This window comes from Cheilinus undulatus, linkage group 23 (assembly GCF_018320785.1).
Source record: "Cheilinus undulatus linkage group 23, ASM1832078v1, whole genome shotgun sequence".
Taxonomy (NCBI): Eukaryota; Metazoa; Chordata; class Actinopteri; order Labriformes; family Labridae; genus Cheilinus; species Cheilinus undulatus.
Window position 1 is genome coordinate 14345951 of NC_054887.1, and position 72089 is coordinate 14418039.

Genomic DNA, 72089 nt, shown 5'->3' on the forward strand with positions numbered 1-72089 from the left:
CAAATGGTGCTAGACAACAGGAACACACATCTAAACCACCACGTGAAACCAGCTTCTGGGGGAAGACGGGTTTGGTGTCGGATCACAGCTGCAGCGTGAGGTGAACCAGGGAGACAATAACTTCTGATTTTAAAATTGATCTTACCATCTAGGACTCTCAGGACTTATGGGGGTGGTCACTGGCGATCCTAAGAGTTTAAACAAAACATGGAGAAGCAGAATTCTGTTATCATGCAGCACAGTCAGAATGCTATTCCACACTCTTACGCCTACAAACTTTTTTGACCCACTCCTAATGATCATCTTTTAAAATATACTGCACATTTTTGCTTATTGATGCATTTTAATGGATTATTTAAGAGTAGCAGAGCATTGGCGACTTTCACGCACTATGCACCTGGGATTTTATTTGGGCTTCTGTTTTATGGCTGAGTTGCTGTTGTTCCTAAATGCTTCCACTTTCTAATAAAATCACTTACAGCTGACTTTTGAATTCCAGCAGGGATGAAATTTTACAAACTGTCTTATTTAAAAGGTGGCATATGGCACAGTACAACGCAGCAATGAGTGGGCCAAGGCCTTAGCAAGCACTATAAGCTGTTGTCTCAAGGTTAAAGAAAACAACATTTCGTCTTAAAAAAAAGCACTTACACCGATATTAACATTACTATCATAGCTTGTATTCTTACTATTTTGTCTACTAATGATAACAAGAAAGAAAATAGCCAGAAAAATAAGAAAATAAGGCATTTTTGGTCTCAAAAGGCTGCCACTGGGAGTAAAGCTCCCTCAGTCTTCCTCTTATCTCCTCCCTGCAGTATTTTACTGAACATGTCACTTAAGATGCTTTCATTTTTAAACATGGATGCAGTTGTCATGGCAGTGTGGCGTCATAGATGGCTGGTGTAATAAAAAAATGTGCCTCCAGCAGTATCAAGGACATAAAACAGAGCAGACATCAGAACAAACGGGCTGACAAACAACACGTGACAGTAACACCCGTGTAAGAGAAACCACTCATGGAGAAACATGGTGTTATTTTACACTAATACACAATATAATAATACAAATTTGATCCTAAAGGCTCACGGCATCATTCTGTCTCTGATCCTGCAGGAAGATGACATGTGAAAGATTATCACGCAAATAAGCGCACCAGTGGACAAACTCTAACATAAGCCAACTTCACATGTAAGTGCAAGTGACAACACATTCAAGACCCCTATATTAATGTGGGATTTGATTTTATTTAAAGTCATTTGGATTCCTGGCAGGTCTTCAAACATTGTGGCTTCATGCCTGGCAACTCTTGAATGATCTGTGATATATGAGCTTGTTTGGACACCATTCGAGCTGTTTTTATATGTTTACATTTCACAACAATGTTGATGTGGTGTAAAATCTAATTTTGCCCAAAATAGATGGAAAAAATTTTTGAGCATCTTGGGACATCCGGCTTGGCTGTTTCACCATTAGGCAAAGGCATCGTTCCCTGAGAAAGGAGCCTCAAAACCAAGCCTTTTTAGATGTGCATCATTATGAGGTATATGTCTAGAATTCATTTGAATGATTTATATGAGTATGTAGGATGTAGGACTGCACAGCCATGCAGGCGTTCACCTCCTGGTCAGGGCTTTTCTGTGCTGAGTTTGCATGTTCTCCATGTGCATGTGTGGGATCTCTACAGGTGCTCTGCCTTCCTCACACCACCAAAGACATAGTCGTTAGGTTAATTGGTGACTCTAAATTGGCTGTGAGTGCCCTGCTGACATATAGAGACATTGACTGTGACTGACTGGGACCAGTTCAGGGTGTACCCCACCTCTTGCCCATCGCCAGTTGGGACAGGCTCCAGACCCCCGCAACCCCCAACAGGATAAGCAGTCTAGAAAATGGATGAATTTAGAATGTAAATAAGGGGCCGAGATTGAATAGGATTGTCCTTCAGGATTTTCCTATATTTGGCTGCATTCATTTTACCTGTCGAGAAGCATCCCCACAGCATGATTCTGCCACCACCATGCTTCACAGCGGGCATGTGCATTGTTTCTTAATGATGGATTTAACTGAACCCTGGGGGTTGTTCAGTGCCTCGGAATTTTTTGGATCCATCCCCTGATTTATACTCTTCAATAACCTTTTCTCTGAGTTGCTTGGAGTGTTCTTTTGTCTTCATGGTGTAATTGTTTCCATGAGTATTGATTAACCAGAGTGGACCTTCCAGACACAGGTGTATTAATATATATTTTTTGTCAAAAAAGCCAAATTATACTGACCATCAGACTACAGCATTGAGTACGAGCTGTACTGCTATGTAGTCTCTTAACAGAAGCTCACACAAATGGCCCTCCTTCTGATAAGAATTGATATGGCATATTTGTTGACTTTTTTGTGACTGAAATCTATTATTAAATCTGATTCTTTTGTTAGGTTAAAAAAAAAAGTGGATACGTAAGATTGCTTTTAAGGACAGGCCTTTTCCTGTGTTTGTTCTCTGAAAATCTGCCTCTTGAACCCAATACTGGATTAAATATCTGATTAAATTAGCTCCTTTCTTTAAGCTTCCTCACACCTCTGTTTCCTGTGCAAGCACATCCAGCTAAAGTATGTTCAAACTGTGTATTTGGTGTCTCGTGTCAAAGCACAAAGACCTCCAAATACTGCCGTTTGTGGGAAAACGGCGCCCGGCGATTATTATGTAACCAGCCAGGCCGGGTCGTCATGACAACAAGGCTTACAGTAAAGGCTCCATTGTCCCTGTGGCTCTTACAGGTGTTTGAAAAATGAGTTTCAGACGACCCGTGATGTGGGGGCAACTACTGAAACAACCAGGTGGGAAAATCTTTGTTTGGGGTTTAAAGGCTCCGCCCCCTCTGTCTTTGCATCCCTGGAGAGAGGGAGGGGTTGCAGTATGAGGAGAGGAAGCTGTACAGCATGTCATAACCAAACCAATGAAGCAGATACTGCCCCACACTGAGATACACTTAAAGTCATGACATAATATTTTGCCAAGCTGTCATATTTGGTTTAATACAGCCTGAGTCTGAGTAGCTCTGCTTTCTGCCACAAGAGGGCGATGTTATATCTATAAACTCCTAGGCTGCTGTGAATCAGGGCCGTGACCATGGTGATCTATCAGCCTGTGTATCCACAAAGGGAAGGCTTTCATCTCCTCTGCCCTCCGTTTAGAGAGGTCAGGGTCAGCTGGACGGCAGCATGCAGAAAAATGATGAAGATAAGAATCAGATATCAGGAGATTAATCCACTACAGAAGCAGACAGAAATGAAGATGTAGAACAAATTATACTAACATCTTAACCGAGATCATAATGCATCCAACATAGGTGTAATTAACCTTTTTGTAAGTCTCTTAGCGAGTGGACAACCCTTATTTTCAAAAAAGTTGGGGCGCTATGTAAAATGTAAATTAAAAACAGTATGCAATGATTCACAAATCTCAAACCCATATTTTATTCATGATAGAACAAACAACATATTAGATGATATGTTGTTGGGTCTGATGGCAGCAACGCATCTCAAAAAAGCAGGGAAGGGGCAAGAAAAGGCTGAAAAAGTAAGTGGTACTGATTAAAAAAAACAGCAGGAGGTGCATTTTGAAACTAATTAGGTTTATTGGCAACAGGCAGGTAACATGACTGGGTATAAAAGGGTCATTTTGGAGAGGATGAGTCTCTCATCAGTAAAGATGGGCATAGGTTTACCAATCTGCAAAAAACAAAACAAAACAAAAAATTAGGAAAAATGAGAAGACTTTGAATATCCCACCATCTACAGTAGGGTTGAAAATGAATTTTTACAAGTACCACTATAGTTGATGTTGTCAAAAATCTACCAGCCCCTAACATGTCTACTTATTTTAGCAAGCAAGCTTATTTAATGAGGAAGAATATAATATCCAAGGCTTATTCAAGTTACAGGCTTTTTTACAAGAAGGAGTTGGCGCACAAATGATCCAAACTGTCGCTCATTTTAAACCAGTCTGTCCAGTTCTTGACCAAGCAAACATTTGCTGTTTCTTGCAGGGGCGTAGTAAATTTGTATGGCATTTAACTGCATTATGAGTGTCAGACTCGCAAAATTTTAATATTTTGTGAGCAATTTCTGCAGTCTTATGCAAAAATTCAGGCCTTACTTAACTATCTTGGACTTTCGTCAAGCACGACATTGGTTCAAACACACCTTTAATAGATACACCAGTTGCAGTGAAGAGTTACAAGCAAATGATATTGGGTCAAACCATCCCAGCACACAGCTGGGGTTTAATTTATGCAGTTTACTGTCACACAATTTTATTTAATTAGGAAAGGCTACCTGTCCCATTGGCAGGTGGCAGGTGATCTGAAATACAGAAAATCATCAAAGATTCTGAGAATCTGGAAAATCTCTTTGCACAGTAGACAAGCCGAAGGTCAGTATTAGATGCTTTTGCTCTTCGGGCCCTCAGGCAGTATTGCATTGTAAACAGGTGTGATGCTGCACTGAAAATCAGTGCATGGGTTCAGGAACACTTCCAGCAATTACTGGCTGTCAACACAATCCACCTGTAATGCTTTATCATGCAAAGAAGGAGCCATTCTCTTGGCTAAAGCTCATTTAAAATGGACTGAGGCAAAACGGAAAACTGTTCAGTGGTCAAATTAATCAAGATTTTTGGAAACTATGGATGCCATGTCCTGTAGACTAAAGAGGAGAAGGACCATCCAGGTTGTTATCAGCACACAGTTCAAAAGCCTGCATCTCTGATGGTATGGTGTTGCATTCATGCTTATGGTGTGGGCAGCTTACAAATCTAGAAAGACACTATCAATGCTGGAAAGTAGATAGAGGTTTTAGAGAAACATGTGCGCCCATCCAGACAATGTGTCTTTCACAGAAGGCCTTGATTATTTCAGCAAGACAGTGATAAACCACATACCTCATCAATCACAATAACATGGCCTAACAGTACAGGAGTCCAGGTGTTGAACTGGCCTGCCTACAATCCAGCCCTTTCACCAATATAAAACATTTAGAGACCCAGGACTGCTGAGCAACTAGAATGCTACATCAGACAAGAATGGGACAACATTCCTCACCCAAAACTTTGCAGCTGGTCTCCTCACTTCCCAGATGTTTACAAACCAAAGAGGGGATGCTACACAGTGATCAACATGGCCCTGTCCTTACTTTTTTGGGACGTGCTGCTGCCATAAAATTCAAATGAGCTAATATTTTTCACAAAATGGTAAAATGTCTGATCTGGTGTGCTGTTTAATGTTCCACAATAAATAATATGAGATTTGAAAGTCAATGCATTCTATTTAATTTACAGTTTACACAGTGCCCCCACTTTTTGGAATTGGGGTTGTATTTTCATACCTATGGAGGCAGAGATGGGCCTTTACAGTGCTCTTGTAGAATTTTATTGTATGAAAAGGCTCCTAATGCTTAGTGCTGTCCCTACATCTTACCCTAAAATGTCAACATATTTACCCTCATTGGCACCAAAGCCCCTCTTTCTGAGTGCCCATGACCCTAAAACCTCTTTTTTCGCCCCTGTCCAAAAGAGGACGTGATCCAGGTTTGTTTAAAGGCTTTAAAGAGTCAGACTGACCTAAAAGAAAACCGAAACAGTTGAAGCTGAACCAACAGCAGCTCCTCTGCAGGATGAATGCTAGAGTGAGCGAGGGACACACTAACACTAACACACATCCCTCCGTTCTCTGGGGAGAAAGGCTTCCTTGTGGAGGTGAGGCGAGCGCTTGTTGTCGGCTCTCACTCCGGCTTCCTGTCCTATTCTCTCCCAGGAAGTGACACGCAGAGACAGAGGCTCCCACACTCACACAGATACACACCGCTGGCATTGAAGGCCGGCCCCAGCTCCCACGGGTGACGGTGATGTCATCCTCTCTGTCGCTGCGTCTGTCCGTCCATGCTGCCTCGGCGCCTGGAAGCAGAGAGGTAGAAGTGACGTTAAATGATGACGATTGCAAGTTTATATAAGATTTATTTTTTGTCCCTTGGTTCCAGTTTTGCTGAGTCATGGTACAAAAAATCTAACAGTGCTGATAATTAGATTTCTTTCATAACAAGTCATATTTCAGGGTCAGAGATGTGTCCTTTCTGAATCATCATGACATCAAAAACTATAGATTTACTCACATAAAAGAGATAAGAGTGGATAAGTTGGTGGGGGGATGAATAGAGGAGTGTAGGAGCTGTATTAATCGAACAAATACGCAGGATGTTTAAGCCATTTAGCAATGACTATTAGTCACACGGTCTGAAGCACCTATGACAGACTGCTTCACTACACACCTTCAGGTGAGAATAAATCTGAATGTAAGAGAGAGAGAACTGCGTGGGGGAGATGATGGTTCTTATGATGGTGGCAAACAAGATGGCCACTCTTTCAGCGCACCCTCTGGAGGCAACATCATGCCAACATGTGGTGATTTTAAGAGAGCATCATTATTTGTCCTTTATTTGAAATTTGTCATAAATTTAACTGTAGGCTGATTTACGTCATTGGACTTTTGTTATCATAGAAAATGCTCTCCGAACACTCCTGAGGGTGGGAAAGACAGATGATTTTATAAAATTCAGTTGCCTTTTGGGTTTGAAAATGGTGTAGGGAGACACAAAATGCAAAGAATATTCTACAGTCAACTGTATGTGATGTTATAAGAAAGTGGAAGCGTTTAGGAACAACAGAAACTCAGCCATGAAGCGCAAGACCATGTAAAATCAAGAGCATAGCAGAGTAATGGGTGACAGACAACAGTTCAGCCTGAGTTAAGTGATCATGTTTCACTCTAGTATCATGAGCAGCTGGGTAACTAACTGAATGTCACCCACTCAAGCCATTGTAAATAATATGCAGCAAAGCAAACAGGCAAAATGTGTTCTGTCCTCTCCAAGTTTGTAATAACAGCAACACACAACAAGTGCGCCAACTCTGCACAGCATCTCTGTTGGTCTGTCTTGGGCTTTAACACACTGTGTGCTACATTAGATTGGCTTGATTTGTCTTTAGGCCAGCACTGCAGAGTTCACATATTTACGGCTTAAATGTCTTTTTAAAGGTGTGTTTCAACACGTTGCAAAAAAAGCGAGGTTAGAGAAGCAGCTGAAAACCCTGTTGCTCAGTACATTCACTGGTCCTGTTACTCAAGTTAAGTTTTAAAAAATTATAGGCACATGCTATGTCCGTCAAGTTCTTCACAATAAAAGTCTGTGGTTGTTTTTTTTTTTTTTTCAAGTGATTTTATTGTGAATGCCCACATCAGCAACTTGATACATCTCAGCAGGAGAGAAATGAAACTTAAATCTACAGGTGCAGTTACAAAGAAGTGATCACAGAAAGACATGAGTTCTGTGCACCATCACAGGTATATTTTAGGAGAAGAGGGGGGTTTGTATCATTGTAATATGCATTTAAGGGCACTAACTCTTTATGTTTTGGGTAGCAGTAGTATTAAGTGTAATTATCTAGTAATTTAGCAAGAATAAGGTGGTAATTACGAGGATAATGTGGTAATTACATTGTAATAAGTTGGCTTTTCACCAAGAAATAAAGTAATATTAAGAAAGAATTTACCTAGTCATAATGTAATAATTATCAAGTAATTCATTAGGTTAAGATAAAAGAGTAAGGGTAAAATACCCCCTAATTACCAGAGAAGCCACAATATTACAAGGTTTACAGTAAGGTTCAGGCTTAGAGTCAGGGTTAAACAACACATAATTACCAGAGTACGTTAAAAAACACCTGATATCCAGGGAATTGCCACAGTACTAAGAAATACTTGATAATTAACACATTATTACTGCGTTAATACTTAACATTACAGAGTTATTACTTGGTAATTACCAGTCTATTCTTGTAATTACAAGTAATGAGAAGTAATTGGATAATTCCCCCTTATCACTATAAAATTACTGGGTTATTAGGGCCCACTAAAATAAAATGTGACCAAATTACATAATAGTGCAATATAATAAGAGCAAGAAGGATACACTGATAATATCTAGACCGTTTGTTTATTTGTTTAAAAAGATAAATATTAGTTGCTACCAGGGTCTGTATTATACCAACACACATCCAATCATATCGTGTGATTTCATGATAATTTGCTGGGTAATCTGACACCTGTGCAAATCTGGTACACTGGCAAAATCAGCATCAAATATTGAGATACAATCCTGTAGCAATCAATAAAGGAACAAATATGGCTGCAGGTGTAGAGCTCGCATTCAGAGCCAAGAGAAAAGAAGAACTGACCAAGCATTCATTATTAAACTATCATAATAAAAGTCAGGTGGTAAGCGTGAGACTTTCAGACACCTGGGACTGTAAAACATCATTTAATATGATTTTTGTTCCAAAGAAATCAACCTGAGGAGGCTCTGCTGGTAATTCAATGTTGATATTTGATTTAGAGACCCTGCAATCAGATCATTTGGTGATATTAAACCATTTCTCAAGAAATGCAGGTTCCTCGATTGAGGTTCTGTGTACCTATCACCTTTGTTTCTACTGAATATCATTTAACATTATTTCCTAAAGGAGGCATGTGCTGGAATGAGTCTCTTCAATTGTTCCTATAAGGAAGAGGCGAGCCTTGGTTGTTTGTACAGTAATAAAAGCCATTAATCATCCTTTGCTTTTGTGACTCCTCTGAAGTCTCCCACTGGACTGCTCCTCCTGCAGGCGGCCTGTCAGACAGAGCTGCCACCTCACGGCCGCCTGCTCTGATACTGATCCATCCTTCCCGTCAAGAAGCCTTCCCCCATGAGCCATCCTGATGTCCGTGTGTATCTGTTCCAGGAAAAATAGTGATGCTTTACACTGACAAGGGCGAAGAGCAGATGCTTGATAGACAGACGGTGAATCACAGAGCAGTCACGGCTGAACTCTCTGTATTGATTAACCCATAAAACTTCCTTCCATTGGTTTCTTATAAACTGAAGTCAAGGACGATGTTTGTCTAGTTTCCTGGGAAAAGGGAGTGAGAGTTGGCACAAATCCGATAATTCATCACTGGGAAACCACCAGCCACAAGATTCAGGTGTCTGCAATGTAGGGGAGAGTGTGCAGGCTGAAGTAAACACATCTGTGTGTAGAATGTCCAGTCTTTTTGTGTTATCTAACCTCAAACGCCAGCTCTGTTCTTTGAATCAATGAGCTCCTTTATTAAATACAGCAGGAATGATGCAGGCCTCCTCAGGGACAAAGCAACTCCAAACAACATTCAATCCGTTCATGAACAATAGGGCAAAAAGAGCAATGCCTAAAACCTGCATTCTTTCTAATTATCAGCATGAGGCGAACCGACTTATTACAAATAAAGTATGTAAATGAGAAAACAAGCCTACTTTACAGTTGATTAATGACCCAAGTAAACATTTGAAGAAGTAGAGGCAGTCATACAAACAGTGGTTCACTTTAGCTCTGTGAGCTTAAGCTAAAGCTGACATGCTATGTTAGCGACGTAATTAACATTACTACATAAGCCACAATGATAAGTTAGCTTTAGCAGTGTGAGCTTTAGCAACATGAGCTTAAGCTAATGTCACCAAAGTTAACATAACTACTATAGCTACGAGATTAATGTTCCTAGCCAATGTAGAAAAGTTAGCTTTAGCAACATGAGCTTTAGCTAATGTCACCAAAGTTAACATAACTACTATAGCTACGAAATTTATGTTCCTAGCTGATGTGGCTAAGTTAGCTTTAGCAACATGAGCTTTAACAAAGTGAGCTTAAGCAACATGAGCTTAAGCTAATGTCACCAAAGTTAACATAACTACTTTAGCTATGGAATTTATGTTACTAGCCAATGTAGCTAGGTTAGCTTTGGCAACATGCAGTATAGCAATGTGTACTATAGCAATGTGAGCTATAGCAACATGAGCTTTAGCAAAGTAAGGTTTAGCAACATGCGCTTGAGCTAACTTTGCTAAAGCTAGGGTAGCTAAATAGAGAACATAGCTATAAAGCTGCCTAGCTGCTTTGTGAGCTTAGCTTTAGCTATGTTAGCTACAGTAGATATGTTGCTCCATTATCTACATAGCTTATGCAGCTAACAAAGCTATATAAGCTACAATTGCTGCATTATAATGTTTTCATGGAGGAGAAGCTTTTTCCCTGTAAGCACACTGTCTACTTGGCTTTAGAAAAGACTTTGTAATTAGGTTTTGCAAGTCAGGTTTTTCAATTTTAACTTGTGGTATCCTAACTGTAACCTTCACTCTAACCCTTGCTCTGAATAAAACTTTATCTTAAACGTTTTGGCGTGTATTTCTGTTCTGAAATGACAGCGTCTCAGATGAACAGTCTGTGAGTGTGGCCATCAGAGATGTACAGTCTGCAGTCAGCCCCCTCCCATTTATTTATCATTTCAAATCAGGAGATATTCTGCAATTCATGTCTGCATCACTTTTAATTTCAGCTCCAAGTACCACAGGTGTGAAGACTCCTATGTTATCCAAAGGATTATTTTGTTTGTAAAAAACACCCTTTTCCAACCAAAGGAATACAATTTTTTACACCCATTCAGCATCTTGAGATGCACAAAAAAATCTGCAAGTCATAGTGAGGAAATTCTAACAGGAAGTTTGTCATTTTGAAAAAATGTGGATTTTTGCCATTCCTGGGGTACTTCTGGGATTAACTCATTCAAGGGCGTAACTCATGAACTATGGCTTACAGCTAGGAGAGACTGTAACGATGAAAAGCTGTTTGGCTGTTGTACATGGCGCAGCCATGGCCTGCCTTCAAAATATTCATGTTTTTCAGGAAACAGAAAGTTGATCATAACTCAGCTGTACACAATTCAATCTCATTTGAATTTGTCATGTAGGCTGTAATGAGGTTCTAGACATGATCACATTATAGCGCCACCTAATGGTGACAGGAAAGACATGTTACTCTCTGAAGTATATCTCCTCATTTCTTCAACATTTCCTTTTAAAATTTGCTTTAAAAAATCCAGAGGATATTGGTATTGATGCATTCTCTTTCTCTTCTAATATGGATTAAATTAAGGAAACCGAGAGGTATGCGTCCAACCATGACCTCTATGAACCGTTACACCCCTAGTCCAAATGTAAAATGCCTCCCTTCTCTTCTAAATCTGTCTCTAGTTTCAAGATTTGTCTTGAAACTGATGACTGTGTAGTTACAGAGCTCCCACTGGGCCAATTAGAGAAGCAAAACTGGACTGTAAAAATTGGATGCATCAACATTTAACATCTAAAATCAAACTCTTGTAAAAGGCATGATGCTTTGAAGGGTTTTGGCAGCACTCTCTTCAGTCTTATCCACATTAAAACATCAATACTCTTCTCTACAAACAGTTCTCATGCCTCCAGCAGTCACAATCATGTCAGTGGGTATAATTCTTCCTGGACACAGTTTGTTATCCCATAAATTATGTGAATATAGAGCTTTTTATTACTGCTAACCAGCGTCTGGATTTATAGATAAATGTCACGCTCTGACTCAGACCACCGCTGCTCCTCTCTCCTCTCTGACATTATCATAAAGCGTCTCATTCTGAAGTAGTGTGTACAGCCTCAGGGTCCGTATGTTTGTGTGTTAATGTGCGTCAGTAAGCGGTTCAGACGGAGGTCGTACAGAGTTAAAGCCCAGAGGGAGGCGACCATGAGCCCCGGCGTGCAGACTTATGCTAATGGAAGAGCTGCTGATGGCAGCTGCAGAGAGCATCAGTCTCATCGGAGGAGCATGACGATGTTTGAGGCCAACGTGGCAGAAAGACAAAGATACAGCACAGACCTATTCAGAATACCAGTGTATGTTTCAGTCTTAACCCATATTTCGCATCGTGGTGTTTAATTATCTGCTGTCATGGAAAACAAAGACGCTAAATGATGTGAGTATGACAGCGAACGGCGTGTTTGTGAAGCTTTATGAAATCTAGGACACACATTGTATTTTTTTCAGCTGACTGACAGAAACAAAAGTGTAAATTAACACAGCAGTGGTTCACAATAAAAGGTACAAGTAAATACACACAGAGCACAGTGACTCAGCTTAATCCTTGTGACGATGTCAGATTACCTCACAATGTAAAGCCAGTTTTCAAAGCTCCATCCAGAGAACAGGTATTCAAATTATGCTGAGTCATTTCCTGATTAGCCAATTTTTGCCAAACATTTCCTCACCTTGGAAACAACCCAAATACAGAGCCAGTAATAGACATGCAGTCTCCATTTGAAAAGATTTTTTATACAAAATGGGTCGTTCTGAAGAGCTCAGTGACTTCAAGCGTGGAACTGTGATGGAGGCCACCTTTGCAATGAGACAGTGTACGAAATTTCATCCCTGCTGTATATTTCAAAATCAGCTGTGTCAGTATTAGAAAATAGAAGCGTTTAGGAACAACAGCAACTCAGCCAAGAAGCAGAAGACCACGTAAAATCAGAGCGGGGTCAAAGACAGCTAATGGCATGAAAGTGACAAACACTTTGCTGATTCAATATCTTAAGAGTTCTGAACTTCCACTGGCATTAATGTGAGCACAGGGAGCTTCATGGAACGGGTTTCCATAGACGAGCAGCTGCACGCAAGCCTCATGTCAACAAGTCCAATGCCAAGCATCGAATAGAGAGGTGTAAAACGCACAACACTGGACTGAGCATTAGAAGCATGTTCTGTGGGTCATGCTTTTCTGTTTGGCAGTCGAATGGTTGAGTATGGATTTGGCGGATGCCGGGGGAAAACGTTACCTGCCTGACTACACTGTGCCAACTGTGAAATTGGTGGAGGAGGGGTAGTGGTATGGGGCTATTTTTCAGTGGGTCATGACTAATAATCAAATCTTAAAATGATGCTGCTGATAAGGGACTGTAGGAAGGGAGGAGCATTGTCCGTGACAATCTATAGGAAGCTAAAACTCTGGAGTTTAGTTACTCTTTAAAGAAACAATATGTGGGATTTTCACATTAAAATGTCACTACTAATTAAAAATGACTACTCCTATGTTATATGTATCTAATAGATAAGTAAATTTCTTAAATATTTCAAAACAGTTGTCAAAGTTGGAGAAATGTTGTGACTTTTAAATAGTATTTTCTCTTGAACTGTACAGCCCTACTTTGAAGGCACCTGCAAGATGAGAGAAAAAAAATACAGAGTGCCAACATGATTGGCATTATTAATAACGAAAAACCAAACAGTGATATTATCCACTGAGTAAACCTTATCCGCCCACAGGGCGTCAATAGTTCTTTGGAAAAGCCCACATCATGGGATAAGCCTTTCAGAGCTCCTGTTCTCTAGAACACAAACAAAGCTGACGTCATTCTCCTCACCCTATTTTCCATCCTGGAAAGGAAAAGTGGTTCAAAACACTTTCCTTCTGGAGTATTTCAAACATCTGGCTTTGTTTGGGCCCAGTTCCGGGAACGGATCACGACTCCGGTCTACTCCTGGCTCTGCCGCGGCTCGGCCGGCCTGGCTGAGAGGCTTTCCTCCCTGGACACAGATAAACAATCTTAACTGGCCAATTTGAAGCGGGGGTAAAAATAGCAGTGTGTTGCCGCTCTTGTTTTTTTTTTCAAAGTTAACTGGAAAAGAGGCCTTAAGGAGAAGATGAGGGCTGGGGGGGATGTTTTATCTCTTACTCAACAGAGACACAGAGAGAAGTCAGCAGAGATCAATAGAACTAAAGGTTAGATCAGACAGTCTGATTGGGGATGCTTTTCACATGGACGCTAACAGAAGAGATCATGACATGTGTTAACATGAATCAAACATGTAATCAGAAGAAAACCATTCAAACATGCTCAAAGCTGTCCCACCGGTCTACTCTGTTAGAAGCAGGAGAAAAAGAAGCTGTTCTTTGCTCTTGAGATAACTAAAGAATGTTCTGTAACTTTTAAGAATTTAATCTTTGTTGGAGGTGGACACGAGCAGCCGCCAGTGATTTGCTGTGTTATTTATAAAGTATGATGAATCTAGTGTTCTTGTTAAGGCGTATATGTTGAAAAGTTTCTCTGGAAGTAAGACCCAGTTTAGTCAGGCGTGATGCCCCACTGTGTTTTTATTTCTCTATTATCTTCAGTTTAGTTTTTCAGGAATCACGCTCTGCCTTTGTAGAAGAAATCACAGTTTTTGCTGCATATCCCTGCCAGGCCATCTCCTCGCTGTGTAACAGATTTCATTCTTGCCTTTTCTCCAGTCTGTGACTTTGGATGTCTGTATTTTCTTTTAGATATTCACCTACTTGGATGTTTTAACCTTTCATTAATTTCATAAATCAATCATGGTTGACAGAATAATAATAATTTCTGACACAAAAGATGTCTGCAAGGTCCAGTCACAGGTTAAAATGTATTCCTTGCTACTATTACACCATGAAGACAAAAGAACACTCCAATCAAACCAGAGAAAAGCTAAATAAAAAGTATAAGTCAAGGGATTGATACATTTTTTTCCAAGGCACTGAACATCCCTGGTATTCAGTTAAATCCATAACCAAGAAATGCAAGGAATATAGCACCTGTGTAGATCTGCCTAGATCAGGCAGTCCACACAAACTGTGTGACCATGCAAGAAGGAGACTAGAAAGAGAGGCCAAGACACCTATGACTACTCTGAAGATGTTTCAAGCCTCAGCAGGTGAGATGGGAGAGACTCTGCTTACAACGTCTGTTGCCAGGGTCCTTCACCGCTGAAGAAAACTCACATCGCCAAAAGTCATATGGGAGACTCTAGGTCAAGCGTAAGAAAGTTCTTTGGTCTGATGAGACCACAATGGTGCTTTTAGGCCATCAGACAAAACACGGCACATCACCACAAACACAACATCCCCACTGTAAAGCATGGTGGGGCAGCATCATGCTATAGGGATGCTTCTCAGCAGCATGCCCTGGAAAGCTTGTAAAGGTGAAGGGTAAAATGAATGCGACAAATTACGGAAAATCTTGGAGGGAAATCTTTTTTAGTATGCAAGAGAACTAAGGCTTGGGAGAAGATTTATTTTCCAGTGAGACAATGATAAAAAGCAAATTGCGAATGCTACACAGAAATGGTAAAAAAGTGGCCAGGTCAAAGCTCGGACCTTAATCCAATAGAGAATTTGTGGCTTGACTTGAAAAGGGCTGTTCACAATTGATCCCTGTGCAGCCTGACAGAGCTTGAGCAGTTTTGCACTCAATACTGACTTGAAGGGGATGAATGTTTATGCAGTCACATATTTTATATTACCTATTTTTCTTTACACATTCACATTCACATTACTTTGTATGAATCTTTTTTACTTTGACATTTAAGAGATTAAAAAAAATAATAATAATAAACCCAACAAATTATATTGACCATGACTGATTTATGAAATCAGTAAAAGGGCAAAACATCCAAGGGGGTGAATATTTTTTACTGGCATTGTAGGTTAAGCAGTTATCAATGATGACGGATGTGGAAAATAAAAACACAAGAAATCAAAAGTTATCCAAAAGTTTTGGTGTCAGTGTGCAAGCATGATTAAACATGAGATTGATTCGGACGAAATTCGGAAGAAAAAACACAAAGCCACATGACACCAGTAGGGACTCTGCACAAATTGATTCAGTTGCTTTGTGGATCAGATATTGTAGCTGAAGAGTGATGCAGAAAAGCATGGTAAGAATAGATTCACTCCAACCAGGAAGGTTTGACTGGAACAAGCTTTTATTTAGACATAAACCACTCCTCTTGTCTGGAATGAAATTTCCCCCAAGTAGGCCTGATCAGATTGCAATCTTCTGACTGATGTATTTAGATGACTTACTTTATTCTTATCAGGCCTTTTCACAGACTATTTGTGTCCATGTAAACATAGCTGATAACGGCTGTATGGATGAACAGGGTGATGTGATGCAGGTCAACCCTGGATCGGTTCACAGTCACGACAACAGCATGAGTCATTATACCGGAGTAGAGGCTGATATCAGAGTTTAGAAGATGCTTCTTTAGCCTCTTGGTTTTCAACAGGGAAATGAGAGAGTGAGGGAAAGAGGGGGAAAGGGTCATGACTTAATCTTGACACATCACCCACTTACAGTAAAGCGAGATATTCAGTCATTTCATTGCCAATAAAAGCTCCTACTCATTTCCCCCCCTGAACATCTTACCCGCTCAAACACATACTGAAACCCCCCGAGACCTCTCTGGATTACACTGCAGTTGTTTTTGAGTCTGACACACTTCTTCTAAAGCCCACTAAGCCATGACTCACACCCTTAAATCACAAAGAGCAGCCTTTAGTGGCGACGTGCTGCCAAAAGCACCTCGTCACGTAACTCAAACACTCCGGCCTTGCTGCGGGGCAGACGCTCGGCAGCAGCGTGATGGATGCATTCAGCCTGCACGCTAACACACTAAGAGTTAGTCAGCAAAACCACAAGCAGAACTGTAAATCTGCAACTTCCCTTTTGGCTCAGAGCCAGGACAGCTTCCCAACATGAGCAGAGTGTTACAGTAAGAGCCCATACATTCCTGGAATATCCCATCTGTTAACACATTGGCACTATTAGTCTGAAAAATCTTCTCATCTGACTCCAAATAGACCTCCTCTGACTTCTGATTGTGCCGCAGCCTGTGGATACTTTGTATAAAAGTGTAGGCGAGTGAAAGATTCAGGTCTGCTGGCAGGAGAGTAAACAGAGTCTGTGTAAATGATGAGTCCTCTTTCAGAAACCTCTGGCAACACTTCAGCGTTCAATATTTGAGAACGTGTTATTCTTGTTCCCAAAGGACCGAAAAGATGCTTTCGTGAAGCACTGGCATTCAAATGGAGCACTGAATTTCAGACGTGTAAACAAGGCACTCAAAAGTCTGATAAATCACTCCACACCCATTGTGTTTGACCTTTTTTGGTGTTCATAGAGGCTCAAATCAGACTAAGGAACAGGCGGATATGAGCATCAACCCAAACTGCTGAAGCTTGCTTTGTTTAGTCATTTTAAGTTTTTCATGCATCAGGAACTGTTGGATTTGAGATGTCATCACTTTTCGTCTAGCTCACTTTGAGTAATTTCGTGTTGCATCTTGGGATTACAAATCAATTTGTCTAACAATAAAAACAAAAATGCTCAAATCTCAAATAAAAACAACTTGCAATAAGTTTATTTAGCTTTACAGGTTGTAACAGGTTTAATAGGAACTATGAGAGCACACAATGATAATTATTGCTGATGCTTGAATCTGGAGAAGTGTTAACCTGAGGCTTTGAAAAAAAATCAGTGTCACATCTGTCACATCTTTACAGGCCAATTAGAGCAACAAAACACGTGATGTTGTAGCCCCTACTGAGGTGAACTCCATAGAGAACTGCATAATGCAAACTGTGGCGATTACAGACATGTCAGTACACGACTTTTGTCATTTTTAAAAAGAAAACAACTCACTGCTGTTCTTTGTTCTTTTAACAAATAAAGGTCGTCAAGTTCTGATAAAACTGGTGCTTTAGCAGCATAATGTCTTCGCCATAAACGCACCGGCCTCTTGTTGCTGCTTGCTTACGTCACGGCTCTGCCGCACCCAAAAGCACTGCCCCTTGTTGCTGATTGGTCCTGTCACTTTCTAACCAGGCCCAAACAGTTCAGATGGGAGCTTTGCAAATGGATTCACCACTGAGAAATACTGATCAGACTTGTTTATGGTTTGAGTCCTGTGTTAGCAATCCCATTTTCTGGCAAATACTGACTCATAAACACAACAAAAATAATGTTGCACTGACCTTACTTTCACTCAAGATAAGTCATCAAAACTGGAAAATTTGAGGCCGATGATTATTAAGTAATATGATCTTTAATTCAAAAGAGGGAGATCTTTATGTTCAAAGATAACAGAATCAATTCACTTTGAGATCCAAGGTTTTTCATGGCTGTATGATCTTTTAAAACCAAAAGCTGGATCATCAATAAGAAAGATGTGGATTTGAAACAGTATCCAGTGGGGAAGACCACCTCTGGGTATGAATTCAGAATCACTTCCTCACATTTTTCAGAGTCTTCCTCCTCAGAAGAGGTCGTCTCCATCAAAGCTAATCAGAGCTCCTTCGGTAATTGTGAACAGCACCCATGAGAGCCGAAGCGGACTCTGTCTTCTAACGATCGATGACGGCAGGAATTGAACATTCCCTGGACATACTCAAAAATCAATAACAACAGGGAGTCCTACGTGTCAAAATCAGACAGTCTCATCACACCAGACTGCAAAACATGGCGGAGAGACATCAAACAGACTGCAGAGGAAGAGTTCTGTTGTTAAGTTTCACACCTTAAAGGGAAATAAAGTGTTTTTGGCCCTTTTTCCCTAGTTTAGGCACATAAATGGATCAGAAAGTTTTTAAAGCATTTAATGTAGATCCTTGGTGGTAATGACTACAACATACTCTCTTGAAAAAGGATTGAAGTATGCTCACTAAGTGCCTCTATTTAACCACTAAAACCCTCAGATTGTCAGTCTACATTTCAGACAATATGTGATCAAAGCTGGTAAAAACTCCTGCAAGTCGTCCGAGGTCATTTTTGAGTTTGTTACACATTATGAAAGTGTAGATTCCAAGCTTTCAAATTGTGTATCACACACCCTAATCTGAGCATATTTTACAAAGATATGCTCATTTGAATGTTAACTTCTAGTCGCTGTTTGTTCTGAGAAAACCAGGTTCAAAGTTTCATACCTTCACGCAGGCCAGGTAATGGGTGTGAACAATAGGGCCGCATTTACGTAAAGTCCACCCAAACCAAGCTTGTGAATCGGACTGGGGACGCTCATCAAAATATTCCCATAGGAAATCCGCCTTCATCGAACTTTCACTGTCGAGTGATCTTGAAGTTGTCCCAAGTCTGTTGATAATTCTTGCTGCTTCTTCATCGTATCTTCTACTTTTCTTCGCTGCAGGGCGCATCTCGAGGCTTGTTGATAAAGGTGACAACAAGAAACAGCTGTAGTTATGTGCCAAGGGGGGGTGGCGTTCGAGCCATGCGGTGTTTGTTATTGTCGATCTCAATGGGTGAAATTGGGAACAATGCCAGGCTGAGTGGCCAATTATCACCCAGCAGTTTCGCTTTCCCCTCCCCTCAATCTCCCCGCAGAAACTACGAAAAGAGGGCATTTTTAGACACAAAATTAACACTTTTAAAAATCACATTTGTGTTACTTTTTTCATTTAATGAGTAGTTTAATTGTCGGACTTGCATAAAATGAGAAAAAACGAAAAATGATCATTTTGAAGAAAACTTTGTATCCGTTTTTCTCAGCCACCGGAATGCCGACTTGCAGGAACTTTATCTGGCTTCGGTCACATATGGTCATGGTTCTCTGCTAGAAATGTTGTCTCTAGTGAAAGAGTTCAAGTATCTTGGAGGGTTTCTCCGAAAAAGTCTGGGGTCAGTCTTGGCGATAGGGTGAGGAGCTCTAACATCCTGAGGGAGCTCTGAGCAGAGCTGTAGCTGCAGGAGCAAGTTAAGATGGTTTAGGCATCTGGTTAGAACACCTACTGTCTCTCTTTGGAGGTCTTCAAAGCATGTCCAAATGAGATCTCAGGGCAGACCCAGAACTCACTGGAAGGATGATGTACCCAGTCTGGCCTGAGAATACCTTTTGAATCTCCAAAGGGGAGCTGGAAGATGCCACTGGGAAGAGGAATGTCAGGGTTGACTTGCTTGGCACTACGCCACTGCGGCCTAACCTCAGATGAGTAAAAGAAAATGAATAAGGAGGAGCTGGGGTGGAGGAAGGTTGCAGGAGTAGCTTGCAGAGAGAGTGGCATAGCGTAGCAGACAAGAGCTGTTAGATAAGGCAGCACGAGACCATTAACCAATAACTTTCTTAGAAGAGTTAGCTAGCCGTCAGCTGACAAGGGCTTGTATGAGATCTCAATTACTGCAGCACTTGACTCCGTGGGCTGTCTGAACTAGTGCTATATGCTCAATATTTGTCAATGGCAGACTGAGATTACTATTCTACATGTCTTGTAATAACCATGTGAGTAAGCCTGGACAAGGGCATGGACTGAAATCTGCTGGTGGTGTTTGGTGATATTATCGGGGTGAAAAGGCCTGGACAAAAGAGATGCTGTCGAGCTTGACCTTAGCTACCAAGCAACACACGTGTTTATGACGTGTGTCAGACTTTACTCTTGCTCCCAATCTCCAGTCCTTAGTGCACGAAAAATTATTCACATGGCTGTACCTGAAATCTTTCGCAAGAAAAACATAAACATTTTGGAATAAACTCCATAGAAGCTATATTTGCAGCCATTCAGGCCTGTCCTTGGAATTGACCAACAAACCACGAGAATGGCCCTCCCCAGTTGTGATTTACTGATGACATCAATGCAGTGTGTTGGATCAGTAGCAATGGTGCTAATGTCCTTGCTAAATTTTTCCTCATTTTGGGGCTGTAAAGTGTGTCAAACTATTATTGACTTCTGTTGTTCAAATTATTTATACTTGCCACTTTTTAAACCCTTTTTTCTACTGTTTCTGCCTATTTTGCCACATTTGTTCCTACATTAATCCCACTTTTCCAAATTGATACCAATTTTGGCTACTTTTGACCCCCTTTTACTCATTTTGCCATCCATTTTAGCCACTTTTATCACATTTTTGCCAATTTCAGCTACTAAGCCCCCTTCACTACTTTTGCCACCTTTTAACCACTTTTCCCAACTGTTTTGCCCCTTTTTCCCTTTATTAACACATATATGTTGGTTTTTCCCATTTTACCTCTTTTAACCTATTTTTTGCCACCCTTAGCCACTTATTTCTGCCATTTTTGGCCACTTTTAACCCATTTTTGCCAACTTACATCTTTATTTTGCAATTATCTCATTATTTTCCACTTCAAGATATTTCTCTTGCTTATATTTTATTCTCTGGCATCCTGACATTTGTACACATCATGGCTTAGTTATGAAGCTATCACTGTTTTCTAATGGTTTAGTTCAGTGTACTCATCCACTTTGTTAACATTACCAATAAAAAGGTAATTCTATTTTAAGAAAAGGTGTTTCCATTTTAAGATGGCGACATTGAACTACAGCATAAATAAATAAAATGTATTTTGTTCTTTGATTAGAGTAGATATTATTAAGGTAAAATATAAAATATGGTTACCACAGATTAACTTTACTATGAGCCATAATTCTCCAGACCTCCATGGGCCTCCCAATTGGCAGGGCCCCAGAAGCCCACCCCTTTTGTGTGGCCTTGCAACCACTCAAGTATAATTGAATTTTTCTTTTTTTAAAAATTCATATATAATCATCTGAGCATGTGAAAGCCATCCACTGTCATGTCCCACCTGTAAATGCACAGATTGAGGTGCAATGTTAAAAATTACGCTACATATTTTTCCTCTTGCTGCTAATATTATCCTCTCTGCCTGCACTCAAGAACACAGCTCACTGAATGAAACCATTTAAAAGGGTTGAACAATGTCCTGCTGAGGGATACTGTCACAAAGGCAAAAAAAAATGTACACACAGAATGAAGCAGGGCGGGATGGCCGTCCCTACTGCCCAATTCCATGAGAAACCCTGTCATTATTTCTTCAGAACAGCAGATTATGTTTTTCTGTACTTCCTATCTATTAAACCTGTCAGATACTTGAACTGTGATCAAATTAAAAGAGGAAGCAGAAACAGAAGAGGAATTATGAATGAGCAGAATGTCTCTTCTCTGACAGGAATAAAAAGCCAAGACAAACATGACCTACAAACGCTCCAGTGATCACCAGCTGAGAGGAAAAATGTGAGTCCTTGCAGTTTTGTTGAAGGACAAAATAATTGAGCAAACACAAAGCGAATCTGAGCCATCAATCAACGACCGAGGACACGCGTTAACACGTTCATTTGTGCAAAACAAATTTCAGAAGCATGTAAGGACACTCACTATGGTGAAGTTTTTGAAAAGTCTGATCTTTTTCAAAGTAATCAGAACTGACTTAGCAATGAGTCTATAGTCGTATTTACATTTGTTGATCCAGCTGTATGCGCTCTGTTTAGTCACGACTTAAACTGCCTCATACATTGTAAAGTTGAAAGGATTACGACTCTGCTTTCTGGCATTATCCGTGACGTCCCTCTGCGTCCATCCCTGTCATCAACACCCATTGTTGTTTCCAGCAGAGTCACGGGGTCACGACGTAACGTGGCACAGAAAAACCCACAGTTCCTGTTTCCGTGCAACAAGAGAAAGCCTTTTGTTTGGTAACACACCCTCGTGTCTGGATTTAGAAACAGCTGTGACGTTTGATAGAGGTGCAGGCCGACACTTCCTCCAATACAAGGCAAGTCAAGAAAAGTTGATATCGACTGACAGTGTGACATTTGTGTGTCAGACTTTAGTGGGTGTGTGTTGCTTGGTGGAGGTTGAATGACTCAGCAAGGTGGATAAATAGCTTATTTGCCGCTGGCAGAACACCTACAAATGTTTTTCAAAAGGACTGTACTTTCTTATGTCTTTTTCTAGTGGGTTTTGTCATTGGGGCTAAAAGGTCAAAGTCATGAGCTCTCAGCCAACAGCACTAATCAAATAAAGTTTGATTGCCACCAAAAGTACCAAGATCCAGGGACTACTTTTTAAGGATGTAAAAGGTTCCTCCAGCCTGTTGCTTTTAGTCTTTAAGAGTGGTGCCATATTTGGGACCAACTGACAAAAAGAAACCTGAGAGCTAGTTGCATAAGGCAGCCTTGGGTCGAGAGATGATTTCTGGGGGTTGCCAAATTATTTTGGAAAAATATAAATGCACATATAAATGCACTTAAATATTAATTTAATATTAAATGTTAAATGTTAATATTAAATTACATAAATTCGGACAGGGAGTGGTTTTATTTGTTTTCTGCTTCATTGTCCAAAATGCATTGTACCAACTAAGTTGGTATGATCTGAAATGTGCTTGAGAGTCTGTTCAGTGACACACAGTGGAAAAAAGCAACAAAGAAAGAAAAAAAAACTCTCACTTTGTTGCTTTAGCTGCAGCTGCAGTAAGTTTGCTAGCTACCTAATGATGAAAATGAAGCAATGGCTTCACAGAAAAAGTGTTCCAGCTCAAGATGTGGGTCAGCAGCAGCAGCAGGGGTCCCAAGGTCAGTCACCAGAAAGCCTAACAGCAGCTCCACCACCTGAGAAAAATAAGGCACTGGGGCCAACACCGGCTGACATCAGAGCTTCGAGGCTCCGTAGATATCAGCCCGACTTTTTGAAACATGGCTTTTCATGCACGACCAAAAACAACAAGGAATACCCGCAGTGTGTTTTTTATGTTTACAAGCTCTCAGCAGCATAAATGTTCAGAATGAAATGTGGGCTGTTTTTCTCCCCACTGTGTTTCGTTAAGGCTTTAATTAGTATGTGTCGATTGTTGTTTTCTTTAATCAAAAAGAAAAATTAAGGTTGCATTATTTGTTTACATGTTAACTGACTCAATTACCAGCAATATGATGTGATGTAGCGACCACTGTTGGTCCGTTGGTCACGTTAAAGAGTTATTGTGATGCTGCTATATGCTTTTCAATAAATCCAAAAGTGATTTGCCAAAAATAAGATGTTACTGTGACTTTGGGCAAGACCTGTGTCTCAATAAGAAACTGATTTGTAAGTGCTTGTGCTTGATTTGTAAATCAGACACAAATAGTATGCTGTACTGGTCGGGCCTGTCAGTGATAAAAAGGACATGGAACACCTCTAAAATATTAGAAGTTATGAATTAAGACAGAATGTCTTAAAAAACAAGTATCTATTGAGATTTATTGTACATGTTATTCATCATACACAGAAATATCTCTCAATATCTTGAGCAGCAGCTCATCCCCAGAGGCAAAGCTGCTGCTGTTCTCTCTCTCAAAAATGTTTTCTCTCTCACACTTGTTGACGATCGCTTCACTTAGTTGTGTTTCCGCTTTCTTTTGATTTCTCCACTGACATTACAGTGAAATTAGAGCCAGAGTTTTATTGACAACCAATAAAGGGATAATGAGAGTTCAAAGTAGATTTTTCAGTTGGTTTTTCAGTATACCTGCACCATTTTTTATTTCAGTACAGCGGACAGTGCTTTATCCATTCACAACGGGATGGGGGGTTCGCAGACACCAAGTGCATGTTAAATTGGGGGACACAACTCAAAAAGGTTGAGAACCACTGGCCTGAGGCACATGGTTGAACCATGAGATAAGCAACAAGTGGCTGACAGATCTCAGGTAAAGGCACATTTCTACTCTACATTTAAAATACGAATATGGACAAAGCTTTCTATCCATACTCTGCTTTCATTTCGCCCATATTTTTGTACATGCTATTGAAGCATGAAAACACAAAACAAACATTTCAAAACCACCTGTAATCGTGAAGGCAGCCTTAAGTAATGTGGCCAACAGTTCAAGTCAAAGAAGCTGGGGATCAAAGAATATCGGTGCATCATTTTGTACATACCCCCTTCATAGTTATTAACCTCTAACCTCAAATTTCCACATACAGCCACTGCCCTGCGATCCACCAAAAGTCAATCAAAGAAGTTCCACTGCCTGTGCTCCAGTCCGGCAGTGGCACGTCCCTGGAGCGCCATTCCGCTCCGCTGTGTTCAAAATATGCTGCAGGTCTGTTTTCAGCGCTGACCGCTTCCAAACCGTGTCAATTCCTGTCGATCAGAAAGCTCTAAACAGGAACTCACAAGCATAGAATATCTGTTTCTTTCAAAATACGAAGTGCACGGACTCCCAATCGTAAATCATTACCATATATCAACATTACGTCTCATCCTGCAGTGAGAACAAAGGGTCACCGAGAGGTCAGTGGGTCACAGAGCTACAACAGCGACACTGAAGAGCAAAAGTTAGCTTTTGAGGACATTTCGATAAAGAATTTTACATAAAACCACAGATCCTTTAAGTAAACATTAATCTTTTAACTTCTAATGTACTCAATCAATGGCAGAAGCAACAATATCACGGACTTATACTGGAATGGACAAATTCACCCCAAAAGCTAAAATAGTTTGCTGTTGACATACTATTCCTGTGTGAACTCGCAGTTCTCCGTGATCTGTGCCTGCTGATTAGAGCTGCTGCGCTGCAACGGGCAGTTCTAGTGAGCAAGGTCACTCGCCTTCGGTCGGAGCAAACCCGCGGTGCTTCGATGTGTGGCATAGGCACTCTGTGGAAATTGCGGATAACAGTGTTAAACAGTGACAAAAAAGTCCATGTGAGAGAGAGACCTCTAGTTCATAATTTTATCAATGTCGTTCCTAACAGATACATGCATGACTTTGTGAGCAGTGATCGTTGTATCGCTTACAACAGATCTATTGCTGTACATGAATGATCCTTAACTGGGGATCACTGGATGTCTGAGTCGTTTTGTACATGCCCTCCTGCATATTTCTTAGTGGATAACTATTAAACAGTTTTTTGAAATAATAAGCATGTCCATGTGAGAAAATGACCTCTCTAGAATTACATTTTTGATGCCATATGAACAAATGTGAATCTGTGCGTTGAATCGCTTAAAATACATGATTTTTGTTTGTACATTTAAGTACTTTGAAGTGGGTATTTTTGCATGCCAGTGAATCATTTTGTACATGCCCTCCTGCATATTTCCATGTGAGACCACGACCTCTAGAGGCTTAATTTTTTTAAAGTCCAACCTGACTAAGTATGTGGTGGTTGTAGCATTTAAACTACACAGAGCTATTTTAAATTTTATAAATGAGCCTTTAGACCAGCGATACTCAACCAGTGGCTCCTGAGCCTCTTGTGGCTCCTCTATGATTAATTGTGGCTCATTAAGCCCTACTAGAACAAAAAATCTCACCTAAATATTTTAAAGGGAAATGTCAGCAAAAAAATTCAATGCTGTATTACCCAACCAAATATGATTGATCCTAGATCTCATGCTGTTTCATTATAAGCATTTCTCAAAACCTGAAAATCTGGTGCCACAACACAGATCAGTTCTTGTAAGAAGGTAAATTGCTATTGCTGTATTCAGAGATTACATTAAATTACTGTTCAAACCAGTTCCATTAGTGTTAAGAACAGCCCATGTAATCATCTCTGCCTACCATGCAAAATATAATAGATCCAAATTCACGGCCTACTGGTTTCAACTACGGACGGGCGAGCCCAGCCAGCGTTCCTCTGCTTTAGTCTCTCTTTGTTTTCTATGGGTGGAGAAATGATTCCTGCATGTCGTTCTCCACGCTCTCATCCTTGTTTCTGACCATATCCACTGTCCAATTCTATAAATAATGGCTTAAAAAAGCCCCAAAATAGATCTTTAAAAAAAAGAGAAACAGAAAAAACTGTTTCTCTATAATTTTCAATTATTCTAGTCAATAGTGTTCACACACGTGGTCTGCAAATGTAAATAGTAAAGTTGCGTACGGGAAAAGCTCATCTACAACTGCTTGGACACCACAGGATTGGCTCGGGGGAGTTTGTATGGAAGCATTTTATGTTTTCTTTGAGTTTAAACGGCACATGAGGGAAAATGATACAAGACAACAAAGGGGACGGTCTGTATTAACACTTGCCATGTCTCTTCTTGGTGTTATAAGTAGGGAAAAACTGAAGTTTGTGGGCCAACACATCATAACTAATGCATTTAGGATAATTATCTTTAGAGGAGCACATTTGTATGATTTTATCTCATGAACACCGGAAACAAGACCGAATTTGAAAGCATCAAAAATGGCTTCACTTAGTTATGCTTTTAAAGTCTCATTTTAGACACTCAAACTATTTTGGTGATCCGATTGTTTAAATTTCTTCATTTTCTTCAGCCATAATAATCTGTTTGCTACATGTTGTTTTCACGTCATCTTGGCTAAATTATTCACTGATGTATCTTCCAAAACCTCATCAGTAACTTTAAAACCCAAACCACTGTTGGACCACACAGAGAAAGACATCAAACAGCAGAATGAGATCACAGCTCGCTCTCCTCAGTGGCGTTTTTCAGTTCAGAGTCAGAGGCTCTCTCACCGCAGCACATAAACACACCCCGCTGTGACCCGGGCTCTTCGCCACTTCATCCAACTCAAACAAAGTGCTTGGCGTGGCCACTGCCCGAGCTCACAACCCCAGCAGGAAATGATGTAAGTTTGGCTCACGTCACGGCTCTGGCTCCGGTCTGGGGGCGCTCCTTTGACGCCTAATAATGGTCAGGTGTCAAATGCTGCTGAAGTCGGATGTTTCTGGCTGAGCAGGTAGAGGAAAGGAATGAGGGTTGGGCGATAGATGCATGCATCAGGGATTAGCAGCAGGCTCTGTCAAACGCCAGTGGAAATCCCCTTTTTGATTGAATGAAAGGACGATATCGAGGTTACGGTCCAAGTTTCAATTATTTTAAACCAGAATGCCTGAAAGTTGTTGACTAAAATTCTCTGGTTTACCATATTTCTTGAGTTTAATACAAAAGTTCAAACAAATCTTACTCTTGTGCAACCCATCTGTGCATAAAAGTGACAAACGGAAGAACTAGGAGACGATGCCAAATAAATGCCAGAACAAAGTCCTAAATACAAAAAGTTCAGTCATCTTCGTTTGAATTCTAACAAATAGCAGCAGGGATTTTCAAAGAATTTGTTAATTATTGGGAATTTGAATGATATTTTTGGAGGGAGATGCTTGGACTTTTTGGGAATTTGTTTGATAAGCTTTGGTATTTGCTTGGAAATTTGTAGGACTGATAATGGACTTTAAAAAACCCCCAGAAATATTAGGATGTTCAAGAAATTGTCACTAAAACATTACAAAATATTTAATTAAACTTGCAGACATTCTTTGGAAATGTACATCTTTCAGATGTATAAGGTTTTTCAGCAACTTAAGTGTCATTTGATTTTTTGGGGGCATAATTTTTTGCGACGCTTAGGGAATTTCGAGGGACTTCTTTTTTCCAATGTTGAAGGGTTTTTCGGGAAAATTTTGGAGAATTTGTTTAAAATTTTCAGAAATTGTTTTTGGAGATCTTAGGAAGTTGGTTAGAAGTTTCTGATTTGGATTTGGGGGGGCTGCTTTGAAATTTTTGGGAAATTTTCAAGATTTTTTCTTCCAGGAAATTCACTGACTTTTGGTGGACTTTTTTTCTTATTTGAGATGTTTAATGGTTTTCAGAAACTTAATTCAACATGGTAATATTTTAAGAAATTTGCTGATATTTCTGAAAGTGCTAAAGAATTTTCATTGATTTATTTTGTTCTTTGATAATTCCTTTGAAAGCTGAAGAATTTGTGTTTATTTCTTTTTATAGTGTTTTACAACTTTTATATATACTAGTATATTCCAAAACTTGAAGAATTTCAGGGGGAACAAGTCTGGGTGGTCCATCTTCAGAATAAAAAGACACCACCATACCTATCTTACTTACTGACACCATTTTGGTATTAGCCACATGATTCCCTACCAGCTGACACACCTAAGGGTCAAACACCATATTCAGTTATGCTTTGTTTCTGCAGACTCAGGACAGTCAGGAGATTCGTTGTGTTGTTTGAAAGTTTGTCTCTGAGCAGCCATCTTTAGCCATAAACAAAAGTATATTCTAACTAGAATGGCCGTCTGAGGCGGCAGACCCACGCCTAAGCAGCGCCACCGAGGAACTCACACTCCCATTGATTACTATAGTGTTCAAAATTTCGAAATCCGAGAAAACCATCACCAAAATCTAATCGATTCCTCACTGTCACTATCCCAATATTCCCTGAAAGTTTGGTGAAGATCCAACTTTCCATTCTCGAGTTATCTTGTACACATACAAACAAACAAAGATACGGAACCCTTTACATAACCTCCTGCCGATTTCATCGGCGTGGGTAAATATATTTCTACTGAAATTAGGCACCGAGGGACATCCCTATTTTCAAGACATAATAGAAAAATAGTTGTTCAGAGTATAGTGGTGTAATGGTTAGTTTTGAGTTAATTAAGATATAATCCCACTGATTATCACAGTTAGTCGGATAAGCAGAGGAAAAGAGTAAGAGAAGAACCATATCTATCTTATTATTTCTTGGCACTAATATCATATAACCTGAGTAATAAAACAAGCTGTTTGCCTCTGTTAGAGTCTATTTAAACAACCTGTCCGCCTCCTGCCCTGCAGCTCCATCTCCTCCTGGAAAAATAAACCAGTAGATGTTTGAGTCACTACCTGTATTTGGCATCTTATCAAATATCCAAGACTTTCACCTTTTCACTCTACCTCCATGCTCACCACCTCCGCCTGTCTGACACCCTCTACCTGCCTGTCTGCCGTTCGTTTGTCCGCTGGCAGTGGAGCATTATACAGCCGTAGCTGGGTAATTGTCTACCTAGTAGGAGGGGCGGATCACGCCGAGCCCAGTGGATCGAGTTACCTTTCACTGACGTGAGTTCATGTGGGAAAGCAAGAAGGCAGGTAAACAAACCCAGGCGGGTGCTGCATGGGGCAGTCGTGAGCACTCATATACACGCCCACTTACACAACAGGACAGAACTATATGGACGAAAAATATCTTGATATTTTCAAGTGTAAAGTTGGTATTGATGGTAAACCGTGATACACTTTCTCTCAGGAAATCAGAAATGGTTGTCACAGTTATAAACTTTAATACGATTCTAATAAAAATCAATATTGAAACCTGTTTGCAAGTTCAGAGGCCAAAAGTTGGCATTGCAATCAGGATAAGGTATATTTACTAAACAGTGCACTGATGTTTTGGTTTCATTGATGAATTTCACATAATGAGGGGGAAACTCTAAACCCTGTCAAACATTCAATTACTGCTTCATGCTGTAAGTGATCCGAGGATGATCAGAAGATGTTTAAAAGCATTAACCAAGAAGGCCACTTTTAACAGCTTTTCTCCCTCATTATGGGAATTTCATTAATGGAACCAAAACAGTGGTGTATTTTATAGTAAATGCACCTAAACCTCAATTCAAACAAGAAATATTTTTAACCAAAAGAGAGAAACACTTCCAAAATTTCGTAAATATGTTGGCAACAGTTGGAGAACTGGGTGAAACTGCAGAGTGAGACTTTCTATGACCCCAAAGCCAGTTTCACCCACTTTTTCATGAAGAAAAACCACACACGTACAGTACTGTGCAGAAGTTTTAAGCATGTTTGGGCTGAAATTTGAGGCTGAAGTAAGGCGAGTAATGGCTAGTACGCCCACGTAGGGCCCCATTGGGCAGGAAGGAGGATGGACACAACCCAGGTCATGCTCTGGATGTCTTTGTATATTACCAAGGGCATGGGAAAATAATCTGACAAAAACAAAACAAAAACCACAGCTTTAGGGTGGAGTTATGGGTAGATGTGACACTCAGACATAGCCTAGGGTACTGTTAGGGCAGGTAGGAGGGTTGCCACAACCCCCTGGTTGTCGTGTGTATTTTCTAAGCACCTGAAAACTGTTGGTGGTTTCTGGGTGTATTACCAGGGGTGCAAAAGCCAAAAGAAATGCTGTTAAGCTCAACCTTGGCCACCCTCCCTCCTCTCTTTAGCCCGGGTTTGTGGAACATCAGGACCTGTGAAGAACCATTAGCGCTCTACATGTCTAAAACTTCTGCACAGTACTGTATGTTGGCAACATTTTTAAAGTTGGTTTGAAATCGGCAAAGGGCAATAGAAATCCTCACTTCTCACCAGTTTCGTCTACTTTTCAGAGGAAAATATCATCCAAATTCCACAAATATGTTGCAGCATTTTAGAAGTTGGTTTGAACTGGTGAGAAAGAAGAGTGTCTATCGCCCTTTGCCAGTTCAACCCACTTTTCCAGACAGAGCACGGGTAAGAGGTGTTGCAGTTTAGACCTTGTTACTCCCCTTTTTGAAGAGAAACAAGATCTAAATTGCACAAATGGCATGTGTCCATTTCCCCCCCAAAAAATTGGGGGAAATGGCCAGAAACAAGGGTTTCTATTCCCCCACACCAGTTTCACCCACTTATCCAGAGACAGCATGGTCTAATTGCACAAATATGTAGATAACATTTGCAAAAGAAGGTGAAACTGGAAAAGGGTGATGCTCCTTCCCTTCTCACCAGTCCTATCCACTTATCTCAAAGGAACACAGTCTGATTTCCACAAATTTGTTAGAGAATTGTACAAATTGGTTGGAACTGGTGAGGAGTGAGGGTTTCCATTATCCCACACCAGTTCCACCCACAAAAAATATGTTGTCAACATTTGCCAAAGTGGGTGAGGAGCGAGGGATCCGATTACATCACACCAGTTCAATCCACTCTTTTAGAAAGCAACGGGGTCTGAATTGTACAAAGATGTTGGCAACATTTTTAAAGTTGGCTGAAATTGGCAAGGGGCAATGGAAATCCTAACTTCTGACCAGTTTCACCCACTTTTCCAGAGAAAGTACCGTCTAATTGCACAAATATATTAGCAACGTTGGAAAAGTGGGTGTAACTGGAAAGGGTGATGGAAATCTTCACTTCTCAACAGTTCTGTCCACTTATCCCAAAGGAACACAGTCTCAATTCCACAAATTTGTCGCAAAATTTTAAAAGTTGGTTGGAACTGGCAAGAAGTGAGGGTTGTCATTATTCCACCCAAGTTCCACCCACTTTTTCAGAGAGGACCACTGTATGAATTGTACAAAAAAGTTTACATCTGGAAAGGTGGGTGAAACTGGCAAGAAGTAACAGTTTCCATCACCCCATTTTAGTTCAACCCACTTTTTCAGAAAGAGCTCCATTTGAATTGCACAAATATATTGGCAAGAAATAAAGGTTTCCATGTCCTTTGCCTGTTTTGCCAACTTTTATGGGAAGAAACACAGTCTTAATTGCTTAATTTTATGGGCAACATTTGAAAAAGTGGGTGGAACTACTGAGGAGTGGGGGTTTCCATTGCCCCAGCTAGTTTCATCCACTATTCCAAATGTCACCAACGTATTTGTGCAACTAAGAGCGCTGTCTAAATTTGACAAATACACTGACATTTGGAAAAGTGGGCGGAATTGTAGAGAATTGAAGGTTTCAATTAAGACACATCAGTTTCACCCACTTGTTCAGAAAGACCACTGTCTAAATTGTACAAATATGTTGACAACATTTGGAAAAGTTGGTGGAAATGGCAAGAAGAGAGGCTTAACATTACTCCATGTCAGTTTCACCCACTTTTTTTTGGAAGGAGCACTACTGGCAACATTTGTAAAAGTGGTTTCTAAATGTTGCCAACATATTTGTGCAAATAAAATAGTGAGTATGAGTTTGTCTGCAATTTTGCCCGATATTGAGTGTCTAAGACTTCTACTTTTGTTATTATGGTATCAAACTGGTGTCCGTATCATTAGATTTCTAATACTCATTTAAATTTTTCTTAACAAAAAGATTATCTTGTGATCAATAGTCATATTACTGTTAAAAGTTCTTATCTAAACATTATTTATACAAAGCATCAGGCCTGACAGTCTATATTAATAGAAATGATTGTGTTTTAATGTTTATCTCATTGAAAATAGAGCTATTTATCTTAAAAGTTGATATATTGCCCAGCCCTATTTAAAAAACTGTCCTGTAAACAAGCCAAAAGCTAGTGTTATATTAAAGCAATTTTAGGAGTTTTGATGATAATTTCACTCACCGTCTCTTGAAGGTGAAAATTAAACTGCTTTAGTCCTCTTCCTGCTTTTTTGCTCCTGACTCACATTTAGGAGAAATCCCTTCCCTTTTCCTCAGAACCCATCCACAACCTCAGCATCATCCAGCGTTTCCGCCCTACTCCGTAGTCACTTTCTCCAGTTTGAAACCATCCTCAAGCTCAATGTTCCTCCTCTGGTGCGTCCTGATAGTGACAGACCTCTGGTTCAGTGTCTGCGTCCTGTCCTACAAAACAAGGTGGGTGTGTCTGTGGAGCAGGCCAAAAATGTGAGTAAAGAGGAGGAAGCACACACCCACGTGTGAGCGGGCTCTGGATCTGTTACATGTGAGTGTGCGTCATCCTGGGAGTCTGTGTGTGCTCTCTCTCTTTCTCTTTCATTTACTCCAGGATGAACAAAGTGACAACCCCCAGAGTTGAAAATACCGTCAAAGAAAAATGAGGAGAAAGAAAGAGCTGGTACTTTAGTGGCCGCTTGAGGCTACCACTTAAGGTGAGTTAATTCTCACAGAGCTCTGTGTTGAAATGTCTAACTTAACAGCAGTTATATACGTTTACAGCCCAATACAAAAACAAGAGATGCCCAACCGCTCATTAACTAATAATTGATGAAGGAACCTCTTACAAAACCATGATTGATAGAAAAACATTATTAAACTCATAAGAAACCATGATGGTTGGATTTTACTGTTTTAGTGGCGGTTACAGTTGAGATCATCAGCTCATGGAGACTAATATGGGACAATTGACAGTAAGATTCCCTTTTCAGTTGTAATGCAGAGTTTAAACATGGTGTGTAGTTAACAGAGCAGTGGTAAATTATTTATTATTGCTTTCAGTGGATGCTATTATTTGCTTGTTGTAAGCTGCTAAGTCATGTTAGCGGCTAATGTGCTAATGGGCTAACTTGGAGCTAATGGAGCTGATATGAAGTTTATGCTGTTGTTTGTGTTAAGCATATTGCGTTCTGTACAACTGACTGCATGTGTGTGAGGAGCAGCTCACAGTTTTGTTTATGTTTAGACAGCTTACACAATAAGAAATAAAAGAATGTCTCTCTGCAGTCAATTCTGCAGCTGGGTCAGGTTTAGAAATAATAATGGGACCCCGGTCTTATTCAAATCTGAGGCTTTATCACAGTGTTTCTGTTTTGATATGTTTTATTGCTGTTTAATGCAGGTTATTGGCTACATATGGCAGTCTAAAGCAAATGTCTGGTAGTTTTTCTAAATGGCAGAAATTCTTGAGGACTTACAATCATTCTGACCTGACAAAAAAGTCTAGTGAAAACTCATTTTTCTGGTGTGTGCAGCTGAGAGAAGCTCTGTGTATGTTCCATATTAGAATTAGGCAGTATCAAGTCTTTAATACCATTAATCCTTGCCCAGATTTGACCACTGGACAGTATACATTATTACCACCATGTGATCAAAACCTACATTATACAAGAAACAGTTTGGACCAATGGCACAGTCAAGTTAAAGATCTCTTTCCAGTTCAGCCTGGAGTATCAGAACATGTGCGCTGCAAGAATGGCATATAAATGTACCAATATTTGTATTACCAAAGAAACAAAAAAGTGTAGAAGTACAAAACAGAAACTGAATCTCTTAGAACTTTGTACAAATCACACCCAGATCAACAGTGACTTTCAAATCTGCATTTGGTTTCTTTGAGCCTTGTCTATTGGGAGAAAAAATAACAGTAAAACTTTATTTTAGTAGGCCCTAATTACCTAGTACTAAGTGGAAATTAACACCAGGAACACCTGTCCCAGATGTAATTCGCTTTGGATAAAAGCTATGCTAAATAACATTGTAAGTTATTCCCTGTAATATTATGGCAATACTCTAGTTATTGGGCGGTATTTTACATAGCCCCTTAACCCTAACCCTTACCTTAACACCTAACACCTAAGCCTTACTTAGTAAAAGAACCCACCTAACTACCATACCAAGACTCTTTTGGTGTAAGGCAGATTGAAATTATAATTAATAAACAAAAAAAATTAATCAGAAAACTGCCACATTAAGAGGAATTGCTTGATAACTGATACATTGTTCATAGGTAAATTCTTTGTTAATATTAAGGAGTCATTACTTGGTAAAATACCAACTTATTAGTATGTATTTACCACCTTATTCTTGGGAAATTACTATATTATTACCACATTACTGTAAAATTACTAGGTAATTAGGGCTCACTAAAATAATAACATGCTAACAAAAAATAAACCAATTCAAATGCATCAAATGTGTGAGTATCCGTTTGACAAGCATAAGTGTCGTCTTTTTATTATGTGGGCAATAGAGGACTATTTTTTCTTATCTTTCAAAACTGTCAGGTAACTATCTTGTTGATCTCTGGGTTTTCCTGGATGATAGCAACCCTGCTAAGTTTCAATGTAAAAACATGATAAATAGTCATATTATCATGGATTTAGTTAAGTGTATTTTAGTATCAAAGCTCTGAATAAACACACTTTTATGCCTTGATCAAAAATGTTCTGGAGGGAATATTAATGCCAGGAGCCCTTCCTAGATTGACAAAAGGTAAGCCTCCAATCCCAGTGTACTCCATAGATCTGTCTCATGGTTCCTGAGATACTGTAAACAATGTCAGCGCTACCGCTTGGATCCCTGGCAAACCAGCGGCCTTCAAAGGTTTAAAATACAACTGACCAGGTCAGCTATCAGCTAAATAGAATCTTAATCTCTTGGAACATCCTATCCCCATCCTCCTTTCCAAGTATGTTGCCTTCTGGATCCAAAAACCAACCAAACACTTTCTGTTTGATTTTGTATGTAAGCTCCATTTCCCTTGGTGGCTGCCGAATCCCAAAGGGAATTACAAAGAGAAAGTGGAATATTAGTAGCAATTTGACTGGAATCGAACAAATAAACCAGGCAGTGCATCACGTCTGCTACTGAGCTTCAGCAGGAACACACACTCACCACACTCGCTCTTTCGTTAAATAAAAAAGTCCCATTTCCTCCTGCTGTAAATTGCCTCCTACATATGAACTGAACGGTAAACAGCAGGAGAAAGAGAACAGCAGAGTGACTCTATAAAGAGACCCGGTCTCCAAGGCAAAGAGCCATTCTGTCCGGGTGGCTGCAGTACCCTGCCTCCCAACCACCACCTCCTCTGTGTACACACAAAGCATTGTGGGAAAGCAAATGCAGTTCACATGGCCTCCCTGTGGAGTCTGAGACTTCATCACAGTCACAATGTACAGCTGGAAGTCACAAAATCAAGAAACTTAGTTTTGATGCATCAGATGACAGAGACACTGAAGGGTTTGAAGGGTCTTTATGGCCCCCTTGTACCACGTTTATTGTCATCTCAATCTTGTCATGAAAAACTGCTTAAATGGCTTCTTCTTGTCAAGATGTTTGTTTGCAGAACTAACACAGCAGCACCACCTAGTGACAAAAGCAATTACAATGTCAAGTACAAGCTTCATGTTTTACTACAGGCCATATCCTATAGTTTTTAGAATATATAGCAGACCTTGGGTGGCAGCTGGCCAGGAGGCTGCAGTTTGGACAATCTGGTCTAGATGATACAAAGCTGACCCTATGTCTACCTTTAAATGTTTCAACTCTTCTGTCAGCTCTTTAATATGCTCTCAATTTGACAATTTCTTGTGAATGACCAAGAAAAAAACAAATGTCAAGGCAATTTTGGGTGGACTGTCTCTTTAACACACCACAGCGATCTGTCTCCGGTGTGCAGCGTAGCTATCTGGGTCAGAGCAGTAAACATAAATACAGCTGCTCTGAGAAGGTGAGAGGAGAAGAACGGGAGCTGTGTCTCCAATTAGAGAGCATGATCCATGGACTCGGACTCACAAATACACACATTTAAACACACACTGACTACACCCAGCCTGGTCCGACCTCCAGGAGCGTAAAGAAATCGAGGGAACGCACACGTGCGACCTGAGCGATGAGCAGGTTTCACGCTAATGAGGCCGAACTCTCGTTTACCCCCCACAGAGATTCACCTTCTGACAGAATGGGGGCCCTATCTCCACAGACATCATCTTAGATCACTTTAGGGACATTACATGGACGCACATTTCTTAGCTGGAAGACTCCCTGTATCCCACAACAGCTTCTGCCACCAGTTAAACAAGCAGTCCCTGATTATTTCCTTTAAATCCCTGAAAGTCGACTACATAAGAACAAACACTTAAAGCAAATCTAACACGAAGTAGAGCAGAAACAACACAGCGTTTCTTACCTGTCAGCCTGCAGGGTGAAGGTGTAAAATGCGTGCATGTTTGTGTGTAGGTGCTGATATGCTTTTATGAATGTAACGTTGTTGCAGAGCAGGGCAAAGGTACAGCAGGACCACGCCCAACACTCCCTGCCATTCACAAACCTGGTCGGGTTCCAGGAACAGAAGAGAACACGGGCGGGAAAGTGCTGAGTCGACATCTATGAGTGTATGTTTGAGCAAGGCAAAGAAATAATTAGTTTAGATGTGTGTCTTAAAGTTGGAGCAGAAACCAGGAAAAGAGATTTATGTACATCTCGATGAGAATCATGTCATCTTTGAGCTAAAATTTCTGCTTTGTTTAGCGTTTACAGTGGACAGGAAGCCAGAGATTACAATAACAATTATTTCAGTCAGTCAGTTTTACTTGGCAGAGAAGGCTCTGCTCAACAGATACTCCCTGGGTTAGGAAAGCTGTATGCTTTGACTTTCCAGGGAGCACATGGCTAGACACCCCCATATGGATAGATACATTTATGGAGATGTGTACTGAAGAAAATAAAACTAGTTCAAAAGCAATTAATCCATAGTAGAATCTGAATATGTGGATGTAACAAGCTTTATGCTATAAAGGAGGATGCTGGGGTGGAGGAGGTTATGCTTTGCCAGCAGTGTGGAGCATCAGCATTAATGTAAACAGGGACTACTGAGAAGAACGTCATATTCAAATACACAGCTGTGTTGAGAGAAAGGTGTGTTCGGCTGCGGATATGACTGCAATGTCCTGCATTAACTGACGCTAGGCTTCACATGTCTAGATAAGTTTAGGTTGTGGGTTAATTCAGGGATTATTCTTTCTTTCAACAGCTAGACACAATAAGAATTTTTTATATGAGCTAAAAATATGTAGCAGCTGGTGTTCAATGGGCTAAAGTTTCTGGTCTTAATGTCGTATTTTCTTGGAAGGTTTGATTTTTTTGCCTCTACTGGTGGAGATGTCTTAAGTTTTTTTTTTTTAAGATTTATTTTTGGGCATTTTTGTGCCTTTATTAGATAGGGGAGGACAGTGGATAGAGTCAGAAACAGGGTCAAGAGTGGGGGAGAGACATGCGGTAAAGGGCCTCAGGCCAGATTCGAACCCAGGCCGCCTGTGTACATGGGGAGCGCCTTTAACCACTAGGCCACCAGCTCCCCGATATATCTTAAGTTTAACAGAATCAGCAACTAATTCTATAGACAACCACTTTGCACCTGCTAAACTTCCGCAAATTAGTCAAAAAGACACTTATTCCAATCCCAATGCTGTTTAAAGCTCTGTTATTTACGTGTCTTTGACATTTTGTTTTCACTATGAACACTGTGGACGTGTAATGGGGGGACGAAATGATCCTCCCTCTGTGCTGTCTTTAATAGATGAGGAAATAACAGGAAAAGCAGAGCCATAGTGTTGACTATGTGTATGTGGAGCTCTCTATTGATACCATAAAGCCAAAACATACTGTGAATTGACAGACAGGGACACCAATATATTTGGCCGTCTTCCTATCAATATGGATGTCTCAAGGCATATTGACAGTGAAGCTTCATAAAAGAAATTCACTGTGAATACAAATTATGTCTAATATAAAAAACACACACAAACGGTTTAATACTCCCCTAACTGCATCACAGAGCAAACAGTGTCTCAAACTGTCTCTTTGTATTAAGATGAATTATCAAGTACTCATTCATGTTTAAAAAAATCCCTTTCTTTTCAAATTCTCCTCATTGAAAAGTCAGTTTCACAAAAACAAGCACAATTTGAGGGTAGAAAATTGAGGTTTGCCATGGAATTTCTGAGATGCCACACACAAACTTTCCAGTGACCAGGGAAAATTTCAGCTTCTATATAACTCAAAAACCCCCTGAGAATTAAGCTTTTATATATGATTTTTGCCTTTCTATTATTAATACAAGTGTTTATTTTCTTCTCCAAGTTGTCCTTTTTCATGTCCTGTTTCATCATCTACCGTTCAACGGAACTGATCTTCAGCAATTGGAGGGTTCGGCTCTGTACCGCGTAACATCACCTCTTTCCACATTCAGGTATATAAGAGCAAACTGCATCGGACATTAGTGCAACATTTGATGACATTCATTCAAAGCTTTCTTAGGGTTCAGAATTGACAAGCAAGGGGTGAATGTGAGGCTCAATGACCTTGACCTCTGACCTTCCAAATCTAATCAGATCATCTTTTAATCTGAGAGGACATTAATACAGAGTTTGAAGAAAATCAGTCACAGTGTTCTTGAGTTTTTGCACTCACAAGTATGGGTTGGACATTTGTACACACATATGAATATGAACTTTATCTGGCGGCATGTCTGTCTGTGTTGATTTGCATGACACACTTTTGCTCCAATTGTCCTTAAAACCTCTAAGAAGACCTCTTGGGTGTGCTGGTTCAAAATTGGTGCCATGAAAAAATCATGAATATGTACAAATTTTCCATTAAAACCTTAAATGTCATGATTCTGGGATTTACCCTGTGCCAATAAGTGACTGTGGAATGTTATTGCATCTTAGTGCCAACAGAGGGCACCAGAGTAATACGCCAAATGTGGGTGATTATGTGGCAGAACTAAGAAAGCTGGCACAGGACTGTAACTTTGGTGTTTTGTTGACAAAAATGTTGAGAGATCGCTTGATCTGTGGCATAAATGAAGACAGGATACAGCAGAGGCTACTGTCAGAGCACAGATTGACTTGAAAAAGCCCTCAAGTTTGCATAAGTAATAGAGGTGTTAAACATAGACATTGTGGATTTACATGGCATGAAAGAACCTGGTAAATGGAACAATGTCAAAGACACAACTAAAGCCTCAGCCAGACATTAGAAAATGCTACAGATGTGGTGGAGAAAACCACCTGGCCAAAGACTTCACCATTAACAATGAAAAATGTCACAACTGTGGAAAAGTGGGATGCATAAAAAGAGCCTGCAGAAACAAAAGTGTGGATAAAGAAAATACTACACAGTTTAAGAGGGAGAAAAAGAAGTATGAAAAGAGAGCTAGTACATATAAACAGATAACCACAAAAAAAACTCTGCCTCAGGCCAACAGGGAGGCTTAAAAATCTGATTTATCAGCTATTAGATATCAATTAATGATAACATAATTTGGAATACCAGATTACTGATCAGTACAGTAGAACAAAATATGGATTAATATCAAAAGAGTTTCATACACTGCTTGTTATCTACAAATTTGAGATGGATCAATACAAAATCTTAGCATCTTAATCTGAGTGTGAAGTGAATGAACATCATGAATTACAGAGGATAAAAAACTAAAAGAGCACACTTTTAAAACTCTAAAAACACGCATCCATACAACCAATATAGTAAATATGAATTCTTTAACAAGACTTATGCCTGTGCTGCCCGTTGTTTACACAATGGGTGCTATTTAAAGGCCCATTTATACTCCCTTTATGTACAAAAATGTATACGTCCTTTTCAAACGATGTTACCGTCACTGCTCACATACTTCCATGCGTCCTTTACGTTGGTATAGATGTTAACCAATACATCCACCAGGGGGGGCAGCTCAGAGTCAAAAGTTTATGACAACAACAAACTCAAAAACAAACATGGCGACTGTGGAGGAGGTATTGATAATGTACTTCTTGCATAAAAGACAAAAACGGAGGCAGCGTTGTAGGAGGCCAACTCGCACAACTTTTCCTCAAAAAGTTTCGCCATTGTTATTTCTTCTTCGTGTCTCACTAGAGTTACGTATTGGGTAGTGACAGCAACACTGTCCCCATGGTTTCCGGTACTCCTCCGTTTGGCCTGTATACGTAAGCTTTATGGAAACGTGCAGAAATATGGACAAAACTAACGCGGATCACAGACAGAAGGCTCCGTCCGTATCCAGATTCGTATTTAACATTGAGCATAAATAAGCATTAAGGTGTAGCATATCAAAAAATATACCATAAAGTCAGTACGAGGATGCAGGGTAGCCTTAGAAAGAGGGCTTCAGTACACATCTTTTGTCAGTGATTAAGCACATGCAAATGAAACTAATTTGAATCATAGCCCTCTCTTCAAGCAAGATTAAACCAGTGACAAAAATCTGAAGTACCCACTGAAAAATAGATCACAAACATGTCAACACTTGCATTAAAATGATATGAATGATACCTTGTCCGTCTGATGTCTCCTCAAGAGAGAAATAAATTGATCTCAGGGCTTTTTCAGTCGTCCTCTTCCCTCTAACACTCACTCTGTCTCGGTTTGTCACACAGCAAATGGAAACAAGTGTCTGTATGTAAATCTGCACTGTCATTCATACTGCAACACCATGTGAAGTGTCATCCTATCAGCTCTGAGTCAACAGGAGAAAAAGCCAAGCAGAAACCCCCCCGATGTCCCTCCAAACCACAAAAACACAGAGTGAAAACACACAAACATCAAACTCATGCCTGTGGTTTACACACACTCGCCGTAGCATGTGTGTGTGACAGGTGGTGGGTCAAAACAGGAAGTGAGTGCGAGTTCAGGAATTCTTTCAGCTTCGATGGCGGGAAAAATCTCTAAGGGGTAATTTACATGAATGTACACAAACACCCCCGCACAAAAGTCGACCACAGAGAGTACTGGAGTAATCAATGTGTGTCAACATGACTGTGTGGGTGTGTGTTTAAGCGTGTGTGACCCTCCACCCCGTGAACCTTCACCTACTTCTGCATCATTCCATCCTTTCTAACATAAAACTACTGCAGTTATAGATTTTTACCTACAATCCAATGCTGTCACCCACAGTATTCTACCTGTTTCTTCTGTCTTGTGTAGGAAGAATTACCATTGTTCTTGTTATGATAAAAACTCCATCATCTAGGACTTTGGGCCAAAAATGACAAGTCCATCATTATTGGTGGAGTTATTCATATGCATTATAAAGTTATTAGGACTTTACAGCACTCCAAAAGCAAAACCTAAGCATTTAGAGCTCCCCCTACTGGCCAGATGGAGGATAATTCTTAAGCTCCGCCTCCTCCATGTTAACGGACGGGATATGGAACAAACTATAAAATGAAATTATATGACAAATTTTTCTCAAACTTTCTTTTCATGATGATTTATGTTAAAGCACTATTTTTTCTAAGAGTGTAGATTCACTAGCAATTTGTGGGGTTGTCATTCAAGTTTCAAAAATCCCCCCAAATTTTTGGATCAATATTGACAGTGTTAATCAGTTCTTCTAAGTGTGTTGATTTGGGAAAGGAATGAGAGAGAAGAATGTCAAGCAGGAACTCTATGATGTTGACCTTTCCGCCTGTTTCATATTGTGTTGAATGTCAGCTCCGGCTCCAGCTGGACAAACACATCTGCTAAAATGTGGTAAATATGAATCTCTAATTATTATTTTCCCGCCAATTCTGGCTTGAAGGCATGTGTGGTAAAAATAGACAAAGCTTGTGCACACACAGGCAGCGTTAAAGCCATGACTTGTTGACATGCACCCCAAAATGACAATCAAGCTGTTACACGGCCCCCCTGCACCCAGCTTAAACAGCAGTTAGACTGATGAATAAAAAGTGCTGCACTGCTACACCACTGTGATCTAAAAATTATGACATAGGGCTAGGAGACTGCTTCAAAGTGCTTATTCTGTGGTTAACACTATTATATACTTAGAAATATGCAGGAGTGCATGTACAAAATGGCGCAGTAATGTTCAATGAGCTCCAATTAAGGCTACTTTACATTCCCTTTACATACAAATACAAATCTGTGCATTGTAAGCAATACAACCATCACATACTTGTGCATATCTCTTATGCTGGGATATAAATAATGTATCCACTAGAGGTCACTCTCTCACACAGACCTCCACAACTCCTTGCTGCTTCTCTATCCATCCTCCATCCAGCTGTTCTGTTGTAGTCATCTATCTCTGTACCCAGGTTAGCTAACATCATGTATGTTTGTTGTTTTTAACACTCTATTTAGCAATTTTTTCCCCAGACAGTTTTTGGCTACATTGCTCAGTGCTGCCCCTGTGGCTAACAGAGGTAATGCAAGGCCTGGTACCAGTCTGCATGCTAATGTGCTGTTCGCTGCCCTGGTGGGTCGGACAACTTTAAGCATTTAGGCAATTAGCATATAAATTATTTCTGCCTGCCTGTAAAGTTGCGCAAAAAATATTAGCGAACTAAAACCCGTTAGCAGCAATGCTAATTTTTGCTATGTTATGTACATTGGCTTAAGCTAAAAACGTTAGCCACTCAGAGTCTGCTAGCCACAATGCTAATCGCGACTATGTAAAATCCCATTTGACTATGCTAAATAAGTTAGCATCTCCCAAACTAAAGCTTTTAAAGGGTTTAACAAATATTATTGATTTGTGACCATGCTATATCTGCATTTTATATCAAAAATTATGTTTATAAATGTGTTTTAAGTGCCTCTGCACTAGTTTTGTGTTTGTGAATTCTAATGCTGTTTGTGTGCCACTAATGCTAGTAGCTACATTAGCATTCAAATAGATAATTTTAAGGGAGCAGCAGTGACTATTTATTATGCTGTTATTTGTGTTTTTTATTGTGCACCTGAACTATTTTTTAGTTTCTACTAAAAGTATCAGCTCCAAAGCTAATAACGTTGGTTGGTTTGGATAAAAATGTAAATACTGAACTAAAGTGAACTTAACTAAGTTGTACATCAACCTGTTTTGAATTAGAGCATTAAGTTTATTGCTTAAGCTTTACATGTTAATAGCATTGGCATAAAATGTAATTTTATGTTGACTTTGTTTATATGTCAGGTTTTTCTGTTGAGTCTGAGACTTCTTGAGTCAGGCAGAGATTTTGGGGGAGATCTCATCCCAGGAGAGGACTTCCCAGATTCCAGAGAGAGGATGGCGAACCGAGCCCAAAAGATATCAAGCCAGTGGCCTGCTGTAAGGAGGTAGTTAACTGAGAAACGCTCATGTTTTCCACAGTAACCACAGTGCAGCTGAAGATATAAAACAGTATGTGATTTAAAGCATTAATTTTGGATGTAATCCTATCAGGAATGATGTATTAATGCTGACAACCATAGTGATTATCCATCAAAAATTAAAGGCCTTAGTTCCTCTGTAAAACTTCAGTGAACAATTTTTTCAAAACTGGTCAACTCAAAGCTTCCAAGTTGTGGATACCACAAGAGCATGACATCTGTGCATACAGTGAATGCAACTGCAGCTACAAGTAGCCTACTATCGTAAAGATTCCAACAGTTAATGTTCAACTTGGCCAACAGAAGTAAAACAATCTATATCTATGAGGTGGTTTTTCATGCTTCCTTTCTCTTTATCAGCTCAAATCAAACAAAACACAACCAGAAACAAGAGGCTCATTCTCCTCATTTCCTCTTTTCACTCACCCGCCTTCTTTTTATCTCATTTTTTCTTCAACATCCTCCCATCCTGCACCCATACATCACTGTCAGGAGCAAAACACTCACATGAGCACGCCCCGATGAAGCCGTAAAGGCCACACAGCGCTTTGAGGAGGCAAAGTTCACACAGAGAGGGAGTGGCCAGAAACACACACCACCTTTTATGACAGGTAGGATCACGCCGTTCGCCCACACGCATTCCTCTCGTGCCGAGTCGGATAAACAATGTGGTCATGAGGGGAGGTGCACAAAGACATATTAAAAGCACAAAACCTTGAGAAAAAAATCAGACCTTTTTGTGGCAGGAGTGCGTCATTCCAGTCCGGCTCGCTAATTTGAAGCTCACAGACATCTGCTGCATACATTAACTCCACCGAATCCTAAAAGAGAGAAAGAGAGAGAGCACGGTTACATAAGAAGTCCCTGAGAGATGGACAGCATCTCTTTACTGCCTGCCCCTGAAGACCAACGGCCAGCCAGTCATGAAGCCTCGCAGTCCCAGGGGAAAAAATAAAAACACACAGAAAGAGAGAGAGAGAGACGTTACATAAATGCCACTCAGCATCCATAAACACACTCAAGGCGAGAAATGAAGCCATGAATTACACAAACACAATGGCTGATTAACAAAATAATACATGTCGATCTCTGACTCACATATTTTTTTCCCATAATACCTCTCTCTCACCAAATCAATCTCAGCCTTAAGACTAGGATCATCAGCATCTACTTAAGCCTGTTTAATGTTTTGACACCTTCAAGAATGTATCTCAAGGCTTTCCACAAAGTAGTCAAAAGTGGGGAACTTTTTTTTTTTTTTTTTTTGCATTAAAGGTTTCATTTAGGAAGAGTGGGATCCAGGAAGGTCAACCCTAAATTATCACTTTTACTGACAGGTTCTAGAAAAACTGTGAGAAACAGTCTGAAGAAAGAGACCACAATTGGTTTCATTTCTCACCAAGACAATGAAGACCTGAATGCAGCGGTGTGTTGAGACAGAAGGGGAGTATTTATGTTCAATGAAAATGCATTACACCATTAGTCATGTGAAAAAATATCGCTAAATTTGGCTGATTTAATGAAGCCAAAGTGGCATCAAATGAAGAACCAATTGGAAGCCAAAAGAGCCAGTTTTTCATGCTAAGGTGAGCCAGATGATGCAGATTGCTTTCCAATCATTACAACCCTGAAAATTTTCCATACTCTTTTCCCTTTAAAGCTAAAACCCCATTGATGTTGCGTCATGTCGTGTCACATGATGTGCCTTAATTGCCGCAGCCCACACTGACAGCAGCACGTTCACTGTCAAACTACTGTTGGGCTGGGCGCTTGAGTCGAGAGTCCGCTCTGGGCTCACTTTCCTGCTTCATTGATTAAAAATCAATGAGAGCAGAGGTATTTCGCTGGTGGCCGTGGTGTCCAACTTATTGAACACCTTGAACAAAAGATGACATTACATTTTTTCTTCTGTGCTCTCAAACAGAGCTACTCCTTAAAGGCTCTGAGCTGCAGTGACATAAATTGCCACAGAGTTGTGTTAAAGTGCCTACAGCCAGGGTTTGGTTTGTTCTTACAAAATATGGAGGTAATTGTTTGGATGCGCATTGTATGACGCTTGGACAGTTTAAGGTAAAAAAATAAAAAAATTGCTATTAGTTATCATCATTGACATATAATTTTAAAGTCATACATTTTGCACCTAATCAAACAAGAGACTTATTGATTGCAATTGGGAAATAATGAAGATCCCAACCAGTGTAAGAAAAAAGTTTATATGGATAAAATGACCAACTATATCTTTATGTGTAGAATGTAAATCATCCTTGAAGTCAAATCTGAGGACAAATAAAGCCCTTTAAATCGTCATGATCGATGAACACATGCAGTTCCAAAAAAAGTATTCAACCCTTCGATGTTTTTCCCTTTCATTAATTTTTATAAATCAATCATGGTCAATACAATTTGGCTCTTTGACAAACAATGCACATCACCACAAACACACCATCCCCACTGTAAAGCATGATGGTGGCAGCATCATGCTGTTGGGATTCTTCTTGGCAGCCAGCCCTGGAAGGCTTGTAAAGAGAGACGGTAAAAATGAATGTGGCAAAATCCTGGAGGACAATGTTATTCAGTCTGCAAGAGAACTACGGCTTCAGAGAAGATTTAAATTCCAGCATCACAATGACCCATAGCAAAAACTACACATAAATGGTTGACATTACTTTGTAGAAATCTCTTTTTACTTTGAGATTAAAGAGGTTCTTTGTATTTTTGGGGGTCTAAAAAGAGAAATGATGACCATGATTGATTTATGAAATCAGTAAAAGGGTAAAACATCCTGCAGGCATGGATGACTGCAGTATTTGTCACCGAGAAGCAGCAGGAGACACATGAAGCTAATCAGAAGGATCTGAGTCTTCGTGTGTCCAAATTTTTGCTACAACAATCATGTCCGGCTCATCTTTTCTGTCCTCTTTTCATCATCTCTCAGCCTCAACATCTGCCTCACATTCCTGTTCATCCCTCTCTCTGCCTTGTGTCACAAATTAGCTTCCACGAACACACACTTCATTACTGACAGCTGCTCTGCTTCTCAAGAGTGAAACACAACACGGGACGCTGCCACTGCTGGTTCATGGACTTGTAATGCCCCTAATTAGAGCATGTTTGTATGTGCAGTATCATCAATATCAAGCTGTTTCACATGTGAGTCACTCTCAGCACACATTAATGTTAGACGCTGTCTGGTTATTTTCTTCTTAATATGCAATAGAAATGTTGCTGCCACTTTAACTTGTAAACAACTCTTCTGTTTTTAAATCAAATCAGTCTTAAACTGCAATAAGTAAGAATAAACTGCAGTCATGGCATACCGACACTAGAGGTTGCTCATGTAGCTTCAGGTGAATCGCTAACGAGCACTTTCGCTTTATTTTCTCCTCTTTGATTCAACTGGAGACTTTGAACCAGAATCCTTTAACTCACTACTAAACTTCGGATTCAGTCAAATCAGATTGAAACAGCCAGTGTCAGCAGATTACTAATAATCTGCTGACACTGGCTGTTTCAATCTTACAGTGACCTGTTGGGTCATTTCTGGGAAGACCTCAGCAGCCAAAGGAGTGTGCATTCCCCAATGCAGGTCAATAGGAGAAAGGCTATATTGCTTGTAATACTGATCTAGATTATAGATGATAGTCTTTTTGCTTCATAAAAGACAAAACGACTATCAAAGAGTCGTCTTTCTCTTTATATTAACAGTATGGCGCTATTGTTGTTTCAAACCTATAAAAAATGCATGAATAGGTCTGTCAAAAATGTGTACAACAATCCCCACTTTGTGCAATGATCTGCAAATGTGATGAACAATTTGTTAATAGAAAGATAATTATCAGAGATTGAATGACTAATTTTTATCCCTTTATCTGTAAAAGTCTTGAACAGTGGCAGTTAAAGCAGCATATGCAATGGACTATGATTCCTCTTTGTGTTTTTGCGCTGGTACTTGAAAAAATTTTTTAGAATTGACTGAAATTCTAAATTAATACTCAGTGTTATTTAAAGAATATTTTTGCCTTAATTTGACAGAACTACAACGGGAAAGAGTGTGGGGAAGACATGCACTTAACAGGGATGGAGTTGAATTCGATCCTGCAACCAGTGCACCAAGGACTTTAGCCTGTGTATATAGGTACCTACTCTACCAACTGAGCTAGACTTGCACCCAATACTCAACATAGTATGTTTAATTTTTATGATAATTGATGTTGAATGTTGCACCCCCTTTGTGGGACATTCAAGTGTATCTTGATCTTAAACATCTGAAAAGCCTCATTGTTCTTACTCTTAGAGCTGAAAAGTACTTCCAAGTCATTGGTTACAGCTGAGACGAGCCTCTCCGTTGGCTGTCTGTTTTGCAACACTTGTGCCATGAATGTAATATGACACACTAGTGGGACAGTCTCAGTCTTATATCTATTGTGTAGGATATATTACACATCCATCTGGCTACACTACATAATCTCCATCATTTGGGAAGGGCAGAACCTTCCATACTCAATTCAAATGATGGGGAGGGAATCAGCAACAGGCTAAGAGTCTAGTAGGACCTCTTTAACTGCTTTTCTCCCCAAGTTTTACCTTATAAATGACCTAAAAGGAAACAGCATTATGCCATTTAGCAAGATAAAATGACTTCTAAATCCAAAGCAAAATTTGGCCAGGCTTAAAGCCACTAAAAACACATTTTTGAATTTAAAATGGACCTTTGATAAAGATAGGACAATCCTCCAATACTAAATTTACTTCTAAAATTGCCAAAACAACAAAAAGTCAACTTTTAAACCACTAGGAACTTCATTAGCTCCTGTGTGTTGCCAGTATAAATTACTCAGCAGGGTAGAGACAGACTGGATTTTAATCTAAATGTAAAGTCACCCATCTTTGCCTGCCTAAGGCCTTTAGTTTCCCAAACTGAACCTGCAGAGTGACGAACACACCGCTGAAGAGAACCGCACCAGCAGGGAGCTGGGCTCGGCCTGATACACAGAGGCACAGTGGGAGCGTTGTTCCTGTTGCCCTTGGACTCGGAGACATTTATCCTCTGAGTTTGACAGACAAGGACCACGGCCAGGAGGAGGGAAGGCATCTGATTGGCTGAGGAGACTGTAACACCTCGAGTCACTATGGAGTATTAATGTAATGTAGCTGCAGTGTTAATGTTTCTGCAGCCAGGAGGGCAGAGAGAGCTTCCTACTGGCTGCAGGGAAACGTCAGTCAACACCAAAGCCAAATAAGGCACCACAGCTTCCTTAATGATGTAACCACAGCACGATGACAAAGCGCTTTTCTGCTCGCCACCTCAGCAGAGTGAGCGAGTGTATGGATGTATAAGTGTGAGGTTTAATCTCTGGGCGCTGCTTTCGCTGCATCCAGAGCGCCGTACACCGTGTTCCTGAGCCGTCTGACAGCAGCTCTGCACCTACCAAAGAATGTGCTTCCTGGCATCGAACCACAATTCCGACTGACCCCCTCCCAACCCCCAAACACACAAATACACACACAAATACACACAGATGGGTGTCCTTCCCTCCATAGAGAACACTCACTGGCATCCTTCTGGTCTTCCTGCTGCTTCACCTTTATGGTTATTTGTTTTGGCACAAGATAAAGAGTCACTCAGTGTGTGTTAATCACACACATGACACACTTAGACTCTGATACACACTCCATAGCACAAACAACCGTCCTCAGAGTCTCAGCTGTTTTTTGTTATTCCATTCATGATGTTCAGGACATTTTATTTACTTTGATACCTGTTCATGTTGAATTCATCATCACCCTCTACTGCTAGAACAGTCTCCAATATCTCCCAGAATGCACTATGTAGAATTTTCTCCTTACTAAAACTGGAAACATACCAGATCATTTTAGGTTTGATTATAGGTCTGATTTAACCTTCAGTGATCCTGGTGGGTGGCATCACTGGTGGACTCAAAGGAAGCAAAAGTGCCCTCTTGCATTCAACTATGATAGAAAAACACAGTAAAGTGCATGATTTAATGTCCTCTCAGTCCTTGATTCCCAACCCGAGGACCAGGAGGGATTTCATGGAGGGCATAAGGGCCAATCTGATCTGGGGTTGTGAAACATTAGGATCACAAACACTATCTAAAGTTGTGAAAAAACCTATATGAATCGTTAATACAATGGTCTTTTGGTAATAACACTTATTTTGGGCTGTTTTGTTTGGCTTTAAACACTGAAAACAATTCAAATTGATGCATACTTTTGACAGCAATAAGTCACTTTTTTGTGTGGGTCCTGGGGGGTGACAGTTCTAATTATATATGGGAAGGGGGGCTCACTGGAGAAAAGGTCGGGAACCACTGCTCTAAGTGGACAAAATTTGACAAAATGCCCTCTTTCTTGCCCTCTAAGTTGACACATTTTGGTCAAGTGGTGTCTAACAAGACAAAAGTTGACAAAGTGCACTCTAAAAGGATCAAAATGTGGCTCAGTGGTCTCTATCGGGACAAAACTAGTTGAATTTCCCCCTTTGATTCCCTAAAAGTGGACAAAATATGGCTTAGTGGACTCTTAAGTGGACACAATTGGCAAATGTCCAGCCTGGTGCCCTCTAAGTGGACAAAATTTGGCTAAGTGGTCTCTTAATGGACCAAATTTGACAAAGTGCCCTCCTTCTTGCTCTCTAAATGGACAAAATTTGACACATTGTCTCCTTTGGTTCTCTCTTAGTGGACAAAATGTGGATAAGTAATCCTTTAGTAGACAAAATTTGACAAAGTGAACTCTGAATGTACTGAATTCTTCACTTGGCCCCTTTGGTGTCCTCAAAGTAGACAAATTTTGGCTAAGTGGCCTCTTAAGTTGACAAAAGTTGACAAAGGGTCCTCTTTGGTGCCCTCTAAATAAACCAAAAAATATAAAGTGCCCTCTTAAGTACCCTTCATGTGGAAACAATAGCGTAGTGCTATTTAAGTGGACAAAATTTGACAAACTGCCATACAGTGCTCTCTAAGTAGACAAGATTTGACAGAGCCCTCATTGGTGTCCTCTAACTTGACAAAACTTTACAAATTGCCCTCTTAAATGCCCTGAATGTGGAAAAATGGCTTAGTGCACTCTAAGTGGATATTTAACAAATTGCCTCCATGCCGTCTTTCCAGTGGACAATGAGTGATAAATTGCAAATTAGGGTTGTCTTCCAGTGGGCAGGGTGTCCTCTTAGTGGACAAAACCACATGTCCAACAGTTGACAAAATGCAAAGGAGAGCTATAAGCTTTTTTGGTTAATTTTCATGGACGTCCTCCCTTGTGTATCTTTGTTAAATCAAGGATTAAATGGTTTATTCGTTAACTATTTTCCAGAGGTTTTAAAATCTTATCCAGGTTATCTGACTCTTTCACAATACATTTTTGAGCGATGGTGCCCAGCAGGTGCCCTTTTTATCATGTTCGCCCCTGCTCCCCAAACATCCTGAGTCCACCACTGGCATGACCCCATTTAAAGACTCACAGCTGCTTAGTTGTCAAAATAATCCCCAGGTGATGCCAAATGATTATTTTTACTGCCTTTTCAATCTAAAATCATAAATACTAGAAGTGTTAAGATTAATAGCATTAAATACAGTTAACTAAAATCCACATTTAGAGCACAATTTTTTAAAATCCCATTAACTGCATGCTATTCCAGCTTCCTCCAACAGACCAAAGACATGATCATTGGGTCAAGTGGTGACTCTAATTTGTCTGCAGGTGGGATTTTTTCCCCCTCAGATAAGCTCCCCAAGTCAAAGACACAACTGAGTGAATGTAAATGAAATGTGAATGATTGTAGAATGACTGGATGGTTATAAATAAATAACAGTAAGGAGAAAATGAGCAACATTTTACCACAATGGTTCCAGTAATACAGTAAACTTCCCTTACATCAACTCAAAACTGAACTGACTGAAATCAGAGTTTGGTGAATAATATTTAAACCAGGCAGATGGAAGTCCCACTAAAAGGGGCTTTTGTTGACTAAATGTGTAAGAGACAGATATGAAGACTGATTTTTATCAAACTTTCATTAATGTTGTGTTCAGCTGATCTACTGTCTGTGTTTGTTCTCATCTCTACGTGCTCTCAGGTTCACAGAAAGACTTCAGATTAAAGTTTAAGTGGTGGTGACTGCAGCCCCAGAGTCATTGTGTGGGAACATGTTTGGTAAAATGACCTGGAAAAAAAACAAAAAACAAAAAGACAGATGAGTCAGAATTAACACAAAGATGAACTCTGGTACTTGTCTGGATGAACTTGTCACTGTGTGACTGATTGTGTAACTGATTGTGAATGTGAGTAAAACTGATGAAAAGAGAAGCAGCTTAAATGACATCAGACTCCTAATCCTGCTGACCCTAACCCTGAAATATCTCGCTATTTCTCCAACTTAAAGGCTCAGGGCTACATGTAGACACCTCAGCCTGTATGTGCAATCAGCTTCATTTGAGGAGAAGAGCGGAAGCTACAGGTGTGGTTCAGTTGAAGAAGCTGCAAGTCTGAAAAACATGGATTAGCTAGATTAGCATGGATGCGGTGTAGGGCTGAAAAGCTTTGTGCACCAGTGCAACAGTCACACCGCAGGTCAGGAAGGTGTTAACCAAAAAATTTACAAAAAAAACCCCTCTTAAACATTAAAGTGAAAACAGGTTTCTACAAAGTGATGTCAATTAAACAAAAATATTTAAGGTAAAATAAGTGCCTCTATAAACAGTCAACCCTTTAAAGTGACTTGGTGCTAGTAGTCTCACAACCAGTGAAATAAGGATCACCTGAGTGCAGTGAATGTGTCTCAAATGATCATAGTATAAAAACACCTGTGTCAGGAAAGTTTACTCCATCATCAAGACATGGAAAGAATATGGCACATGTGTAAATCTGCCTAGATCAGCCTGTCCTCACAAACTGAATGACTGTGCAAGAAGGAGACTAGTGAGAGAGGACACCAAGCTGGGAGAGAGTCTGCATACAACAACTGTTGCCCAGATTTCTTACCAGTCAAAACTTTATGGGAGAGTGGCAAAGAGCAAGACAAGTTGAAGAACACTCATATTAAATCTTGACTATAGTTCGCCAAAAGGAGACTCCACGGTCAAGTGGGAGAAAATGCTTTGGTCTGATGGGACCAGGTGGTGCTTTTCGGCCATCAGACGAGACGCTATGTTTGGCGGACACCAAACTCTGAAATTCACCACAAACACACCATCCCCAGTGGGAAGCATGGTGGTGGCAGCATCATGCCGTAGGAATGCAGTCGGCCATTGAAGGCTTGTAAAGGTGAAGGGTAAAATGAATGTCCAGAAATTGGTCCGCCCCTCAGGGCGTCTCATTGGAGAAAATCTGGCCCACAGTGCAATGTGAGTCAGACCCACTTGGTCTACGGGGTTTTTCCCTGGTTGATGTACTACTGTATATATCATTGATATGTATAAACAGTGGTCCTGGTTTTTCAGGCTTATAAAAAGGTTTGCAAATGTATAAGCAGACCCACAAAGTGTATTACAGAATGCTGCAACACCATTTCCTTCAAATGCATGATTATGATGATGCAATGAGGAAGAAAAGCAGGTAAAAAGTATCACTGTCAGCCTTGTTCTCATCCATAATTCACCCCCAAAAATAACTGTAACTATGCAAAACATGCTGAGACATCTAAGAACCTACATACTGTATTTTCTATGCATGTGCGGATAGTCCTGCAGCCATTGCACCTTCATACATCCGCCTGTTTTGGTGTTTCCAGCAGAACACGCTTTCATAAGTTTTGCACAATTAAGGCCCGTTTAGACACAAAATATGTAAAAGAAAGGCTTAAAAACAGCAGAGTGAGCTTTTAAGTATGTTAAAGTAAATCTAGAAGGTGTTTTACTCCATAAAAGGCAGAAATCTGCAGCTTCAGCAAATGAATCTGTGGAGATAGATCCTCCAAACAGCATGAAAGGGTTCAGGAAACACACTCCAGCAGCAGAGTAGGCACTTTGATCTCTTCATAACAGCCAGCCAGCAGACAAAACAACCTACGTGATAGCAGCGTACTCACAGCGGTGCTTTTACCCAGCATGCCTCTGCAGAAAGGGGATAGATTCTCCATGCGTTTCCTTCAATCTTCTGCACTCTTTTACGTTCATCTCCTCGCTGCTTTGCCATCACAGCAGTGCTGGATTATCGGCCTCGTGTGATTATGAATGAAAACAGGAACATGAGTCACAGACAGACATCCCACTCACACCACAAACACGCTCAGTTCTCAGTAAGTCGGCATGCTTACGTATACGTTTACATGTGAAGCTGTGTTCACATGTCGGACCGCATGAATCATCGCAGCGAGGCAGACCAGGATGAGAGATGTGGGGTCAGGGTCTGACCCTCATTTTAATGCACAAATACACTCACAAACATATTTAAAGATGGACAGATAGAAGGAGCAGAGGAAGAGTGAATTCGATTACCTGCACTGCTTTGACTTCAAACCAAACCGACCTCAACCCGAGCCTGAGCTGGAGGAAAGTCCCAAACGCAGCCACACATTCGTCCCCGCATCCACAGACATGTCACACAAGCAGACTTGATCTGCTTCACACTGTCTTTTAGGGGCCCTGGAGGGCCAATGAGCATCAGGCAGGGTGGAGTCTGAGCCAGCTGTCAATCAAATTGCTCAACTTGTTGATCCTGCAGGAGAATGGTGCAATCTGGTTTCATCACAGCGAGTAGCAAAAGGTTCAGGAGGTGAAATAAAAATATCTGCAGGGTCATCGATCGCTATATTGGAGTCTCATGATTTTTAAGCTGGAAAATAAACCAGATTGTGTGGTTTCACTGCTGCCACTGTCATGATTGTTTACTGTCTCGCGTGCAATGTGTGATAAAGCAGGCATGAACTTCAGCTTTTGGCACTAGCAAGATGTTTATTCTGATAACAACAGCCGTATATTAAGTCTCTTCCAGACACTCTCAGAGTAATAAGCTCCAACTAGAGCTACCGCCTGGTGGTTAAATGCCTCTGTGAGGTGTACCATTAAGATGAAGGATGATTTTTGACTTTGACCTCAAAAATCTAATCAGTTCATCCTTGATTCACAGTGAACATTTGTCCAAAGTTTTCTGAAAATCCCATAAAAAGTATTCTAGATGAGATGTTCACAAACAGGAACGTCAGCCCCCGCAGGGCTACCCATCTGCCCCCCAGAAGATTATTAAAATCAGAATATACAAGGAGGAAAAAAATAGGCGTGCCATTTTTTTTTTTATTTCTTTTTAAATTTCTCTGATGATTGAACAAAAAGTAGCGTCTTATTAAACAAGAAGTACACAGGTGTGGTATATCATAGTATTATACCATGTTCTTGGTGAATACTCCATTCTGATTGGCTCTGGAAATTCCACTGGTGTACATTAACTTCTGATATATGGACACCTTTCAGACTTCAAAAGTAGCTCCGGTCAAAAAATCATTACACTGTTTCAAATTAATGCACAGCAGCCGTTGCTCCGTTAGGAGTAACTATAGCAACCTGAGACAGTCATATTTTCTAAACGGGGAGTACAGCGCTGCCAGCCTAAGGAGCCTGTGGACTGGCATCAACTGTCACTTAACTATCATAAATAAAATGACAGACTCCAGGTTTAAGACCAGCAATGTAAGACAGTCTTATCTTCTATATCTGATGTAGGTCTTGTTTCCAGGCTCACTTAAACACTGAGAGGTGAGAGTCGCAAAAAACTCACTTCCCTCCTGTTTTAACTTCTATAAACTATTGTCATAGGATTCAAATAACACAAACAAAAGAAAAGAAGCCATTATTTCATTGTAGAGCCAAATGAAATGCTTCTGGTATTATCTGATAAATATTGACATGTCTGATGACAGTCAGCACCTGCAGGGCAAGGACAGCTCCGTTTCACGTCTGTGACCTCGTAGTGCAGAAGGGGGAATTATTCCGTTAATTCAAACAGCTGGTCTGCTAAAACTAAGCTTTCTATCAGATGACTGTTCATGTTAACGTGCAGGTTTAAAGTCTGATCACAGATGACTCTCAGTCTCACTCGTCTTGTCTTTTCATTGATAAATCCGTTCAGAAAGTGTGCTGAGCGGACTAGTTTTTTTGTTCCGTTGTGACTTCGTATCTATGGCCCGCCCTATTTACTGGAGTACTGAATAACGTTTACATTCCCTAAGAATGTTATGGGATTGGAATGGCTATTCCAGTTATTAGTCAAGCTCTCAGGTGTTGCTAGGGAAACCTTCAGCCCTGGCTCAAGCCCTGTGCGGGACTCTATTCTTAATCCCTCTCCTGCACAATCTATGTTAAATATTCATGATAACAAACTGTGTTTAGTTAAGGCAATAACTCCTGGTTATATCTTAATAACAGCATTGTCAAAGTAATATTTCCTGGCTTGATTTACATAGTATTTATTTTAAAGCCATAGAGAGGTGAAATTGTTTCCTGATCTCTGGAAAGTTTGTGCATCATAAAAACTGCAGCACACTCCCATAAGCTCTTGCAGACAGTAGGCTAGCCTTTTCTCTATTAATGCCATATTAGTATTCCCACACACATCATTAAATACTTAATGCAATAAGGCCAATATCCATGGAAACTGGTGTTTTTTTCCCGAATAACTGCATAACGGCCCAACGTCTCTGCCTGCCTGCCTCTGTGTAGGTGCTGGGGGTGATAGGTCAACTACGCAATAAGGGGAGCATTTAAGCTGTGCCGCTGGGTTTATTTACAAAGTTTTGGTGCACACATTTTTTTTTGTGGAGTTTTAACAAAGCATCACATGGGCCACCTGCTGACCCATAAAAGACCCATATTCTGTTGTATCATCTCGTTCAAATAGGTGTCCTTTTGGCTTTCAACAGAGCTGTTTTCAGGCTCAGTCACTTACTCTTACAGGTTCCTAGCAAATACAACACATTAAACTCAGGTGTGTATTTCAAAATGTACACAATCAAAGTAAGGCAAGGGAAGAGTTACATATTTAGAGTTATATTTATACATGCAGTATTTTAAGGTGTTAAACAGAGTCGAAAACAAGGCATTTCAAATATCAAAAACAAAATGATTCATTAACATTCACTAACAATGAAAAGGTCACTTGCCAACAAGATCAATTAAAAAATAGATATAAATTGGATTTAAAAACTTGTTTGAAGATGATAGGATATCAAAGATATTATGAATGAGAAGCAGTAACTAAAACATTTCAAAAGTGTTTTAAATGAGCTTTGCGACATAAAAAGACTCAAGTTTTCTTGTTTGCTCCGCAGGTAAGGAAAGTAGAAACTAAAAGCTTACCTCAACCTGCTTGGTAGAAAATAAGTCAAAGGAAAAATGTGATAATAATGTCAAATGACTCACTGTTGCAAGTGGAGTCATAAAATTTGTGACTATTGCACAGAAGTCTGAAAAAATAACCCTCAAATTTGATTTTCAATCTTGGTTAATGGGTTTATGATCTCAATCTCTAGTTTCAAGTCTTCTATAAAGAAAGTTATGACCCCTGTGTAAATTATAGTTCCCTTTAATAGTGAATTAATCGCAAAGCATGGTGTGGCTTCCTGTGATTGACAAGTCTCTATTAATGTCTGACCTCTCCTCCAGTATTGTCACCTCTGCTTACAAAAACAAGATGTTGAAAGCTGTTAAACTTTTTCTTAACAGCCTATGTTAAAAACATGAAGGGACCGCTAAAGAACATTGATGTTCCATGTGAGCAACTTGCAATATGATCCGGCTCAATCAGCTCTGCAGAAACTGAAACTTGCAGCAGAAACTAAATTCATGAGAAAGAACAAGCCACTGCTTTTCCCAAGCAATTATGATCATGTGAACATGTGGGAGAGATGAGGAAGCAGTTTAAGATTCACAGTAAGTTCAAGGGAAACAACAGTGCCAATAAAAGCATCCACCCCCTTGAATGTTTTTACCCTTTTATTAATTTTATATATCACTTGAGTGCAGTGAGTGTATCTCAAGTGATAGTAGACAGCTGTGTCAGAACAGTCCAGTCACTGGTTGATCAGTATTCCTGGCAACCATTACACCATGAAGGCAAAAGAATACTTAGAAAAAAGCATCATTGGAAAGCACAAGTACAAGAAAAAAAAAATCTGAACATCAACACAAATACACCATCCCCACTGTGAAGCATGGTGGTGGAAGCATCATGCTGTGGGGGTGCTACTCAGCAGCTGGTCCTGGAAGGCTTGTAAAGAAAGAGGTAAAAAATGAGTGCAGCAAAATATAGGAACATTTTGGTGGACGATCTTATTAAGTCTGCAAGAGAACTACGGCTTGAGAGATGATTTATTTTCTAGCAAGATAATAAGGGCTGTTCACGCCTGATCCCCTTGCAGCCTGACAGAGCTTGAAGACTGGAGTAGAATTGTGGTGTCTAGATGTACAAGCCTGACTGAGGTCACCCTCACCCTCCAAAAAAGAACCATAATGGGATACTGTGACTGATTCCTGCATGAACAGAGTGTGATATTTTGCGGGAGTCTGCAAGAAAGATAAATGATAACCTAAATCTGAGGCAGATGCTGACATTTTAGAGTAAAATGAAAGAGAGCAACATAACTTCATTCTCCTTTTGGTCTTTATTTACATCACTAAATTTCTCTGATGAGGCTCCCATAAAAAGGGAGCTTTAGTTAACACTTCCATAAAGTTTTGGTACCCTCAAGAGATAAAGACATCATGCAGCATAATAAATGCAGCCTGTGGAGCTAGTGGAGCTCCAAACGACACTATGCAAAGCGCTATTTCATTAAAAAGTCTTTTTCAAAGTGCAAACCTCCAGGAAGTCACAGGGACATTTTCAGTCTTCACACCGATGCGAAGATAACCCTGATGACATAATTATGACATAACAGCTACATTATATATCTTTAGGTCTATGGTATAAAAGTGACACAAAACACATAAAGTATGGGTTCTCTTTTTGGAAAAACAGGACAGTGTTGACTTGTGAAGTCTAGTTTTTAATGATCTCAGCACCATTTTGCATTATGTTCATTTTAATGGTTTGGTTTGATTGGAGAACCACTTAGTGCGTGCACATGAATGCACAACTTGACGCTGATTTTCTTCATGGGGACTTGCCCTACCCAAAACCACAAATCAAGTCTTCAGCATTGCATTTATTTACATTTTGAGGACGCTTTTGTCCCCTTGTGGGAGGGAAGTCCCCACTATGTGACTGTGATACATCCACAAACACCCACACAGCCACACTAGATTTATGTAATCACAATGTGAATACAGAAAATGTTCTTTAAAGTTCATGAAAAGACTTTTTAATACAATGAACAATAAAAAAGTCAAATTTAAAAGGTTTGATGCATTTTGCTGAGTTTACATCCTCTTACAGATGTCACACTGAGCTCCATGAGTAAATACATACAGCAGTAAAAACAGAAACCTGCCGCATTAACGGCCTCTGAGGGTGCATTCAGAATCATAACCGCCCTAACAGTCCACGTCAGAGCAGCGGTCATACCATTATCTCCTTATGACTCGTTGATGGTCGTCTCGATTAAACGGACAGAAAATGAGATGTTAACAAAAGATGAGCTGGCAGGAAATCTGAGGTTTCTCAGTTTCACGTTCCCGACGTCTCAAACTGGACTTCATTTTTCTCCCCTGATCAGGCTGTGTTGTCCTGTCATTGAAATCTTCTCTGCTGTTCAAATGAAACCTAAATATATGAGGATTTAGTATTTAAATTTGACAATTTGCATTAAAAATGTGCCTCTACAGGTTGGAATCAGCCACTACAACTGAATAATTTGTGACGTACGTGGGACCGTCTGTTGTCAGCTGAACAGACACCACTAACTTTTTCCAAGGACGTTGACCTCACTTGCAGCATCCAAGCTACAGCTGAAGTTTGCTCTCTCCGAACGAGACATTGCTGTGACCCCCCCAGGGGTCTGGGTAATGCAGTGCTGTTGCTCAAGTCCACAGATAAACCATGTCTTTTTTAAAGGCTTCTTTACTGTAATATTGAACAGTAGAAGTGTGTTTTAAAAACCTAATTGTTAATTTAAAAATCCCAAACAGCTATTTGAGCTCTAATTGTCTGAGTTAATCCGACACATTTTTAAATCAACAGTGCTCAATCACTTAAAGCATGCACCATATGTAAAGTTACTGACTCAGAGAAGTCCTGCCTCCCAACGGATGGTATACTGTGGATTTGTTTTGTGTTTTTTAGTCAACACAACTCAGTTTTTCATCCACCTTTAACTGTTCAGTCTTAAGGCCTTTGCAGACTGAGTCTGAATTTTCTTCGCATGTTAAAAAAAAGATAAATCAAGCTTATGTTGTTTCGAAATTTTCAATGGTCATATTTTTTTTTTTCTGAGCAGGTTCAATTAGATGCAAAATTTTGCATCAGTCCAAGACATTTAAATGATGATTCAGAACAGTGCCCGCTGCTTCATTCTTGTTTGCTCACCACCGCCTGACCCCTCTTCTCTCTATTGCACCTCACTTTAAACTCTGTTTGCCGGTGTATTGTGTGCATATCAGCCATGGAAAAATAACAGATAAAGGCAGCAGTGTTGCCAACTTTGTCGCTATATTTAGCGAGTTTTCAGACCACTCTTCCAACTCTTTTTCAAAAAAGTGACTGGCGACTAATCTAGCGTCTTTTTCTGGTGTTACTGGAGACTTTCGGAGACTTTGGCATGAAAGCTAGAAATGGGTGATGCTGTTGTTTTTAAATTCGATATGATACAGATGCTTTTTGATGTAATTTTATCGATACTGATACCATAGGGATACTTTTGAAGAAAGAATAATATATTGGACTCGCAAACTTTCAAAAGTTACACATTTAAGGGAGTTAAAAAGGCGTAAGCAGGTAATTCAGAAATTCATTTAGGGAGAAACTTCAATTAAATTAAAGTGTTTAAGTAGGTAAAAAAAACTATAATCATAGCACAAACTATATAGAATTAAAATATCCACAACATAACCAATTTCTTTTCTTTTTTAAATTTCAGATACAAGGGCTATATTAGCCATCTATACCCACTAATCTGAAACAAAAATGTAAGAAATACAAGTCATCAAAGATTTTCATTGAAATATTTATCTTGTTATGTTTCTACAATTTGGTCTTTATAAATTTTATGGTATTGGCATGTGGTGTCAGTATTTTTTTTATGTTTTTTTACAATTTTGAAATTTACTTAGGGACCACATTGAGTGAGAAAGACAGCCAGGTTCACATCACAGACTATAAAATGACGACATATGTGAGTGAGTTGAGTTGCTGACAGCTGTTACTCATTAATGATTGTCCGATTGGTCCTGAAAGCCATGTGACACGGACGAGCAGGTAAGGCATGTTTGATTGGTCTCCAAATTCATGTGACATGGACTGGCAGTAAAGCCAAAACTGTCTGAAAGAGAGAGAGGCAGGGAGGCAGGGAGGCACTCGGCGGAGAAGCGGTGGTGAGACGTGTTTTATAGTACTCATTTGGTATCGATACTTTGCTAAAGGGATCGATACCAAAAGAGTGCTTGGTAAATATCGATACTTTGGTATCGATACTCCCACCACTAGTGAAAGCACACATTGTTGTTGCTCCTCTCAGTGAGCAGTAGGTGCTGCCATGGGCCCCTCCCCATCCCAAAGCACTCACAGGCAGCCCAGTCCTCTCACAGCAGTCCCCCTCAGCTGCAGTCGGAGCAGGAGATGTTCAGCCCCATCAGCTTGTTTTAACTGAGTCAGTAACTTCCCTCATGGTGCAAAAGGACTATTGCCCATAGGCATTCTGGGAAAACTGTGCAGATTAAAGGATGACTGTCTTATAATTTGAATACAATCATAGAAAATTACAAAAGTGATCTATTACTGTTTACTTTAAACTAAAAATGTGTTCTATTGGCAAAGAAAACAGAGTTGAAGTTGCTATTTTGGATCTTTAAGTTAATGTGTCATTTTCTTAACCCTCAACTGTTTGGTCTTGCTGTGTAGTCCTGTTGACTGCAATTGCAAATAAACCATATTTTTTTGTAAAAATAAGAGGATAATATACAAACTTATGCTTCCTTCATGATTGAATGTCTTTGACATACCTTTGATGAAAATCGACCGTTAACCCAGCTATGAGCAGCAGTACTGGATTGAACATGAGAGTTTTACTCTTAAAGGTGGGTTCAGCCAATCAGGGCCATCACTGTGACTCTTTAGGGTTGTGGGTAATGTACTGTTGGCCAAGATCATGACTAAACCATGTTTTTCTTAAAACAAGGACGATTACATGAGAAATTGTGTCTTCCGTGTGACCATATATAATTGTTTAATGCTTAGGTGGCTCATGGTAAGTCTGCCTTGAATGGCTATGACATTATGATAAATAATTCGATCTAAAAGCAGCAAAGACTGAATGATGTTGTGGCTGATTAGGGACAGCCCCATGACACTCTGAAGGCATTTTGGAACCTCGGCTGAAACTCTGAGCTTTACTTACTTTTCAAATAAACCTTTAAAATGCTTTTTTTTCCCTTCAAACAAAACTTGAAAAAAACGGAAAAATGTTCTGTGCACAGGTATGCTTCTGAAACAGCTGGTGGAAGGCAGGTAAATCTCTGGCCTACCTGAGCAGCTATTTTAGGAGGTATCGTGTTTGTGTCAAAGTTTATTTTCTGTAACCATATTGAGGGTAAAAATATGAGCTACAGATCAAACCTTTTCTGTACCAGGCTGTAAACATGCTTCTCTCTGCTGTAAAAAAAAAAACATTTAATAAAGTCGTGCTCTGTGAGGATACTTTAACTATTGGAGCCAGCTTCAAGTAGCGTCCAGCAGACATTCGAGGAACTGCAGGTTCAGATGAAAATCCACTCCACTTTTCTACATTTGAAGCTGCAGCGTGGCTATTCATTCAAAGTGAAACTTCTCGTACGATGTTTCTGTTTCACAAACACCCTAATGTGACCAAAATTAACAATCTCAACACTGGCAGAGTGATGTAGAGCTGATCTGAAACCACGTAGAATCAAAACCACAGTTTCCTTCATTACAATGAAAAAAGACACATTAACAATAAAAGGCTGCTGATGACACATAAAAGGAGAGAGAGGTTTATTACCGACACATCAGACATCAGGTACTTTCTTTGTCTGCAGAGAGAGCGGCGTACGCTCTGCTGTGGTTAAACCGGTAATTACCGTCACCATGAGGGGAGCGTGAGCCGTTAGAGATGATCTGAGGACAGGGTTCACACTGATCTGATATTAAAACAAAGGTTTCTGCTGCTGTCAGGCAGCTTTCAAAGGATGTGACATTCAGTAGGTTTGAAATAACTCCATGACTAAAACACCAGAATAACAGTGTGATAGTTTCACTGTGAATATAAAAGATAAGACAAGAATGGAAACTGAATTTAATCATTTGAAAAGACAAAGACATTCAAGAAATCACACAAATTTTGACAATCGTACCAACTAAAATCTATTTTCCTCACCGTTTTCAGCATTTTAACGTCAGTGAAAGGTGAGACTGAGAGAGCAGACATGCCTCTTTAGCAACTGGTGAACTAGGGCTGTAGTCAACCAAAGGAAAACTTTGTTGACTGAACTTACACCCAATTATTAACCAACCTACTAAACTTACAACCCCGATTCCAAAAAAGTTGGGACGCTGTGTAAAATGTAAATAAAAACAGAATGCAAGGATTTTATCACAAATAGAACATAAACAACATATCAGATGTTGAAACTGAGACATTTTGCCATTTCATTAAAAATATTAGCTCATTTTGAATATGATGGCAGCAACATGTCTCATAAAAGTAGGGATGGGGCAACAGAAGGCTGGTAAAGTAAGTGGTAACCATGAAAAAGGGCATTTGGCAACTACTCAGGGTTAATTGACAACAGGTCAGTAACATGACTGGGTATAAAAGGTATAAAAGTATTGCAGAGAGGGAAGAGGTTCAGAAATCTGTTAGAATATGCCTAAAAATTGTGGAAAAATTTTAGAAAAATGTTCCTTAATGTATAATATGCCACCATCTGCAGTACATATCATCAAAAGATTCAGAGAATCTGTAGAAATCTCTGTGCACATGGGACAAGGCTGGTCAGATTTGCTGCTTGTGATCACTGGGCCCTCGAGCAGCACTGCATTAAAAACAGGCCTGATTCTGACCTTGAAATCACTGCATGGACTCAGGAACTCTTCAAGAAATCATTGTCTGTCAACACAGCTTACCATGCCATCCACAAATACAAGTTAAAGCTGTATCATGCATAGAAGAAGTGATATGTGAACACAATCTAGGCCAAAGCTCATTTGAAATGGACTAAGGCAAAAATGGAAAACTGTTCTGTGGTCAAATGAATCAATGTGTGAAATTCTTTTTGCCGACTAAAAAGAGAAGAGACCATCCAGCTTGTTATCAGCGCGCAGTTCAAAAGCCTGCATCTCTGATGGTTTGGGGTGGCATTAGTACCTACGGCTGTTATCATCAACTGGCGGCCTGGGGGCCACATCAGGCCCCCCTACATCTTCCCATGCGGCCCCAGAAACATGATCGAATTCAGAACATGTGCAGAGGAAAAATATGTTGTGGTATTTCTGGTACTCCAAAACAATTAAGATTGAAATGGTTTTATCAGTAATGACTTAATATTTTATCCATTTTTCAGAGATTCCCCCTGTCAGCCTTTACTAGCAAATATGATGCGTGTTAAGCGCGTACTTATCAGTCCATTCATGATTTTAAAAAAACCTTTTATTTTCTGTGTCGACTTTCGGATTAATGTGTTTTGGGAGTGCAATTTTCCTGCTTGGGGTTTTCACATATCACTTTACAGCATATTGGGCTCAAACCCAGTGATGGACAACACGACAGCCACAGAAATATTGGGCTTAAATATTTCAATTGCCCCCTTGTGGCTGGCTGCGGGACTGATCCCACTGTTAGAGCCTAAAAATGATCTGCATTTGAAAGAATAGAAAAAATACTGGAATAAAAATATGTACATTAGACCATTTTTAACATGTCTTTGTTTTATTTTAAAGTCCCCCCTCCCCCCCCCCCCCCCCCCCAAAGTGCCTGTACAGGAAAAAGCTGGCCTTTGTACAAAGGTAGCTGATGACACCTGGCCTATGGCACAGGCAGTATACACATCTGCAAAGGCACTGTCGATGTTTCAGATCAACATATGCTCCAATCCAGACGTCTCTTTCAGCAAGGCAATGCAAAACCACATACTAGATCCATCGCAACATTATAGCTTCTGGGTGCTAAAATGGCCTGCCTGCAGTCCAGACCTTTCACCAGTAGAAAACATACAGACCAAGGACTGTTGAGCAGCTACAGTACCATATCATACAAGAATGGGACAACATCCATCTAACAAAACTCCAGCAACTGGTCTCCTCACTTCCCGATTTTTACAAGCTGTTAGGAGAGGGGATGTTACACAATGGTAAACATTGCCCTGTCCTTACTTTTTTGAGATGTGTTGCTACCATCAGTTTCAAAATGAGCATATGATTTTTTTTTTCCTGAAATGGTAAAATGTCTCAGTTTTAACATCTGTTATGTTGTTTATGTTTTATTCTGAATAAAATATAGGTTTATGAGATTTGCAAATCACTGCATTCTTTATCCACATTTTACATGGCACCCCAACTTTTTTGGAATTGCAGTCTCTATTGTCGCCATATGAGAAACAGTTGGATGTTTGTTCTAGAAAAGTCAACAACTAATTCTGAAACTGAAAATGGACTTTTGCTAACAAACAAAACTTCCACCTTTACTCTTTTAACATTGACAACTTACAGTCCATGTAGAAGGAAGGGAGGGTAATGATCCTCATTCTGCTTATTTGGAAAGAAGAAAGTCCCTCACATCTACAAGGCTTTTATCATTTTTAGAGCTGAAACTTAGAGAAGAAAGATCCTCGCTGCGTGAGTTTAGCTTGTGTTTTCATCAAATAACTGAATCGACCAGGTCAGGACAAACGAAGAGAAGAACTCCTACACAAGTACGAACGTACAAAATGTTCCTTGGCTGAACAAAGAACCTTACCTTGACACTCTGTGCTTCTATACGCACTTTACATTTTATTAAAAAGCCTGGAGATGAGACATAAAGTCTCAGTGAGACATGCAGCACTAGAGAGAAAAACGTACAGAGATAAATCTCTTTCATTGGTGATAATGTAAAGAAATATACTCCACATAGCTGCTGAAAGAAAAGGCTGTGACCTTTAAAAAGAAAGTACTGAGTACAACCTGTGAAAATCACATCTTTTCACTTCACTTTATGCTTAAATAAAACAAAATATCCATAAAAATGTCTAAAATCATAGCGAATAACAAGTGCCCCATCATTTGTAAGATTAGGAGACAAGACTGCCCTTAAATAACTAATATAAATCAGTAATCAAGAAGTAGTCAAAGTAGCAGGTTTCTTTAATATTACTTTAAGATCTTTTGAACTTTAAAAACAGAAAACAAAGAAATAGTATTCCAGATACTTTCCCTAATAGACTACAAAACTTGCTAAAGTCACAGTCACTCTGATGACCACTCACAGTCACAGTTTCTTTTCTTAATACTGTCAAAAGAAGAGAAGGTGAAGCAATACCATACAAGCAGGAGTGCACCAAAAAAGTGACTCCTGTTTTTTCAAACCTCTCCATATGTTGAGTTTTTGGTCGAAACATGCTGATCAATGACGACTCTTTGGATCTACATTCTTTCTCCCTCCTCCATCTCTGGCATCACCCCTCCATCTTCACTCAAAGTCTCCAAAAAGAGAAAATAGGAATAATTGGAGGCTCGGACAATCATCTCAGAAAATAACTACTTCCAATCGACTTGAAAAACCTCGCATTGAGATGATCCATCAGTCTGGTTTGTGTTTTCTCATTTATTCATCACGCCACGCTTCAGTGTTTTCGTATCAAAGCTGCAATATGTCACGCTCTGTTTCCTGTCAGTCACCTGAAAAACACACCCAGAGAACAGTATTCTCCGAGGTGTAATACACGGAAATTAATTTAAGACACACACACTGTCTGAGCAATTCAAATATTGCTTCAGGGCATACTTCAAGTCAAACACAGTCTTCATTTATTTATTTATTTATTTATTGTTATAGCTAGAAACTATTCCTAGGAGGAATTCTTTGCAAATTTCCAGTGAAAACATAATCTTAAGGCCGTTTTTGTCTTATTTTTAAAGCTTTAAACATTCATATGACTGTGTTCTGTTTACTTAAGCAAAACAAGTTGCTAAATATGACAAACCCTCAGAGAATTATCATCATGAGCCACTAACAGAAAAGACAGAAGCCTTAAGGGATTAAAACACCACTTTGACAATCACCATGAAACACCATCCAGTGTAAATCTGCCTATTTACACTGCCAGTAGAAAGTATTCGTCCCCTGGGATATTTAACCATTTTATTTAGTTTATAAATCAATTATGGCCATAATTTTTTTGCTTTTTTGACAAAAAAAAAAAAAAAAAACCCTCTTTGATATCAAAGTGGAAACAGATTTCTACAAAGTGATGTCCATTAAACAAAAATATGTAAGGTAAAAAAAAATGCGTCCATAAATTTTCACCCCCTTTAAAGTGACTGACCTAATTCAACAGAGGTCAAGCCAACTGATGCTGAGTGCAATCAGTGTGTCTCATGTTATTGTAGTATAAAGACACCTGTGTCTAGAAGGTCCCATCACTAGTTAATCAGTATTCCTTGCTACCATTACACTACAAAGAAAAAAAGAACACCCCAAGCAACTCAGAAAAAGTATAAGTCAGCCGATGGATACAAAACAATTTCCAAGGCAAAAGGAAGGAATATGGAACATGTAAATCTGTCTAGATCCAGACTAGAGTTTGCCAAAACACTTGTGGGAGGCTCCATGGTCAAGTGGAAAAATTCTTTGGTCTGATGAGACCAAAATGGTGCTTTTTGGCCATAAGACAAGATGCTATGTTTGGTGGACACCAAACACAGCACATCACCACAAGCACACCATCCCCACTATGAAGCACGGTTGTGGCAGCATCATGCTGTTGGGATGCTTCTCAGCAGCTGGGTCTGGCAGGCTTGTAAAGGTAGAGGGTAAAATGAATGCAGCAACATATACGAAAATTGTAGAGACAATCTTACTCAGTTTGCAAGAGAACTACAGCTTGGGAGAAGATTTCTTTTCCAGCAAGACAATTACCCAAAGCATAGAGCGAAAGCTACACACAAATGATTAAAAGACAACAAAGTGGATACTCTGGAGTGGCCGAGTCAAAGGTCAGACTTCAATCCAATAGAGAATTTTTGGCTGGGCTTGAAAAGGGCTGTTCCCACCCACCACCAGTGTGGCCAAATACTTTTGTCTTTATAGTGTATGCTAATATTGATTTTATGCTGCTGCTCTCTAGTGGCTGAAAAACAGCTGTTGCAGGTTTGAATAACAAGCCTTCTCTAAAATTGGATTATTTGATGGACAATTTGTTCCTTAGAGAGAAAGGATATCTCGTAAAAAGCAATTTGCTTGTTTGACTCTCACTTAGAAAATGTTTATCTAAACAGAGAAGGTCAAGGATCGAAGGACTTGAACAGGACAGTGAATGCAATATGTGCAGAAGGGAAAGTGGAGCTTTTCTTTCTCCTCTCGTTAAACCTCATCCTCTCTGCTCTCTTCCCTCCGTCTCTTCTCTTTCTGACTTTCAGTTGTGTTTACATTTCGCAGGAGAAAACAGACAAAGAGACAATAAAACCCGCTTTATTAGGAAATGGCTCTTGTGTGCTTCGCTGGTGCCTGACACCCCCCCCCCCACCCCCCCAGACGTTGCCATGGAAACACGCCATAAGAGGCCGTGCTTTTTCCTCACAGTGCGGAGTGAGTCACCGAGTAGACCTGTGGATCCCAGCCAATCAGAGGCTGCCAGGAAGCCCGAAGGCCGAGTCGGAGAGCCAATCAAGGAAAGAGAAATGAACACGCTGCTAACTTTTGTTTTCAATAATGACTTCTAGATATGTGTGATCATGCAGTTTTTTCTCTTGAGTTTCTTCCCTCAGCATGCTACCTTGATTCTATGTCACCGTGACTCAGGTTAACCGGTCCTGGCAGTGAGTTATTACTGCTCACAGGTCACCATCACCTCTGATTCTCTGTAATGAGGAAGTGATACAAAAATAACAGAGTCACACATTGGCTGGGGCACAATGTCACAGCACTGATGTTTACACATTAACTATCTTTGCACATTTGACTTTAAACTGAAACTCTGCAAACGTGTGAATAATTAACAGTAATATGACAATTGATTGATGATTGATGTTTTTTCAGGCTTTTATTCTATAAAAACCCACATAAACTTTGGTGAAAAAACAGTGAATATAAAAGTAGAAAGAACAAGACAAAGGTTATAAAGAAGGGCTATCCGCAACAATGTGTAACTGAAATTAGACTAAGGTCCAAAATTGATAAAAGCATTTTTTAAATCACAGTTGCATGCTTTAGTTGTACAGTTGCAGGCAGCAGATGTGTGCTACTCATTTAAAAGAAAGACACCACTGCTCCTTTTAATGTCTCATTTCACTTTAAACTACTACTACTGCCTGGCAGTGAAAGGGCTCTGCAAATTTTCCAATTTCCACACAGTGAAAGTTCAGTGGTGGTGTAGAAGGAGGGGTTTGGGTGTTTTCTGTGGCACATATGTTGTAAATGATGGGTTACCATGTGACCTAACCACCTTTACTTTTGACCTTTAAATGCCAGAATCTAAACAGTTGGGTCTTGAGTCTCAATGGACCTTTGCGCAAAATTTGAGGAAAATCCTTCCAAACGTTTTTGAGATATCCCATTTATATGCAAGGAATATTGACAAGCCCTATGACTTTGACCTTTGACCTCCAAAATGTACCAGTTTATCCTTGAGTCAGAGTGTGAAAAGTTTAATAAAAATCTGTCGAAGTTGTTTTGAGTCACTCCTTAGCACTACTCAAAATACTAAAAAAAGAAAAGCTCCAGTCTCTGCTTTGCTTAAGTGGCGTTTATGTACCGACAGGCCTGCCCACATACATGGTTATGACTCTGAAAGGCTCTGCAAACGGGCCCTCCTAAGTTTAATAATGGTTACAGATGAGGAAAAAATTATTAGCCCCCCTATGAAAATGGCATTTGTTAAAGTATTTCCAAATGGCTTTTAAACATCCATCCATCCATTTTCTCCCATTTATCTGACGGACTTATCAAAAGGAGGTGACCAGGAGGCATCCTGATCAGATGCCCAAACCACCTCAACTGGCGCTTATCGAGGTGAAGGAGCAGTGGCTCTATGCTTTAAGATCTCTCCAGATGTCTGAGCTCCTCACCCTATCTCTAAAGCTGAGCCCTGAGGAATCTCGTTTCAACCACTTGAACGTGTGATCTTATTCTTTTGGTCAACCCAAAAATAATGACCACAGATAAAGAGTGCAGGGTAAAATGAGAGTTTTGCCTTCACCACGACAGTACAGTACAACATCTGCAGTATTGCACCAATTTGCCTGTCGATCTCATGGTCCACTCTACCCTCACTTATAAACAAGACCTGGGATACTTGAACTCCTTCACTTTGGCCAGAGATACCCTCCCAAACTGTAGGGAGCAATCCACCATTTTCCATCACAGAACTATGGCGTCAGACTTGGACACAAAAAATGGCTAGTGCCTGCTGGAGGTCCCTGACTGAAGAAACCAACAGAACCACATCATCTGCAAAAAGCAGACATGGAATTCTATTTTCTTTTGTATGCTTACATTATTTCACAATGTTGAAATTGATTCCCTCCTTTATGAGATTCCCGGTTCTAGATACTGAAGCATCCCCCAGCATAATATTCCCTCTGGCATGTTTTACTGTGTGGACGGTGTTCTTTGGGTGATACGCCTCTTCCTTCTTGCTCCAAACATAAGTGACATCTCTACGACCAAAGTGCACTAGTTTGGTCTCATCTGACCAAAAAAATATGTTTCCACAGTGCATAGTCTTTCTCCAGGTTGTCCCTTGCATATTTCAGTCTGGTTTGAAAGTCTCTACTGCAGAAGTGGAATTTTTCTTGGTCTACAACCTCACTGTCCATTACTGTGCAGGGCTTTAGAGATTGTCTTCTTTAAGATTACAATTCAAGACTTGGCTAAGTCGTTCACTAGTGTCTTGCCAGTTGTTCTAGGGTCTTTAGGCGCATCTCTCACTAGTTTTCTTTCCAAGATCTTTGAAAGCTTTCTCTTCCTGCCTCTGTCAGTCTTGTTCTTTACCGTGTGGCTCTCATTAAATTTCTTTTTGGAAGCGCTGTGATAACTTTGCATATCCTTCTCCTGCTTTGTGAGCATCAACTTTTCTTTTTCTCAAGTCTAGACTGATGTCTTTTGTTTTTGCCATGATGCTTTCTCAGTGACAGCTCAAACCCTTGCTGAAGTTTTTATACTGTGTGCAAATTGGCAGACAACTCTAATTTTTAACATGATTTTACAAGCTTTAAGCATTACAAAGTCAGAGCACATCATTGCACAACAGTGGTTTGTGCTATGGCTCAACAAAAAGGTCAGTTCTAAAGGGGATTAATAATTTAGACCCTGGTAGTTTTTGGTTTTTGTGAAATAATTTTATTAGTATGTGCAAAGTAAAATAATAAAAGCATCCAAAATAAAACTAGGATGTTTGGAAAATTGTGTTTAAGATTAAAATTAATTACAATCAAGACATAATCATTTGACAGCTATGAAATATTTACTGATAGAGGTGTTGATTGTTGTAAAACTAACAATGATGAACCCTGAATCAGCCAGAGTCCAAAAATTCAATATGACAAATGTTGCAGAAAGGTTTGCAATGTTTATTTCTAAATCAAATATCTCCTAAGAGCCTCCTTCTGTGTTTAATCCCCTGGGTTATAGGCGAACATTACTGTGCTCACAATTCCTGCAAACATCGGGTATAAAAGGACCAATTTCAGGAAATAACCACCTTCTGCTACGAGGAACAATAGGACAGAAAAGAGAAATCTCTGTGTGGGCATGATGTGCGGTGACTCCTCTGGATTTATCGAGGCTCTTCGGTGGCGTAAGCAGAATGGAAGTGGAGCAGGTCGTAAAGATAAGACCGCTCAGAGATTTTACTGCCTCGCTGCACAGTCCGATACTGTAAAGCAGATCTGTGTGGCCCCAGGGCCCAGAGGAGCAGAGCTCACATACTGTA